This window comes from Hevea brasiliensis, chromosome 2 (assembly GCF_030052815.1).
Source record: "Hevea brasiliensis isolate MT/VB/25A 57/8 chromosome 2, ASM3005281v1, whole genome shotgun sequence".
NCBI lineage: Eukaryota > Viridiplantae > Streptophyta > Magnoliopsida > Malpighiales > Euphorbiaceae > Hevea > Hevea brasiliensis.
In genome coordinates, this window is record NC_079494.1 from 105,948,713 (window position 1) to 106,020,801 (window position 72,089).

The 72,089-nt window shown below is 32.6% G+C and overlaps 3 protein-coding genes and 1 long non-coding RNA gene across 4 annotated transcripts; 3 read left to right on the forward strand and 1 right to left on the reverse strand.

Annotated features, from left to right (window-relative positions):
* The first annotated feature begins 3,480 nt into the window (after positions 1 to 3,480).
* Positions 3,481 to 8,249, forward strand: LOC110638764 (probable apyrase 6). Its single transcript, XM_021789444.2, has 8 exons — positions 3,481 to 4,318; positions 4,510 to 4,622; positions 5,082 to 5,189; positions 5,826 to 5,880; positions 6,673 to 6,861; positions 6,971 to 7,068; positions 7,262 to 7,458; positions 7,598 to 8,249. Exons 1-8 carry the CDS (start codon positions 3,730 to 3,732, stop codon positions 7,869 to 7,871), a joined length of 1,623 nt encoding a protein of 540 aa, XP_021645136.2. The 5' UTR covers positions 3,481 to 3,729; the 3' UTR covers positions 7,872 to 8,249.
* Positions 8,250 to 29,740: 21,491 nt separating this feature from the next.
* LOC110638781 (uncharacterized) lies at positions 29,741 to 33,254 on the forward strand. The gene is made up of 7 exons (XM_021789464.2): positions 29,741 to 30,310; positions 31,003 to 31,074; positions 31,639 to 31,706; positions 31,961 to 32,117; positions 32,543 to 32,626; positions 32,746 to 32,835; positions 32,916 to 33,254. Exons 1-7 carry the CDS (start codon positions 30,056 to 30,058, stop codon positions 33,033 to 33,035), a joined length of 846 nt encoding a protein of 281 aa, XP_021645156.2. The 5' UTR covers positions 29,741 to 30,055; the 3' UTR covers positions 33,036 to 33,254.
* Positions 33,255 to 35,518: 2,264 nt separating this feature from the next.
* On the reverse strand, positions 35,519 to 39,441 carry LOC131174416 (uncharacterized). The gene is made up of 3 exons (XR_009144697.1): positions 39,274 to 39,441; positions 36,139 to 36,197; positions 35,519 to 35,787 (listed from the first exon to the last, which is right to left on the reverse strand). It is a non-coding gene; the product is annotated as an uncharacterized LOC131174416 (long non-coding RNA).
* An 8,931-nt stretch (positions 39,442 to 48,372) lies between these two features.
* LOC110638746 (zinc-finger homeodomain protein 11) lies at positions 48,373 to 49,976 on the forward strand. Its single transcript, XM_021789418.2, has one exon. The coding sequence runs from the start codon at positions 48,699 to 48,701 to the stop codon at positions 49,656 to 49,658; it is 960 nt and encodes a 319-aa protein (XP_021645110.2). The 5' UTR covers positions 48,373 to 48,698; the 3' UTR covers positions 49,659 to 49,976.
* Positions 49,977 to 72,089: the final 22,113 nt, after the last annotated feature.

Sequence of the window (72,089 nt, forward strand, 5' to 3'; positions counted from 1 at the left end):
CTAGCTAGCCACCTCCCTCATTGATTTTCATTAATGGGGTTGAGATTACTTTGTCGTGCTGTACAATGCGGCATTGATTGGAAATTTTGTGTCATTGCTTAAGTTGTGTATGACTTTGGCAACACTGTGTTTATGAAATTATTTGATTAAACTGTGTTTAATAGATTATTTGACAAAATGGTGTTATTAGGAACTTTGATAATTGTTGAAATGTGTTTGAGAAACATTTGAATTGTGTTTGGCAATGAATGATTTAATTATTGCATTTTAAATTTTTATTGTGCACCATTGAATATTTTTATACTCAGCGATAGCTTATTTTCTTTATCATGAGATAAGAGCAAGAGAAAGCAGTGAGTGAGTCTTTGTTGAATCGAGGACTACTCTGACCATTTTGTACAGGTATTATTTTATACCCTTGTAGATAATCTTGATGTAAATATAAAAATGTTGTATGTATCAATGTAGTTGAGCAGTTGTAAATAAATTGTAATAATATTATTTTAGATTTTTTTCTGTAAATTTAATATTTGTACATATAAATTTCCTGCTTTATGCTTTGTGAATGGAAATATTAAATATTTTGATATGAGAAATCTTGAATTGTATTGTGAAATTATTTTGAAGTGTGTTAAACTGAGTTGATTGAGTTATTGAAGGTTGGGAGTTGTGAAATATTTTTGGAAGTGTTTTTTTTAGGTAATTGAAGAACTGTTTTCTCCAGTTTTCAAACGGAACTCTGTCAAAATTTTTATAAAATTTGCGGCAAAATTTAAATGGACAAAAATTTTTACTAGTATTTAAACTTTGAATAAATAGTTTTTAATTCCTACCAAAATGCTCACCACTACCAAAATGTAAGAAAATTGTTTTAAAATCCCTTGTAGGGTACTTAATGAGTTATCGGTAGGTGAAGTTCGGTAGTTCATTAAGTATTCTACGGGATTATGTTATGCCTTATGGAGGGGTAAGGTGTGACACAATATCTTATTCACTTAGTCAAATACTCACTCCTATTCAACTGTTTTTTTTTTTCAGGTGATAGGTGGCTTTTATTTGTGATTAACCTCCTTTCTTTCTCTTCAGGTTTAAGCAGAAAATATTTTGATTTGCTTTTATTGTCTTTTATTTAAATCTAGAACTCTACATGGACCAATATTTTTTTTATTGTAATAACTTAGTTCTGGAGTTGTAAAATTAATTATGTGATATTGTATTAATGTATGAGTTGTTTATTATTGATGATGGAGGAAACTGAGCTCCCAAATATTAATATATGTGATTTGAGGATTGTGATGGTGAGCTGAGCGCCCCATATTATTAATATTATTTGTTTACAGTTCATGTGAGTTAATGATCTCCGTTATATAGTCTAATTTATGGTCAAACTCTGTCTATTTGTTTTCTTGAAATTGGGCTACGTACCTTAATAGGTTTTATGAGCGGATTAAAAATGGTTAGACTTTCTACAGGCTTTGAGGGTCTTATGCTGATCCAAGTCCTAGTGCCGGTCTGGCCCAGAAATCTGGTCGTGACAGTTTTAGATTTTCTTATGTTATGGGAAAAAACTTTAAAAATAAGATTGATAAATATATTAATACTAATAAATTATTTTTAAATAATAAATTAATAACTAAATTTTTTTATATAAAAATAAAAATCAATGTTAATAGAATAAAAAACACCGACATTAGTATATTATTATCTTTAATTGAAATGATTATATTAAAAAATGTATAGGCAATTGTTCTATTTATAATAAAATACTTTGTTAAACTACCTTATAACATATTTTTAAATTAAATTTTTTATAATTATTTTTCTAAAAGTAAATGTCAAATTCCAATAAAGAAAATTATTAAATCAAAATAAATAAAAAATATAATAAATGATGTAATGCTTATATTCATATGAAAATTAGACTATTGTTAAATAAAAATATCAATTTAAGTTTATATTTGAATATAAATTTATTTAATTGAAATAGCAATCTGTATTTAAAGTATAATTTTTTATTATTTTTTTATGTATTCACTATTTGTCATGCTAAAATAAGATTGTACTATTAAAAATTAAAAGATCATTATATATATGTACATACATTAATATTTTTTAAACTTTTAATAATGTATCATTTTAAAATAAAAAAATTAGTATTATAAATTTCAATCATTCTATTAATTATATTAATTTTATAATTAAATTCAAGTATAATGTATTATGTTAATTATTAATTTTTTAAATAATATATTTATCTATTTGATTTTTTCTCAACTAGTTGAGTTATATAATTTATTTTATATGCTTTGTATGTAATTATATATTATTTAAAAATTTTATATTCATATAATTTTATTATATATTGCATATTAATTAAATATATTTTTATAAATCAACAAATATGATTTTTTATAATATTTTTCCATTGTTATATATATAGCTTATCAATAAATATAGTAATATTTACATAGGATTTATAAATTATGATTTTTTATAATATTTTTTCGTTGTTATATATATAGCTTATTAATAAATGTAGTAATATTTACATAAGATTTATAAATTCAATTTTAACTAGAACTAACTTACATATTAATGCAATAATTAAAAATTTTAGAAACATATTTATAATTAAAAAATATAAATTTTTTTCATATGAAATATTTTTAAAATAAACTTATTAGAAATTAAATTAAAAGAAAACTTTAAAAATATTAATAAAAGAATTCATATATTTGGCTGTTTAAAACTAATTTTTTGTTTTTATTTATTTAGGCAAATTCAAATGTAATTGTATTAAAATATTTTTACATAAAAATTATAAGATAGAGATAGAAATATATTAAAATTTATTACAAAGATTATATTTATATAAATAAAATGCCTTCCTATTTTGTAAATAATATAAATCATGAAAGTATTTTTATAAAATTTTATTTCAAATTATATTATAATAAAAATTCAGTTAAGTAAAATTTAAATATAAGGAGGATTAATAATTTTAAATTTATATAAATTCTAAAATTATATGGATAATTAAATTTTAAATCTTAAAAATTTTAAATTTATATAAATTATAAAATTAAAATAAATAATAAAAAAATAATTATGAATATTATAAATAATGAAAAGTAATTTAGATAAAATTAATATTCTCTCTTTCTTCACATATTTATATATTATATAGATATATAGATATATAAGGTTTGATCTCTCACATAAAAATTTGGTTTAGTTAATTTCTATACAATAATTAAATATGTTATTTATAACATAATTATAATTTAAAAATAAAACCAAATAGTTATAAACATGCAAAAACTAAAAAAAGAAAAATAAGTCTAAAAAAAATATATTAATTAACAAAAGGGCAATGAAATTAAAAAAGAAATCCCGGTTCAAATGTATTTGGAAATCGAACCGGAACCGTTGATTGGATTCCAAAGCGCGTCAAAAGCAAAGCTTGTCATCGTCTTCTTCATTCTGGTATAAATCTTTTTCCTTCAATCCAGGCCAACTGAGAAAACACATACAGAAACCCACATTCTCAGAAACCCAGAGAGCGAGAGGGCAAACGATAGCCCTCTCACTCTTTTCTTTTTTTCCGAATTCCTTCAATTAGGAACAAGAAGAAGAACAACAATAACAAAAAAATATTCATAAATAATATTAAGAACCCTTCAATCATAATCATATGATTCTCCTTCCCCATTCAATCCCTCTTCTTTGATGCGACGATCGCATGCCCGCACTCGGGTCGATTCTAAACCCAACAGCAAAATGGATCCCATCAAGCTCCATATCAGACCTAACCAACGATCCTCTAATCTCTTCTCCAAATCCAAACCCTCCAAATCAAGCTTATTGTCTGTTTTCCTCTCTTCTTTTTTCACCCTGATCGCTCTTTTATCCTGCTATTTTCTCTTCAAAAATGGATATTCTTTTGATTCTCGTAAAAGGTATTGTATTATTATTGACGGAGGCAGCACGGGCACCCGGATTCACGTGTTCGCATACCGAATTGAGGGAGGCAAACCGGTTTTCGATTTCGGCGATGGGGCTATGAAGGTGAATCCGGGATTGTCGTCGTATGCTGAGGATCCGAAAGGGGCTGGCAGGTCCTTGGAGGAGCTCGTGGAGTTTGGGAAAGGGAAAGTGCCCAAAAAGCTTTGGGGAGAGACGGAGATTCGGTTAATGGCGACGGCTGGGATGAGATTGCTTGATTATGAAGTTCAAGAGAGGATTCTGGAGTCGTGTAGAAAGGTTTTGAGAAAGTCCCGGTTCAAGTTCAGGGATGATTGGGCCTCAGTTATTACTGGTATGGTTTTTTTTATACTATATTTTCGTGCATTCGTGTGTTAATTTTTTAGAAGCAAAATCACGTTGGGTACCTTTCATTTTTGGTTTACATTATGCCAAGTTGTTCATTGATTGATGAATTGTCACTCGTGGTGGTTCTGCATGTATCTCGTTTTTGAATCCTGACATTGTGTGGTATGCGTTTTTTAGGCTCCGATGAGGGGGTATATGCTTGGGTTGTTGCCAACTATGCAATGGGTACTCTTGGAGGTGATCCTCGTGAAACAACTGGGATTATTGAACTTGGTGGAGCTTCTGCTCAGGTTTTGTTTCATTCTCCGAGTTTCCATTTTCTTCCAGTTAATTTGTGGTAGAACTGCGAGTCATAAGGAGTTTGAAGTTGGTGACACGAAGTTGCTGTTGCTTGCTGCTTTTGAGAAGTCTTAGCTACTTTTATTAAATTGATAGTTTTTATTCATTTAGAATAAAAATGATATTTCTTGAAAGGCAGATTTTAAGGACTCTTCTATTATGGAAATCAATTATTTTAGCCAGCCGAATATTATAGTAACTTGGACACTCCTTCTTAGAGTGATATCGTGTGAATTCTAGACATTGGGATCCATAAGAAGATCACCAGTTCAGGTTTAGCAGTTAGTGATCTTTACCTAGAACCTGTTAGAAACTACACGGAGTTTGTAATATGCTTTGAGCAATGATAATTTATTATGGAAACCGCCATCTAGAATTGCTGGTGAAATTTCTTATTCTCCTTTTCTCAGGTAACTTTTGTTGCAAATGAATCAGTGCCTCCTGAGTTCTCACGCACTGTTAAGTTTGGGAACATTACTTACAGTATCTACAGCCATAGCTTTCTTCATTTTGGCCAGGTAATCCCAATAACCTTCATTACGTTTGGTTGTTTTCAGTTGAGGCTATTCTTGTCCTACTTGCTTCCACCATGGCATTTTTCACTTTTTCCTGTAGTGGTAAATAATTGATTGGGTTCATTATTTTTGAGACTGCTGATTTTAGGTTTTTCCCATAGCTTAGAAGTGTATTAATTCAACTCAACTGATATTTATTTGATTTTAGCAATTTGTGTTGAAGTGTGGGATTGAATTTCAGAATTAGGACAGAAATGGGAAGGAAAGGAATTGTACAGAAGATTAGATTGCAATTCTGGGTTGTGGAACTGTAAAGGATTTGACCCAAAATACCAAGTTTTAAAGTGTGGCGAAATGGTGATACTAAAAAAGTTGAGATTTAAAAGGAAAGAATAAATAAATGTCTTCAATCAAATTAATGGGCTGCAAAACTTCCTCAGTTAGACGTTTTGCCAGTTCATCAAGCATCAGCAGATCAACTGCATTGATTTTAATTTATACCTATGCTAACTTACTCTTCCCAGTTAGTGGCTTTTAATTGTATTAAATATCAATCTTTGAACTGATATCATTGATTTCTTATGGCTTGAAGAAATATAATTTAGAGGCTTTTGAGTTATAACTTGTTTTCTTTGGCAGAATGCTGCTTTTGAAGCATTGAGGGAATCACTTGTCTCAGTGGACTATCAACCAGGTAAGCATGTGTGCTTTTGCTTTTTGCAATAGATATGTAAGATTAGGATATTCTAAAATGGATATTGAATTTGTCGCTTATGCCTTGAGTAAATTTAACTAGCTTATGATGAGGATTATTTTTGTTGTATATGAGTCTTCCAACAATGAGGCTTAATTTCATATTAAGATTTATGCTTGTGGCTTCTTCAGCTTACGCTGTAGAATGTTTATCTGTTTATTGAATAATTTCCAAATATCCATCATCTGTTGCAGGATTACTTTATAAAACAAGAGTAGCTATCATTGTCATCATCGTCATTGTTATATTTTTATGTGGATTTTAGGGTATTGTTACACCTAGATATTTAGTTTTTCTTAATGTAGAAACCTAGGTGGCCTTTTTTTTCTTGTTGAATGTTATTTCTGCTTCGAGATTGAGAAAAATAGGATACTAAAATGCCATATGATTTAGTGCCTTAACCGAGAGCATTATATCAAACGTACAAAATGCATACAAATCAATTAACTCATAAAAATCTTGTCTGCACTCTCGAGTCTCTAGCAGTGTTACTAGACTTTGTGAGTTATTTAGTTTCCATTTGGGGTTGAAGATGCTAAACCTGCACCCCCCTCATCCTTTTGTCTTCCTCTAATTTTTTAAACTATGTGTTGGGATAAATATTTTGAAATGTTTGTTAAAGTTACAATTGTTATGTGTTTATTGATTTTCATTGTCGGGTTTTACCTTTGGTTGGTTTGGTATTGTTGGTATGGATCATTACCTACTCGTTTATTTTTTCCAATACTGCAGCTTCTGAATCACATGAGAAAGGAATATTTGTAGATCCCTGTACTCCTAAGGGTTACTCACATGCTATGGAATCTTGGGAGCTCTCTCCATGGTCAAAGGAAAAAAATAAATTTCTATCCAGTCTTCATTCACAGGGTAACTTCTCTGAGTGCAGAACTGCTGCATTAACGCTGATACAAAAGGGAAAAGGTTGCAACTGCTTTCAGAAGGATCATGTTATGAGATTTTCATTCATAGTTTTTCTGTTCGTTTCTTTTTTGACATGTTGATGATCATTGTTTTATCATCTGAAATGCAGAGAAATGCTCCTATCAGCAGTGCTACATAGGATCAACTTTCATACCTAAGCTTCAGGGGAAGTTCCTGGCAACTGAGAATTTCTTCTATACATCAAAGGTTTTATGATCTATGTTGTTTACAGATTACAGTTTTATGTTTCTTGATGTTGTGTAGGTTTCATATTGGAATAAAAAAAATGTTGCTAATAGTCTCATTTTTTTTAATATCATAGTAACTGTGCTTAATGCATTGATTCAATGTTTCTGAGCCCTCTTGTTTTCTCTTTTGGCTGTCCCCTTTGATCAATTAGTTCTTTGGATTGGGTCCAAGTGCATTTCTTTCGGACCTTATTATGGCTGGGGAACACTTTTGTGGAGAAGATTGGTCAACATTGAAAAAGAAACACCATTCATTTGATGGTGATGATCTGATGCGCTATTGCTTCTCTTCAGCGTATATTGTGGCCCTACTTCATGACAGTCTGGGAATTGCATTGGATGATGAAAGGTACATTTCTCATGTTAATACTTGTTTGAAGTGTTCTCCTTGACTGCTTTTGAATTTTCTTATATTAAATTAATCCTAATGTGGGTCAGACTATGTTACTATATAAGCTTGCTTATGCAAGATGGGCATGTTTGAACAGGATTGGATACGCCAATCAGGTTGGAAACATCCCTCTTGATTGGGCATTGGGAGCTTTCATCTTGCAGAGCACTGCTGCATTTGACATGCGGCACCCAGATTGGATAACCACTATTATTAGTGATGACTCCTCCACACTTGTATCCCTAATTGCCATTGCCATATTGTTGATGTATATAGCATGGTCTATATCAAAGTGTAGAAAGCCCCAGCTAAAGACAGTTTATGATCTAGAGAAAGGGCGGTACATAGTTACTCGTGTTGGAAGAAGTTGATAAGTATATTTCAAGGAGATGAGTGCTTTTTTCTGGGCTTTGTAGATTAAGAGGAAGCTCCTGTGTAATTTCAATTAGCATTTAAATATTTTTTATGCTCCCTTCGGGGGCATGTCCAACTGCCAAAGTGTTCTCTCTTAAAGCTACCCTTTTCCTTGGAAAGGTGAGGTTGTACCATGCTGAGTTGTAGTGTAACATAGGATAGAAGATTAGATTCGTTTCCCGTATTGTATCTAGCGAGACTTCATCACAGCAGATGCTTTTTCTAGTGCATTTTTTATTTGGAGTCTCCCCTCCCACTTTTATGTCTCTCCCTCAGTTACTGAGGAACACAATATATTTTTAGTGATTTAACATATTGTTTATTTCTGATCTGGATATGAATATTGTCTTTAAAAATGATAAATAGACATTTTACCACATTACTAAGACAACCAAGAATTCAGCAATTACTCAGTTGTGGTTGGGGTTACAGATACTTCAATTTAAAGGGAGGAGGGAGGAGAATAATTTTGGCCATTATATGTTATTTTATTAAACAGGGTAGGAATTCACTGCATGAAATCATGACAGCAGAAAATAAATGGTGCCATGAAACTAACTCAACTGGGGCACCATTTTAATCCGAGCCCTGTTATCTTCAGCAGCTTATTACTCAACTAGTATTGGTAATAAAACGACACTGTTTTTAGAGAAAACTGCTTATTAAGGGGACTATTTTCTTCTCTTCTCAAATTCTTGTTGCTTTTCTCTCTTTCTCTATCCTCATCTCGACCCTGCAAAACCCTCCATCAAGCTCTTTTTCCCTAACCCAGGTCGAGTCTGTCCTTCACCAGCCCCCCCACACCTCCTTTGGTGCTTTCCCTCACTTTCAACCTTAGAATCATTTAGCTTAATGCCAGTTGTTAAGGCCTTCTTGATCGCTAAGATTAAGGTCTGTTTTTGCTTAGCTCAAGTCATCCCTGAGAGAGCTCTTACCCAGGTGAACAGAGGAGGATGCGTCAATTGAATTATTTTCATAGAAGATCCATTAAATTCTCACAAAATTATTTTTTTTATTTTTTTTAAATAAAAAGAATTAAATTCTTTTATACAAAAATATTTTTTATAATATTAGTTAAAAATATTTTTTATAATATTAGTTAAAAATATTATATGTTTTTTATGAATAAATTATATTTGTCCGTTAAATTAGTAAATTTTTTGTAATTAACTAAATTAAAAAAAAAAATAAAAAGTATCCTTTTTATAAAAATTTATGAGATAAGTGGTAAAATTGTGTTAAATCATTATATTTTCCATATCTTAAATTTTGTATAATGTTTTATAATTTAATTAAAATTATAAATTTCATGTAATGTTTATCTTATTTGGTGTTATTTATAATTAATATTTTTTATAATATTACAAAAAAATATCATATGTAATTTTTTTTTTACATGAAGAAAATATTTTTTTTATTAATTTAGTAAATTTTTCCTAATTGCTCAATCCATTCAAAATAATAGTCACATTTCTATTTCATACAATTTAACGGTATGGTAGTTATATTAGTTTAACCGAAATTTTCTTTTATTTTTCTAAAACTTTACCATTTCCGAAATTAGTAATTCCTTCATAATTAAGTAATAAAAAAGCATTATTTTATAAAAATCTTATGAGATAATTTTGTAAAATTGTGCTAAATCATCATTTTCTTGCAACAACTTAAATTTTTCTATAAAGCTTTATAATTTTAATTGAATTATAAACTTTATACGCGTAATGTTATATGACTATACTTTATTTGGTGCTTTCTATAATTAATTTTTTTATAATATTATTAAAAAATATTATACGTGTTTTTTTACATGAAAAAATTATTAAGTTAATAAATTTTTCATAATTAACTATTTTATGAAAAAAATATTATTTTATAAAAATTTTATGAAATGAGTTGTAAAATTATGTTAAATTATCATATTTTCTACAATATTTTAATTTTTTTTGTAAGGTTTTATAATTTTAATTAAAATTATATTTTTAAATGTGGAATGCCATATTTCCATGCATAATTTAGTATTTCTATAATTATTAATGTCATAGTATTAATAAAAAATATTTTTTTTTAAAGAAAGTTTACTTTGTTCGTTAAATTAGTAAATTTTTTGCAATTAACTATTTTAAAAAAAATTATTATTTTACAAAAATCTCATGAGATCAATTGTAAAATTGTGTTTAATTTGATGATACTATAGGTAGCCTACTCCAATACGACATAAGTTTTGCAATAATAAATAACCTAACATTACCAAACCAAAGTCATTTTTACTATGTATGAAAGCTAGTAACAATAAAAACACACACATAAAACCTAGCTAGCATCACAGAGAAAAGAAGAAAATTTTCCCATATAAAGGTATTGATGTTCATGGCAATTCACCCATCTTGTCATAATTAATTAGTGTAATAATAAATGGATGAATGTCATGAACATGATCTATTAATGGCAATTTTGTAGCTATGAGGGATGCAGGAAATTGCACCTTGGAAGCTAAATTAAGGAATAATGAAGAAAATTTTTCCATATAATGAGATAGATATTTATGGTAATTCACCCATCCTATCATTACTAATTAGTGTAATAATAAAATAGATGAATTGCCATAAACACAGATCCATTTATGGTAATTTTAGAGTTATGATGTTGCAGGAAATTGTGTCTGTGAAACGAAATTAAGGAATAATAAAAAAAAAATTTCCATATAAAGAGATCGATGTTCATGGCAATTCACCATCTGATTATAACTAATTAGTGTAATAATAAAATAGATGAATTGCCATGAACATTGATCTATTTATGGCAATTTTAGAGCTATGATGTTGCAGAAAATTGTGTCTGTGAAACGAAATTAAGGAATAACAAAAAAAATTTTCCCATATAAAGAGATCGATGTTCATGGCAATTCACCATCCAATTATAACTAATTAGTGTAATAATAAAATGGATGAATTGCCATGAACATATCCATTTATGGCAACTTTAGAGTAATGAGATTGCAGGAAATTGTGCCTGTGAAACAAAGTTAAGGAATAGTGAAGAAAATTTTCCCATATAAAGAGATTGATGTTCATAGTAATTCACCCCATCCTATCATAACTAATTGGTGTAATAATAAAATGGATGAATTGTCATGAACACGATCCATTTGTGGCAATTTTGTAGCTATGAGGTTGCAGAAAATTGTGCATTTGAAATGAAATTAAGGAATAAAATTTTCCTATATAAAGAGATCAATGTTTATGGCAATTCCCCCATCCTATCATAACTAATTAGTGTAATAATAAAATAGATGAATTGCCATGAACACAATCTATTTATGACAATTTTAGAAATATGAGGTTGTAGAAAATTGTGCCCGTGAAAAGAAATTAAGGAATAATGAAGAAAATTTTTTCATATAAAAAAATCAATGTTCTTGCCAATTTACCCATCCTATCATAACTAATTAGTGTAATAATAAAATGGATGAATTCCCATGAACATGATCCATTTATGGCAATTGTGTCTGTGAAACAAAATTAAGGAATAATGAAGAAAATTTTCTCATATAAAGAAATTGATTTTCATGGCAATTTACCCATTCTATCATAACTAATTAGTATAATTATAAATGGATGAATTGCTATGAACATGATCCATTTATGGCAATTTTATAGCTATGAGATTGCAGGAAATTGTGCCTGTGAAACAAAATTAAGGAAGAAAAAAGAAAATTTTCCCATATAAAGAGATCAATGTTCATGGCAATTCACCCATACTATCATAACTAATTAGTGTAATAATAAAATGGATGAATTGCTGTGAACACGATCCATTTATGGCAATTTTAGAGCTATGAAGTTGCAGGAAATTATGCATGTGAAACGAAATTAAGGAATAATGAAGAAAATTTTCCCATATAAAGAGATCGATGTTTATTGCAATTCACCCATCCTGTCATAACTAATTAGTGTAATAATAAAATGGATGAATTGCCATGAACACGATCCATTTATGGTAATTTTAGAGCTATAAGGTTGCAGAAAATTGTGCCTGTGAAACAAAATTGAGGAATAATAAAGAAAATTTGCCCATATAAAGAGATCGATGTTCATGGCAATTCATCCATCCTATCATAACTAATTAGTGCAATATAAAATGGATGAATTGCCATGAACACGATCCATTTATTGCAATTTTAGAGCTATGAGGTTGCAGGAAATTATGCCTGTGAAACGAAATTAAGGAATAATAAGAACTAGAGCTGCACCATGCATCCACTCATTGGAAAGTGCTCTATTTTTACAGTATTGAAAGAGAGAAAAGCGTGATGGAAAATGTTAATTTTGGCCACTATTTATAGTTATAATTATAGGCATTTATAATGGGGAGTATAGTTACAACTTAATTACATCATCTAATTATGGTAATTTGCTGCTGGTTTTACTTTTTCTGTGTGAACCATCCTTATCAATTTTGATTTAGGATATTGCCTATTTAATGTTGGGATTTTATTTTCTTTGCATACTATAACTAGTCAGCTACCACACATTGTGCAATAATAATTTAAATTTTTAATTTTTTATTTGACCGAAATTAAGTGAACTTCAATTGTTTAAGTTATTTATTTTCTCTATACATTGATAAAAAATTTTAGTTATTATATTAGTTTACATACCAATATTTATTAATTTAGTAGTATTTAATTTTAATCGAAATAATCGATTAAATGAAAATTTTGAATCAATATTTTTCTTTTTCTTTTTTTTATCAAAGATATAAAGTTCATTCCCATAAAAAGGCTCAGGCCAGTACAAATAAAAGATTCATATGGGATCCAACATACTTAAGAGAACCTAGCCCAATTATCAGCTAGCTAAACCCACGAAAGTAAAACACATACAAGACCAAGCTAGCATAACCAAGACGTGTAAAAGAAAAAAGACCCTAATAGGTTGCAAACCATGCCAGAACCAATCAAGGCTAGAGGCCTAGAAAAACCCTAAGCATGCTGAAATTGACTCCAAAAAAGTAGGGATCTGAAGAGGCAACCTAAGCTGCTGTCGTTACCCACCAAGCTTAACCGGGCTACTCTAGGGAAACTAAGAAGTCATAAAGCACCTAGTTCCTAATCAGCAACCAATGCTTACCACAGTAGAACCTGAAAAATACTCATGAAGGGAAGCAAGCCTATCAAAGCCTTTAGACAAATGATGAAAGAGCTATGAAACCAGCACCTTGGCAGAAAGTAGAAAATACAGAGGAGGGGAACCAGATAGGCGTGAGGCAAAGCTCTATAGCTCTATTGGCTGTTGAGGGACTGGGTACCAAAAGGATGGCACCAGTACCGTCCCCAAGATGTACCCTGCAGCTAAAAGTGAACCCATCCATCCCCATGCTTCAAGGCATCTGAGAGATCAAAGCAGTCAGATCAAAGTCACCGTTAAGAATGTAATGCCCTAAAAAAAAAAAAAAAAAGAGTTAAAGTTAAAAAGTGACATCCAGCAAACCCACAAACCACCCCCGCCCCCCCAATTTTCTCTCTTTCTCTCTCTCTCTCTCTCTCTTTCTTTCTTTCTTTCTTCCTTCTTCATCTTTTTCTTTTTTTGTCCATAACTTTCTTCTCCGGTCACCATTCTACCCTCCCCCCCCCCCAATTTTCTTTCTTTCTCTCTCTCTCTCTCTCTTTCTTTCTTTCTTTCTTCCTTCTTCATCTTTTTCTTTTTTTGTCCATAACTTTCTTCTCCGGTCACCATTTTCGACATTCTTGGTAACAAAATACTTCTCTCTTTATGGGCATCGTGTAGATATCAAGTTTGCACGGTATCGTTTCTCAATTTGTGTGAATCAAGTTTCAGAAGTTTTAATTTATTTTGACTTCTGGGGTAGATCTCTCCCAAATCATAAATTCTATCGAAAATCTGAAACCACCAGCACGTCTTACACATCAAGAGTTTTGCAATGACACCAATTTGGAATTTTTTTGGCACTGAAAATCTAGTAGGTCCTACTAGCTTTGCAGTGCTTGTTTGGGTCTTTAATGAGTCTTTTTAATTAAATAAAAATTATATTCTAACTTCTGGTATTATGGGCTTCACATAGTTATTTTCATTTTAAGAAAATTTCACCGATGATTGAGACTGTATTTTCAAGCTAGACAGGCGAGCAAATATTATAGTGCTTTTCACCATTTTCAAACTCCCTGGACGCGTTCCAGGTGTCAGAATTGGCATAGGTAAACTCGAACTCAAATTTACTCTTTTTGTCTAATGCTAGGCTTAGAATAAAATTCATAAAATATTTGTGGATAGCTAAAAAATTATAATTCCTTTTGCAATAGTAAAATAGCATTGTTAAGGACTGCGGGGCATGATTACAGAATTTTTTTGGTTAGTTTGGATAGTTTTTACAAAATATAAATTTTAAGCTTAATAGTTGAATTGTGTAGTTATATGAGTTATAACTGGTTTGGCAGGCCCAGGCAAAGCAGATTGTTGTTGTTGTGTTGTGGACCTGAGGCCATTAGATTAGGAAGTGTTGTTTGAGTTTCCTTGCAACTAGCATAAATTTAGGATGTCTTTGACTCTTTAAATTCTTATTTTGTTTTAATATTGATAAATTCATAAATATAATTATTTAGGTGATTCGAGTCAACCCTCCTCCTCTTCTCAGCCGTCTCAATGATCTTTAGTTAATCTGTGAGTAGATATTGATTTTATTTATAATTTCAATATTATTAAATTATATTCAAGGCATGCTCATATATTTACTTATAAATAAATAAATAAATAAATAAAATATATATATATATAGTTAAATGCTAGGTACACTCTTTTGTTGCATATTTTATTGATCTTGTTTGTGGATATCGCCTTAAGGTAATTTGGAGCTGTATGTGTGTGTTGGCGTGAGTATTGTGTGGGTATATAGATATGGTAGGACGGGTAGTTGATGTTGAAACTTGACTCGCTAGGACTTGATCCTTATATGTATAAATAAGTCGGGGTCAGTACAGCTTTTAGTTGATCTCGCTGAGCCCCGCACTTAGATTTGTCAACACCATATTTTGGCCGATCCCCAAAATCAATAAAGTTCGAAATTGATCCCCAGCACTAAGTCTCCCTTTGCCAGCCAATCACATTTCCGATCTCTTTTTACCAAACAATCACATTTCCGACCTCTCCTCAAAAGGAATCAAACCAATACTAAGTCCCCATGTCACTTAAAGCCTTGCCGATCTCTCAAACCAATTGTCAAAAATCCTGGATGGTCAATTACATTCCCGATCTCTCTCGTCAGACGAAACTGAATCAGCACTAGATCTTCATTTTAAAAGTTTAAGAATAATCAAGTTAAGGTTCCAATTCGGTTTAATGGTGATCCCGATCTTAAGTACTCAAGCCAAATTTCCAATTTTAAATTAAGTCCTGTTTAGCGTTGGTTCCCTGCCGATCTCATGCTTATGGTGTTTTCTGACCTCATACACTTAGATTAATAATCAACTTTAGTTGTTTTAATATGCTCAGACAATCAAGTGCTTAAGTAATTTAGAGATTTTCCGATCACATCCATTCACTGAACAAAAGTGAGTTTCATTTCATATTAAAGTTTGTACAAGTCATTCGGCTAGAGGATCACCCCCAGCCTGATCTACATTTTGTTCATCTCCTCTCTCACCCTCAGCCTCCTCCTCGCTATCCTCACCCTCGTCCTGGGGAGCCAGATCTATCATCCAAGTGAAGTCCTCCTCGGGATATCGCTTCCTGAGCTCGGCCAAGAGATCCCTGTGGGCATTCACATAGGCGCCGGCCTCTCTTGTCACTATCTCTTCTTCCTTCGCTTTAAGTTCCTCAGTGAGGTGAGCAATTTCATCAGCCCGGAGCGCTTGAACTTCTTCAAGGACACGAGTTTGCTCGGCCAGAACATGAGCTTGCTCGGCCAGCTTATCCTCGTAAAACTTCATCCGCCCCTCAATTTCAGATATGTAGTTCTGAGCGGATGAGAGTTGGGATCGGAGGGAAGCCACTTCATGACCCATCTTCTCGACCTCTATACTCAAGTGGTGAGCCTTCTCCCGGACAATATGCTGGTTCACCAAGCACTCCACGTTCAAGCTCATAGATCGGGTCAGGATGTCATCAAGGTTGTCTAAGGACAGCCAGTCCCGATCCTCCCGAAGGCAGATAGAAGCCCCCAGGACCTTAGCCAAACCCGGATTCTCCCGAACAGTCCGGTTCTTCTCCAAGGAATGGATCAGCACTTAGGCACCGCGGGAGAGAGTCCTTGGGGTAGGCTGGGAAGGACCCCCTTCCACACTCGAAGCAACTGGAGGAGGCGGAGGTGGCTCTTCTTGGCGAGGAAGAGACTGGATCACTTCTACCTCGGGGATCGACTATCCCGAAAGTTGAGATGAGCCCCCATGAATTTCTCCGGGTTCATGACTGGGAGTCTGGAGCAGCTCGAACCGCTTCATTTCCCGCACTTTCCGGGAGATCTCTCTCTTTCATTTCCGGCTCTCCTTGGAAGCTTCGCCGCTTGCCATACCTGCACAAGGAAGAGGTCAATGAGATCGCTAAGGTCCAAAGATGTGAGATATAGAAAATACCGATGCCGAGGTCAGAGAGCTGAAGCCCGCGATCTTGACAGTGACGGTGCATAGTCAATGGTGCGGCTCGGTAATCATCGCATCCAAGCAAGAGAACTTCTCTCTGGACGCATGTTCCTTCAACTCCATCACCATTGAACCCTCTTCCCTATTTAGGGCGATGTCCTTCGTAAGCAAAGGACCCTGATGCAGCCAGCTCCGAGGGAAGCCCTCAAAACCATTCGGAATTTTGCTCCTCAAGATAAAGAAGCAGTTCTTCCAATTCTTCAGGGAGGAAGGCCGGTCGGTAAAAAGCCCACAATGGGGTTTCGCCTGGAAGAACCAATACTCGTCGTCCTTTCGACGAGTTAGCCTGTCTTGATTCGTGAACACCTTAGCTGTAGGTCGGAGCCCCTTAGCTCGGCATAGGCCTCGGAAGGCTACAAAGATCCGCCACGAGTTCGGTTGAACTTGGGCGATGCACACTTGGTGATATTTTAAAACTTCCTTGAAGAAGTCATCCAAAGGGAACCATAGACCAGCTTTTAATTGCTCTTCGTAGACCATGATCATATCGTCCCCCTTAAAGAAGTGATCGGCATGAAGATCGCCGTGACACCTAATCAGTTCGAATGAATTAGGCCGAATGTTATACTCCTGGCTAAACGACTGCAGATCAGTTTCTTGAAGGACCGATGGCAATTCATCCATGAGAAGATTTTCCCTCCCTGAAGAAGGTACATGCCTTGATGGTCTTTGCTTGCCCCGGTGAGCGAGAGACCCTAGGAAGTTCAGATCGCACGCTTGGCCCGACCACCTCTACTTCATCAGAAGACCACGAGAACTGAAGGGAAGGAGGGCTCGTCGCTCTCTGACCCTCGACGCCGCTCATTTTCAAAGGAAATAAAGAATTTAAACTAAAAGAAGGATCAAAATCCTTACCGGAGCTTGATCGGTGTCGGAGGAACTTGAGAAAACGAGAGAATTTTGAAGTTGTTCGCGAGAGACTGAAAATGACATAAGGGAGCAACTGGCTAACCCCACCCCTATTTATACTCGTCCGAGCATTTAATGCTCACGATGTTCCAGGTAGTGCATCGGATAGCGGGACCCGGCAGCTGTTCTGACACGTCTCACGAATATTCCAAAATTCCATAAGGAGAGACCGGCTAGTTAGGGATCGGCTAATTAAGGAAAATGTTTGGAAGTGCGGATCGGATGAGGGCTGTTCAATTGGAAACCAGATCAGATAAACACACCAGAGATCGGAGAATAATCAATAATAATAAAGTGATAATTGGCAAAATAAATTTTATTTCCAAAAGGTCAAATTACATCATTTGGGCGATCTCTGGAGATCGGATTACATTAAAGGTCTAATTACATCATTTTGGCGATCTCTAAAGATCGGATTACATTAAAGGTCTGATTACATCATAAGGGCGATCTTTAAAGATCGGTGGAACATCCTAACTAAAAGGCCTATGTCAAAGCCTAGTCTCGTGCCTGAGTCAAAAGATGTGTTTGACCAGGAGACCGGCTGGGGGGACTATGACTCTCATGAGAATGAGAGAGGTCGTTATCAAAGTTACCGCTCAAAGCCGAGCATTGTGGAACACCCGGTGTGGAGAGGAGCGGATGAACGCCAAAGCGATCCACGGTGTTGAGGAATATTAGCGATCTTCTCACGAAATCGATTCGATTATATCGGGCGAACGATTCGAGATCAGCACAATCGAGGTCCTCGATCCAGATCGGTTAATTAGTCCAGTTCTCTCACTGTCATCAGATAAAGTCATCATGATTTTTCGATCACCGGGATCATAAATGTTCAGGCAAGGAACAAAGAGGACAATCGAAAAAAGATTAAAAGCGGTTATCTTGTCCGGGATTGTTACCGGAGCAGCTAGAACAGGAAAAATGAGGAGAATAGGGGAGAAAGTCAAATGAGGTAGGGCTTCCCGGTTGAAGGTATGTATAGGAAAATTTAAGCATTTATTGCAAGCAGAAAACGAAGCGGACGCCTCGAGAATTGAGGGAAATAAATGCTTTGACTGGACCGAACCCGATAAAAGGAAGATCGGTGTGGTAAAGATCGGTAGAAGGGAGACCGGCACGAAAGATCGGAAAAGAGCGTGTTAGGAAGATCGGAAAAGAAAGGAGGTCGGATAGCAAAAAGAATAAGACAGCTCCTGCTGATTATCGTCATAATCAGGGCCGAGGTAGTTAAAGCGTCGCAAACGAAATCTCCACCGCACGCCCCAGAATCACCCGCATTACTGACATGTGCCAGAGTACGTCAGGATAACGCCATACATCCTAATCTCCACCGTTGATCTTACTTGTAAGGACGAGCTCGGAGCCCTCAGATCGAAGAAGAAAATGACAAGATCAGCGCCTTTCACTCCTAGCCCTCAGATCGCTCTTGACAAGAAATTTTGGGCCGTCAGATTAGAAGAGAGAAAAGGACAAATACTCCGGAAGGGATCACAGTCGTCCGTTCTAATTCTCTTTAATTCCCGAGCCCTTAGATCATGTCCTTCAAAATCTTAACCCTCCATCTCCCTCAAAACAGATCCTAACTCTCCATGGGGAGCACCCGGTTCCTATAAATACCTGCATGAAAAACTGTTCAAAGGAGGACAAATAGTGAATATAGCGGAAGGACTCTGAAACTTAATTCAGCTCGTTACTCTGCTATTTTTGAAGCTTTCATAAGAAAAACTTTTGAAACCAGTTTTCTGAAGTATTTTCTTGCAAAGGATTTCTGAATACTGAAACTCTCCATTTTCAGTTCGTTCATTATCCTGTGACACTCTCAATTTCTGTCTTTGTTATCTTTATTCCCACTTCCGTTGTTCAAGCTCAACTTCATTCATACTTGGTTATAATATTGATTGGACTGCATTTTAACAAGGTATTCCTCATTTCAAGGCGAACCTTAGTCTTCAGGTTACCAGCCCGCGGCCCCCATTACGTTCTGTGATCCCATAGTTAGTTCAATAAATCCGACTCCCCACAGGTGAGTGCTCATATTGCTTTTTTTATTAAGTGCTCGTTCTTATTTTACGTATTTCCTTTATTCTTTACATATATATATATAATTTTCTCCAAGTTTATATTGCGCTAAAGAACACAAAGAAGGTCATTCTCGAGTTTACTTCCGTGTTGACCAGTCCATTCTTTTTGTTAATCTTTGTTATTCCTGAATGTAAATCTTCTAGTCCCGAGTAGCATATAAGTGGTCAGATAAAATGTAGGTAACTGTATCTTAAGGGTCTCTTTAAAATAATGAAAGGTCTAAACAATAAGTCGGGAAAAATAGTAAGGCCGAATCACTAGAATAATGCAAAAGACAATTGAGTAAGATGACACAAGGCAGAGTAAAACCGAACCTTAAGATAGATAAATGGGATGGATCGGGTATCAAAAGGTACTGGTAAGGCAACCACATAGGAAGGTCGAAAAATTCGGTTTGGTATCTCCTGACTAGTTACAAGGTACCAATGAGTTAAAAGAAACCTTATTCCGAGCCCCCTGCATCTTTAAATGCCAAAACCCTTAGTTCTAGGATTTCGCGACGGGTAGCTGTAATCGAGTTTCGAGAGATCGGAAAAGCCCTTATCCGATCCCTATTAAAATAAAAGAGATCGGAGGAGAGTTCTTATCCGATTCTCCATCTAAAGTTTTAATAAATATTTAAAAGGAGATCGGAGGAGAGTTCTTATCCGGTTCTCACTTAAAAATTTTAACAAATATTTAAAAGGAGATCGGAGGAGAGTTCTTATCCGGTTCTCACTTAAAAATTTTAACAAATATTTAAAAGGAGATCGGAGGAGAGTTCTTATCCGGTTCTCACTTAAAAATTTTAACAAATATTTAAAAGGAGATCGGAGGAGAGTTCTTATCCGGTTCTCACTTAAAAATTTTAATAAACATTTAAAAGGAGATCGGATGAGAGTTCTTATCCGGTTCTCACTTAAAAATTTTAACAAATATTTAAAAAGAGATCGGAGGAGAGTTCTTATCCGGTTCTCACTTAAAAATTTTAACAAATATTTTAAAGAGATCGGAGGAGAGTTCTTATCCGATTTCCAAATTAAATTTTAACAAATACGTAAGATGATCCCCCTAAAATAAAACAAATACGCAATAGCAACTCACTAAGGTTGTCTCATTTACTTATGTATCTGGGTAATCCGGATTAGTGAAAAATCAAATATTCCTTTTATCAAAAGGATTAACATTTCCAGTCAAACCCTCCTAACTATAAAGAACGTGAAGTTAAATCTGCTTACCCTCGTTGAGGGATGAGGTGAGGTGCCTAACACCTTCCCCACCCGTTTACGGACCCTGAACCTAGAATCTCTGTTTTTGAAGTGGTTTCATTTTAATTTACTTTCACAAATGGTTTTCTTTAATTTCCCTCAAAATTAAAGTGGCGACTCCTCACTTTTCCCATTTCGGTGAGTGTTCGTCCAGGCGACCGCAAAACACCTTGCAACAAGATTATTAAGAGAAAGTTCGACGTGAATTGACCTCACTGACAGGTATTAAAATTAAAAGAGCTGTATAAGACATCAACTTCCATATATATATATATTGATGTGACATACAAGTGTGCGAGTGCTCCAAATTATCTTTTGTGTTAATATTATTTGAATTATTTGAAATTATGTGAATATGTTACACTTCATACATAGGGATGCATTAGATTTAATTAGTTATAGAAATTACATTTAAAATCAATATCTTACTTTATGAGTCAAATGCTCACCCCTGTTCATCTATTTTTCCTCAAGTGATAAGTGGTCTTATTGAGAATAACCTGCTTTGTTTTCTCACAGATTTAACCATAAAAGTTTAGTTGTGATTTTATTATCTTTGCTTCAATTCTAGAACTCCGCATGTACCAGTAGCGTATTATTTTTAATTGGATTTGTAATAACTTAATTTTTTGGAGTTGTAAACTTAATTATGGGAGATTTTTTGGATGTATGTAATAATTATTTCTGTAAATAGAGGGAGCTGAGCTCCCAATTGTTTATTTATCTATTTCGAAGATTGTGAGGGTAAGCTGAGCTCCCCATATTATTGTTTTATATGTCTACAGGTCAGGTGAGCTAAAGCTTCCCGTTGGATAGTCCAATTCATGATCAGACTCTGTCCATTTGTTTTTTTGAATTTGGACTACACTTATGGGCTTTATGATTATGCTATAAATAGTTAGACTTACTACGAGTTTCGGAGGCCTTATGCTGACCCAAGTCCTAGTGCCGGTCTGGCTCAGAAATTAGGACATGATAAAGAGCATCCCCTGCATGCAGCTAGAAGACCCAAAGAAGCCAAAAGAGGCCCTTTGGTAGCCCATGCGCTGCAAAAACCCAGGCACAAAACAAATCAAAGACAAAGCTCTATAAGGAGATCGAGAAAGCCTTCTTCCCATAATTGCAAATCTATTGCCAAAGTAACTCAAAGCAAATTTATTAATGCATAACCACCCTACCCGAAGGTAGGGAAAGTTACCCACATCCAGGATAAGGGGATGGAGACCCCCCGTGCACCGAGGGCAAAGGCAGCCACTAGATGGTCGAAGACGGAGACCGAGACTTAGAGACTAAGGGCTACTTGGAGAGAAAATTTCAAGAGAAAAACCAATATTTTTCTTATTCAGTAACTGCGTTTTGAATTTTGGTTCTAGCTAAGATGTATTAACGGGTGTAGTTTAACATAAGGTTGTTAGCCCTTGTTGGCTTGAGTAAATGAGATGAATCGGAACAAAATTGAAGTAATTTTTGTTTCTTAAAGAAAAGGGGAAAAAGTAAAAAAGATGAAAACCTAATCTCATAATATTTTCTATCTGAAGGTTGTGGTTGTTGTAGGCTTGTAGCTCATCTGTATATAATAAATAAGAATGATAAGGAAAATCTCCAAAATCACGAGCAATAATGAAACAATTTTTAACAGCAAGGGCAGATCTACCATACATTGAGTTGGGTCAGTTGATCCACTAATTTTTTTAAAAATCTCATATATATATATATATATATATATATATAATTTTTTATATGACGTTTAAAATATTATTATATTTAATAAATTTAAACTTATTATTTTGATAATTATTATTTTTATAATATAATAATTGATGTTTATATTTGTAATTATTGTACTTATTATTATTTTGATAATTAACTTGTAATATATGAAAAATCTAATATATTCATTAGTTTGTTTATTTGTATAATTAATGTTGATATTACTTATTACAACTGTACAAATATTAAAAGGGTATTTTTTCTGCAATGAAAATTGTGAAAACTTGAATGCACAATCGAATTGGAGATAAGTTATTGAATGATTCTTTAATTATATATATTGAATGATATTTTTAATAGTTTAATAATGAAATGAACAAACAACGCTATCAGAAAATGAACATTCGTTGAGGACAATTGTAAATTTAAGAGTACAGTGATAATTTATTATTTTATAAAATTATTTTTTTATTCAAATGTTTTACATATTGAAAGTTTATATCCATTATAATATTTTTTTTACTCAATAAACAGTTATCATGTATCATTTGTTTAACTTTGAGATGCAACTTTACATGATTCACTTGCAATTTGTGCCGCACATACAATGCAAAAATAATTTTTTCCTTTTATTTTGATAAAAAAAAATCTTTATCTTCGTTTGAATTGAGCAAAATAAAATTCTTTTTTCCCAATTGATTTAATTTTCTGACTCATTCCCAGTTTAACAATGTCCCAAATTCCATCCAATAAATAAAGAAACAAAGAAATTGTTATATGCAGTGAGGGAAGCAAAAATTTAACTTAAAGGGATCTAATTAAAATATATAATGAAAAATAAATAAAATTGATAAGAGAATTTAAAAAAAAGAATGACTTGCTAAAAATTAAATGAAATTATTGTTAATTCAAAAATACAATAAATGTTTAATATTATGAATTTATGAAATTAAAATATATTGATAGCCTAAAATTAAAAGAATTATTTAATTTATCTTAAATCCAAATTTTCTTAAAATAATCATGAAAATAAATTCAATTAAATTTATAGATTAAATAAGATAAATGATATAGCTCTAACATATGAAATAAACTTTTTTTTTTAATAATTTAGGTATGATGAAATTAATTTCAATATTAAAAATAAGATTATGAGAATAAAAAGTTATTAAAATTTCACATTGATAAAAAAAAATAGAGAAAATTGTGTTAGACTTCTCTTTGATAATTTTTTCTAACAATTTAAATTTCAAATAATAAAATGTAGTCCCATTGTTCATTAAATTTTTGTAAGTAATGGTAAAAAATATTAATTTTTTTTAAGAAATTATCCACTATAAATAGATAAAATAAAATTATCACAAATAGATAAAATTATTCTTACTATAAATTATCACAATTATATTATAATAATTTTTTTTATTCATCATTTTCTGAATACATTTGACGATAATTTTATTATCAGTACTTATATATAAATCTCATTAATATTAAAATAATTTCAAATTTAACAGCACATTTTAATTGAGAATTGAGATTATATTATAAAAATTAACATAATTTCCTAAATTTTTATATTAATAAATTTGTTTATAGTTCAAAATTTTCAATATCAAATATCATTTACTTCTTTAACTTTCCAAACTTTCTGTTAGATTAAAAAAAAAATTTAGATACAATTTTCCCTAAATTATATATATATATTCATAACCTTTAAATTTTGTAAAAAATCTTATATTATTAAAGAAAAATCATTATTTATAGAAAATCACACTATATAAATTAAAAAGAAATTGATTACTTATTGATGATTTACCAAAAAAATTTAATATAATATAAGAATTTTTCCTCAAGGAGTCACAGCAAAATAGTTGTTGGATTTATAAGCCACTATTTTAATTTATTTTTCAAAATTATCATTTTTCATGATTTTTAAAATTAATTAAAAGTTAGATTTAATATATTTAAATTATAAGAAATAAAAGAAATAAGAAATTTGAATTATAAGAAACAGAGGCGTGTGGCAGGAAGGCCATTATAAGTCCACTCACAAGTCGCCACGTCAGTATTTGGACCAAACTTTTTGATCCACCGCCAATCATATTCTATTCCTTTTCCCAAAAATTCTTTCTTTCACCTCCTATTATTCAAGATTCAATTTCTCTCTCTCTTAAAAATTCTAACTTACCGATATATATATATTTTTAAAATTCCAAGGGAGCCCAATCCTCGCCGCCCCCCTAGCCCTAGTGTGGGCTTGCTCCTGACGTCTGACAAATTTTAAAATCCTAGGGGAGCTCAGTGCCCACCTTAGCTCATTAATATATCCATTCTTAATTATCTGTGAGGAGAGCAAAAGAATAAAAAAAAAAATATATATATATATATATAATAAAATCATCAATAAATGGTATTTATACACACAGCAAAACCGTGATAAGGCTCTTTAGTCTTCCCATCTTCAATTGCATCAAAAGTGGCCTATACTGGTGGAAGAAAGCCACATAGTGCACCAGCTACCCTACTTCCGACAATGCTGAGTACCAGCCACAGTATCAGGGCAACCGGCATAAGTACGCATAGAACAATCTTTAGAAGTGCCCTAATTGTTTAGCTTTGCAGATTAGAGAAACTAATTAAGAGAATCAGGGAATGCTACAAACAGATATTGGTGGCAAAGCATATAGTTTCATATTAGGTTTAGAAAGCACCTTATAATTGAATAATACATCCAAAAAGTATGGAATGGCCCAAGACCTAATATGATGAGGCACATACGCCAATGGGTAGAAAATTATACATGTGCATAAAATTTGACACTCCATGAGTTAAAATGAAATTTTAAATTCAGCTAGGTCTTATTTCATAAAATTAATTTTATTTTTAAAATAAAATTTCAAATATTTAATATACACTAATAATTAAAAAAGATAGATTGAAGTGAAATTTTAAATATTTTTTATCTTTTAAGTAAAATTATTATTTTTTAATTGTACTAAATATTACTTAAAGGTGAATACAATTGTTAAATTCTGGTCAATAATTTTTTTATTAGTCTTTAGCTTTTGTGTGTGTGTGTATATATATATATATATTAATTTTCAAATATTTTACATATTTTTTATATAATAAATTTTTATTAAAATTTAAATTTAATGTAACGCTCCTAATTTTTAAATTTATTATTTTTGGGCAAATATTGATGTTTTAATTTTATTTAAATTTTAGGAAATTTTTTGAGATTTTTCAAATTTTCGAAATCGGGTTTCATTTTTCGAAAATATAAACTTTGATGATTTTTCAAAATTAATTTAAAGACCACGTGGCAAAACTAAAAATATATTTAGAGTCTACGAATTTTGATGTTTTAATTTTATTTAAATTTTAGGAAATTTTTTGAGATTTTTCAAATTTTCGAAATCAGATTTCATTTTTCGAAAATATAAACTTTGATGATTTTTCAAAATTAATTTAAAGACCACGTGGCAAAACTAAAAATATATTTAGAGTCTACGAATTTTTTTGAGTTTTCTGAAATTTTTGGATCTCGTTTTTGGTTCCAAGGCAAAATAAAAATTTAAAATTTTGTATTCTGAATCGAACCGGTCAAATCGAATCGGACCGATCGAATCGGACCAGCTTCTTCCTTTTTCTTCCTCCCCGCGCGCGTCCCGACCTCCCTCTCATTCTCTCTCTTTTTCTCTCTCCTACCTCCTCCCCTTGCCGCCCCGCCGCCTCCCCTGCCACCCCAGCCCGCGGGCACCCGTCCCCAGCCGCCGCCTGGAATGCCGAAAAAAGGCGCCTGAAGCGACGTGACATGCAAGCGCCGCTTCGTCTTCCCGACCGAAATCCGGCCGATTCGGCCATCAATCGGATCGGGTCTTGTGTCTAAATTCATCTACTCGTTGAAAGCTTTCCATAGACACTAAGAACACCGAAATCCATCGAGCGATTTATTCAATTTTTGTCCGGGAAGTTTTAGCCCATTTTGACTTTTGGGCTAGATTTCTCGCAAATCGTGAACTCCACGAGAAAACCAAGAGTACCAAAGCACTCCACTCGTCGAGAGCTTCGCAGCTATATAAATTTCAAATTTTTCCGATACCATTTTTCGGTGGGTCCTACAGAACTTCGCAATGTTTTTTCGAGCATTTAATGAGCTTAGAAAATTTCATAAAATTTATGTACTAACCCCCGTGTTGTGGGCTTCATGTAGGTATCTTCAATTCGCGAAAATTCGACAGTTGTCTGAGTTTGTGAATTTTCAGCTAGACAGACCGGCTACCAGAAAAAGTCTCCAAATTGAATCAAGGTTTTGGCTATCCCACCATTGTCAGACGTCCCGAGCGCGTCCCCTGAGTCAGAATCGGCAAAGGTAAACCCGAATCTTGTTTTTTCGTAATTTTCTAGTGCTTAAATAGGATTAAAAATTCATAAAATATTCGTGGTAGTTCAGAAAATTATAATTCTTTTTGCAATAGCCTAGTAATATTGCTAAGGACCGCGGGGCAAAGTTTTAAAATTTTTAGAGCTTATTTGGACAGTTTTTGTAAAAATAAATTTTGCCTTTTATTTTGATAATAAATTGTTAATTTTTTTATATAAAAAAATCTTTATCATCATTTGAATTGAGCAAAATAAAATCCTTTTGCTCCAATTGATTTAATTTTCTGACTCTTCCCGGATTAACAATGTCCCAAATTCCATCCAATAAATAAAGAAATAAAGAAATTATTATATGCAGTGACGAACGTAAAAATTTAACTTAAGGGATCTAATTAAAATATATAATGAAAAAATAAATAAAATTGATAAGAGAATTTAAAAAAAAGAATGACTTGCTAAAAATTAAATGGAATTATTGTTAATTCAAAAATACAATGAATGTTTAATATTATGAATTTATGAAATTAAAATATATTGGTAGCCTAAAATTAAAAGAATTATTTAATTTATCTTAAATCTAAATTTTCTTAAAATAATCATGAAAATAAATTCAATTAAATTTATAGATTAAATAAGATAAATGATATGGCTCTAACATATGAAATAAACTTTTTTTTTTAATAATTTGAGTATGATGAAATTAATTTCAATATTAAAAATAAGATTATGAGAATAAAAAAGTTATTAAAATTTCACATTGATAAAAATATTAATTTTTTTAAGAAATTATCCACTATAAATAGATAAAATAAAATTATCACAAATAGATAAAATTATTCTTATTATAAATTATCACAATTATATTATAATAATTTTTTTTATTCATCATTTTCTGAATACATTTGACGATAACTTTATTATCAGTACTTATATATAAATCTCATCAATATAAAAATAATTTCAAATTTAACAGCACATTTTATTTGAGAATTGAGATTATATTATAAAAATTAACATAATTTCCTAAATTTTTATATTAATAAATTTGTTTATAGTTCAAAATTTTCAATATCAAATATCAATTACTTCTTTAACTTTCCAAACTTTGTGTTAGATTAAAAAAATAAAATAAAAATTAGATACAATTTTCCCTAAATTATATATATATATATATATATATATTCATAACCTTTAAATTTTGTAAAAAATCTTATATTATTAAAGAGAAATCATTATTTATAGAAATATCACACTATATAAATTAAAAAGAATTTGATTACTTATTGATGATTTACCAAAAAAATTAAATATAATATAAGAATTTTTCCTCAAGGAGTCAAAGCAAAATAGTTGTTGGATTTATAAGCCACTATTTTAATTTGTTTTTCAAAATTATCATTTTTCTTGATTTTTAAAATTAATTAAAAGTTAAATTTAATATATTTAAATTATAAGAAATAAAAGAAATAAGAAATTTGAATTATGAGAAACAGACGGCTGTGGCAGGAAGGTCATTATAAGTCCACTCACAAGTCGCCACGTCAGTTTTTGGACCAAACTTTTTGATCCACCGCCAATCATATTCTATTCCTTTTCCCAAAAATTCTTTCTTTCACCTCCTATTATTCAAGATTCAATTTTATATAATAAATTTTTATTAAAATTTAAATTTAAAATTTTATAATATTAAAAATTATTAATATTATTGAGTTAAAATTTATTAATAATTAATCTCTATTTTATTACATAATTTTTTTTAGAGGGGAAACACATGTTTACATTTCACTCCACAATATACAAACTGAAGTTATTGCCTCAGATCACGAGTGCCATTTCCTCCATTATTATTTTTTAATATATAAATTTATCATTAATATATGCCTAATTTTTTTTATTTTAACAAATTATATATTTAATAAAAATATTAAACATGCATGTACCACCATAATTATATAGTGAGTTTTTGTTTCTTATTTGTTGTTTTTCTCAATTACATTTGCATGCAAGAAGGTAACTCCGAGAGAAAAAGACAGGAATCCAGGCCTTTGAAAAACACAAAGGTTGTGTATGGTTGTGGAGAGTTTCTAACTATATCGAATTGTTATTGGAACGAAATTATTTTGATATTTTAATTTAATTATAATATTTTATTAAAAATTAAACTGAAATATTACTAAAATCGTACAGAAATTATATTAAATATATATATACTAAATATAAATTAATATTATATTTAATTTTTTTTATATTTTTTAATAATTTTAATTATAAATATATTAAATTATTTTATAATTTTTAATGTATTATTATATTATTTATATATTAATTTATAATTATATTGATATCTTATAATTAAATATACATAATTAATAAATAGTTATAATTTAATTGTAATTTATATATATATATATATTTTATAATTAAATATTATATATTTAAAAATAATTAAAAAATATATTATGTATTAATAATTTAATTAAAAATTTAAATATTAATTTAAATATGACTTTTTTAAAAAAATAATTACATAAAATTATTTTAAAAATTAAGAATTGAAAATTGAATCGAAATTGTATCAAATTAAAATTAAAATAATGAAAAATCAAATTAAAATTATGTCAAAATTTCAGTGTAATTTTAATTTATAAACAAATTCTAAATCGAATAAGAATCACACACCCCCACTTAACACAAATCTATATGGGCAAGAGGAAAATCAGGCAGTTAATAAAAAAAAAAAACTATAATTTAAAAAAAATAATAAATCGCAATTTAATCCATAAAATTACATAATTTTTTTCAAAAAATTTAATTTTTTTTGGTTGGTTGATATGGTAATGATATCATTAGAAATAGAAAAAGAAAACTCGGATTTTCCTCTCTGGAATCAAATCCCATAAATACAGAATTTTCTTGCCCAGGAGAATTCTTTATTCTACTTTCTCTTTCTCTTATTTTTCTGTTCTTTCCTCTCTCTCTTTGAAATTTCTGCGAAACCTGAGATCCGCTGTTTGCAATAGCGTGATCTAAGGTTTCTATCACTCCTTTTTCTCTTGAATGTTAAGCCTATTTTTCCCATCCCTTATTCAATCTCTTTTTTTCTTTCATTTCATTTTATTTGGAGGAGAATCCCTAGAGGAGGATTTCATTTTTCATGATGAGTGATCACGTCGTGTTGTACGTCGACCACCTTATGAGGCCCCCGGCTGTTCAGATGGCTCTGGAGGCCTCTTCTTCCACGCCCAATGAGGGAAGCGACGCTGTTGGTCCGGGCCACCAGAGGAACCAATACCAGGAAAAGGGGGAGGAAGAGGAGCCGTTGATTCAGGTCTCCGAGTGCCGCATTTGCCAGGAAGAAGATTCGGTTAACAACCTGGAGATTCCCTGTGCCTGCAGCGGAAGCCTCAGGGTATAAATTGATTTATCTTTAGAAATTTATTTATTTGGTCAATCCATGGCTTACACACAAGCTAATTTTGAATGATGGATCTTCCGCACATACGTTGATTATTGGCTAGCGCCCATTTACAATGGTCTATCTATTTGTTGAGCTAAGGCATAAATTTTGTTGTTCTGTTGAGGGATTGCATTATTTTTGCGATTGCTTTTGCACATCATTTCAAAATTTTCTGTTTTTGCTTTGTAAAATAGATTGATAGATTTTCTCTAATTTCGTATTATTTGCACGACATTTGGAGCCAGATAATTATAACCAGTATTTCTAATGTCGTTAATACCTACGGTCTACTTTGTTATTCACGGTTCTGATTCTGGATGGAAGGAATTTCTTGAACTACCGGCATAATTCTGTGAATTTTATCTTTTGCTATCTCTTATGTGCAATTTTTGTTTTATTTGGAGAATGCCAAGAGAGCTTAATTTCATATGAGCTCCAATTCTTTAACCATTGTGTTAAATTATCAACAGGATCAATCCTAAAGTGATTGGTCAGTAGTTCAAATTTTGCTAATCCAGCCGTTGGCAGTTGGTATATAAGCTTCAGTTTTCCATAGACTTACTCATGTTATTATTCTTTTTGTTCGACATTTTTACCTTTTGTTAATGGCTGCAAATTTTTTTGTATTATTTTTTTTTATCCAGTACGCTCATAGGAAGTGTGTTCAGCACTGGTGTAATGAGAAAGGAGATATCACTTGTGAGATATGTCATCAGGTATGTTCATTGAGTATTCTTGCTGATTGGTTGTCATGTGTCCTGAGCCACATGCTTGCTTTATGTTCTCATTTAACTAAGTATGACCACATGAGCTTTCATATTTTCGCCTTCAAACATACATAATCAAATCCAAATGGCCCTCTCCTATGAACAAAACACAAATAGCAACAAATAAGCTGTTAAAGCCCAAAAAAAAGTGAGCAAATAGTAAGTTTGATTTTTAATCCATTGGACTGTAAACTATTATGATGCGTCATACAACAAACTACCATCTTGTTCTTCTATACAACAAATGATAATGAATTGTGACCACTTGCATAAAAATGTTCCTGAATTTCTCATGCTCATGGTGCTTATATTGTTACAAACTTAATCATACTGTTGATTGCTCGTGAATATCTTTTTCCTTTTGTACTAGCTTCTAATGTGTACTGAATTGTTTATCATCTCCGTCAGTAGTCAATACTCAGTATTTCTTGTCTAATTCCTTGAATATATTTTATAAATATATTGCGACATTTTAGACTTGATTATTCATGTTCCCTTGGGTTTGATGTATAGCCTTACCAACCTGGTTATACTGCTCCACCTCGTCCACCTCGCTCTGAAGACGCTGCTTTTGATATTGGGTAGGGCAAAACTCTCTTATATCTTTGAAAATTTTATGCAATTTTTTCCAATTTCGCTTTTCTTCTGGAAATTGTATATGATCATATTTTCCCCCCTTTTTAGATAAATTTGATGCACGTCCGAAATGCCCATTGATCCATTGGGATCTGTATTAGAGTTGTCATTTACGTCAGGCACTTATAAATGATGGTTTTTTGCTTCATCACACTTTTTTTTTTTTTTTTAACATTTTGATTAATTATATTTTTTGCAGTGGAGGCTGGACCATCTCTGGCACTCCTCTGGATCTGCGTGATCCTCGCCTTTTGGCAATTGCAGAAGCAGAACGTCATTTTCTGGAAGCTGAGTATGATGATTATGCTGCTTCAAATGCTAGTGGAGCCGCATTTTGCCGTTCAGCTGCTCTAATCGTATGCCTTTTGATTCACAAATTCACCCTCATAATTATGTAGAACTTTGACATGTAACTGTAAATTTTGTGTTTCTGCTGCATGCTGATCAGACCAATATGTCATTTCTTTTATGGAATGAGGAAGGCTAAGGATAATATTGAATGGCAGGCTTGATTAAATGAAGAAAGTTATTTGTTTTATCATTATGGTTGTCCTTTGCTTGGAAGTTTTATTTTCTTCTACAAAATGATTATGTTTTCACAATAACTAATGACGTTTGATATTTTAGCATTTGAGGGAAAACCTACTTAATCTATACTTTGGAGATGTTGGACACCTGGACATGCCACCTACGATACCTCGTTACAAGTTCTCTTACTAGTGTCTTTTCTTATATAATTTAGATTTGCTTTCGATGCTTACTGTTTTTTTTTTCTTATTAGTTAATGGCCCTTCTACTCGTGCGGCATGCATTGATTGTTACAGATGCTGATGGAAATGATGATGATGTGCCTACCTTTTTCTCTGTAAGTTGAATCATAACATTCTACTCTTACAATCTATGGTGTCCATGCCCATCTGCTTTATTTGGCATTCAGTTGATTGTACGGTTCTTCATTCTTATGGATTGGTTGGTCCTTGGCAGCTTTTCTTGCTACGAGCAGCTGGTTTTCTTTTACCCTGTTACATCATGGCTTGGGCCATCAGTATCTTGCAACAGCGGAGACAAAGACAGGTACTCTGTTCTGTTTGCTATCTTTTCACATCATTTTGTAACATGAATCATACTAAAATTGGTATAATTTGGTGATACAGGAAGCTGCAGAACTGGCAGCAACACAAGTTGCTTTTGTGCTCCAATCGGGCCATCGAAGGGGTCTGCATTTCACAATAGCATCAGGACCTCATGTAGCTCCACACCAGGAACCTGTTTAATTAGGAAAAACTGAGGGAGAGGATAATTGGAAAGAGAATTTCCAATCAATAAGGTTTGTATTAAAATCCAAAAAAAAAAAAAAGTGTGAATGATGTTGTCACTTGGCACTCATATCTTGTTTCTCCTTTCCATAATATGTACATATGACGCCTTTACATGAGGAGCCGAAGTATTTTTTATATCTAAATTCGCTGTTAAATATGGGCATTTGTCTTCAATTGCATCTTTGTTTTTTTGCCTGCAATGCCAATTTTGCAATTGTTACCATTGAATTTAATTTTCAGAACCTCTGCCTCACCAGTCAGTCAGCACTGCTTTTTGTTTGTGTGACATGTAGAATAGCAGGGCATTCCACCTCAGACGGGTTCGTTTTGATGGTTGGGGAATTCCCCTCAAGGTAACGTCCGGGCAGCGCTACCTAATTCCTAAGAATGGCATTAAAGGGTCATTTCTTGAGTTGAGGTACAAATTAAAAAAATTCTATTAAACTGATTTGTTTTTGTCAGTTTGATTTAATTCAATTCGATGTTAATAATATAATAGAATTGAATTAAATAATTTATTTTTTAAAATTATTTATTAATAAGTCTTAAATTAGGATTAAAAATATATAATATAATTTAAATTTAGGTTTACAATGAGTTGAAAATAAGTCTTAAAAAAAGCTAAAGATGAAATCCAAATTGATAAACTGAATGAAATTGAATAGAATCAAGTTTAGTTAATTTAGTTTGATTTTATTTTATTTTTAATTTAATTCAATTTGATTTAATTCACTGTAAATTTCAATTTATTCAATTTTTCAGTTTTTTAATTCAAAATAAATCCAACGCACTGATGCTCAGCCCTAGTTGTTTCCCATTCTCATTCATTTTCCAAGGTCCATCCTTTACGATTTTTTAATCTTTTCTTTCATTTATTAGAAATTTTTAATTTTATTATACCATACGTTATATGCATGCTACACATAAAACTATGAATGTAGAGAAACATTTAAATGAAGGTGTGTAAAAAATAAATCGTTTTTTTCAATATTTAAAATAAAATTTTGAAAATTGAATAAATTCTAATTTGAGCTGAAATTAAAATTTTTCTCAATATTATTGTAGTCCCTAGAAATTCCTCACAGGTATGAACCTACAAAATAAATATAGGAGAATAAGTGTACAAGACTAATTAGAAAAAAAATGGCATTCCTGATTATGGAGATTTAAACTTTTTACATAGGCATTGAATAGAATTCTGTTGAGATTTAGGGACATCCGATTAAAGTGATTTGATTGAGGGAAATCCAATCAAAGGGAAATTTGGAATCTGAAAAAGATATTATACTTATAGCAGATAAAGTTAATTAAGATACTTATAATATAATGGTGAATATAATATGATAAAATTAATAAATTATTTACTTAAATTATTTACTTAAAATGCATTAAAAACAAAAAGAATAAATAAGTGATACTGGAATTCAAACATGAGTACATATGAATATTTAAATTCAATCAAATAGCTTAAAAATATGTTCACTCATTCTCATAGTTGAATTCAGTGGATTCTCCCTCCCACTAGTTGGCATAACTTTATAATTCTCTCTCTCTCTCTCTCTCTCTCTCTCTCTCTCTCTTTTATTTTTATAATCGTTTGTACATTTGTAATCGTTTATTTTTGGGGAATAGTGTTTTGCAATTGTTGATGAAGCTGCAAGCACATATAATTCTGGCATACTCATGGCATAATCATGGTTTACAGCAAGGAATAAGGAAGCATCTTCCTTTACTTGTGTTTAGGTAACATTCTGTTTGCAGCTTCTGCTTTCTTTGCATTACAACAAACACCCAGCCATTGCTCAATATTTTGATGCTGAATCTCCATGAATACTCCTTTTCAACCCAACTTAATAGGTTCAAACCAATTTACCAATGTAAATTTATTTATTAATTTGTCATTAATTGTGGAATACTTTGTTATTATAAAATGGATGATGCTTTATGATGCAGTTACAAATGATTGATGGATGATAGCCACCGCTTATGTACTGTACCATAATTGAAATGTGCTGATTTTTGAAGTGTCCCACATGTTCTGTGGATTTCATCATCAACAATTTTGAAACAAAGTTCCAAAACAAAGGATAATCAATAAGAAATTGCAAACCCAGTTATGCTTTTATCTTTAACTTGCTTTGGCACTCTTCTTTTGCATCTTTGCTATGGTGGCTTAGTCAAGATATAGAATGGATGAAGTGATTACCTTAGGGCACTTAGTTCTCATTATAAATCTAAATACTAAAGAAAAGTCACCGCTTTAAGACCAACCTCGAGAATCTACAAAGCCATAGACCTATAATGTGCAGAGTTTCCCTTCAAATTTTAGTTTAAACATTTAGCTTAAATATTCAAAATTTTCTCTTTTGGTGAACATATGGCCCATTATGAACTATTAAGATTCTTATGATAAGCAATTTAACATAAGATATATAAGATTTAACAAAGTACGCACCCGTACTACTGACTAAATATAATTGCATAAGACCCCATTATCAATATATATTTTTTAACCCCAACTTGGGAACTAGCATTGCTTTCAGCATCCTCTGAGGAGACTATGATGGACAAGAACACCATCTTCAGAGGCTGCTGTGCTCAACTGCTTTCAGAGATGTAATAATACGAGTATACATAAATTACTTATTTTCATGCTCATCTGAGAGGCCCATAGCTGGGATTTACCTTTACTTGGTACATGTCCGTCCTAAATAGTAAAGATGATAAAATGTGTAAATTATGTAACCTCGAGAATATAGTTATTCTATTTAGAAGCTTTGATATTAAAGTATATATTATTTTAACTAAAGAATTAAGGTGTGCGTGATTTTAAAAGTTAAAACAATATAGTAAGCAAAAATCTAAGAGCATATTATCTAACCCTAAAATTTTTATATACATTGGAAACCTGTTGTCCACTAATGCACTCATACATGATGCAAAACTTCAATGTAGATCAATATATTGATCATGCACATTATCTGCTTCAACAAATATTGCATGTATATAAATAAGTTAAGAAGGATGTATTGCCATCCACATGGAGGAAAATACATACATGTGATCTTTCTTCATTCTCTGTGAGCGTGGCACCCACCACGAGGGGAGGATTTAAACCTTATGGAGAATAAGATAGAATAGAAAGCAACAACTCATTTAGCTCCTTTACTTTAATTGGAGGATAAAAAAGCAGAGAATCAGCACATTAACAACACATTCAAGTTGTGGTTGTTGCTTAGACCAGGACTAGTAATCACCCTTCGTTTCAAGGCACAATAAATAAATAAATTATCAGCCGATTTTGATAAAGTGCAAGGAACATATGCTTTAGAATGTTCCTAGTTGCATGTGATTTATAATATAGGAACAACAGCAACAGTAAAGGAAAAGAGAAATAAAGGAAAAGATGGTCTTCATAAATAAACGAGAAAAATTTCCAAATATGAGAGAGAGAGAGAGAGAGAGAGAGAGACTTGAAGTGGGTCTCATCTGAATCATTGAATGGGTGATTGAGAATATGGCAGCCCAAAGAAGAGCGAAGAAAAGCATAAAAGAAGCACATTTAGCACAAGAAACCAAGTACTGTTATTTTTGTTGTATAGAGAAGAGAGCTTGGAATTCTAAAGTGAGTAGATCTTAGAATGGAAAAAAGCAAGAGTTTATTTCTTTGGGGGCTGTTCTATTCCAGTCTTTCCTCTCATATATGATTCTTTATATGGCTTGCTTGCCATTGTAGCAATCTACTAGTCCTACTCTTAGGTGGCCCCATCGTTTGTGTCTGCCCAGTCACTCCCCTAAAAGAACAAAACCCCTCTTTTCTTAGTTCCAAAGGAATGATAATTTCCAAAAATACCCCCACAAAGATCTTCAAATAATGTGAATTTATTACTGCTAACACAATTCTGTTATTCCAATAAAGCACAAAGTAGGTCCCAAAGGTGAAAATGCATGACATCCACATGCGCTGAGTTGAGCAAGGAGGGCGGACCACTGGCTAAGAAAGAACATTAATCCCCAGGGCATATCCACATAAGCATGGTGAGGTGATGTGGCATGGCAGTCCAAGAGACTGGTAGGCCTGTTTCCAGAGATAAGCAGAACAAATGATAGAGATGTAGGGGAACAATACAAATGAAAAAAGACACTTGGCTACTTAAGGAACCTACCCCTTTATTCATCCTTGTCAGATTCTTCCATAACAGCCTTAATAAGCTTAGAATTTGAGTGAATCTAAAATTTCTTTGGGGCTGGGTGTTTTGGGGCCCTCTCTGCTTTTTGCTTTAAAGCCTCCTACAAATCCAATGATAAATGACAGACTTATATCTACAGGAATGGAACATAGGATTAGAAGGTTCACAATCTCATCTGTGCTTATTCTCTTATTACTCTAAACAAAAAGAAGATACTTCTGTTCTTCTTGCTTGTTTCAGATCAGAAACAATGGTATTTAGTGCTCATAGAGTGTTTGTTCTTCTTATCTGTGTGGGGCTCTTAGCAGTTCAACAAAATAAAGTTTATGGGTTGAAAAGTGTAGACTTGGCCATCAGACACAGCAAAAATGCTCCAGGGACTGTGTCATCCCATCAACGTATTCTTAGGGAAGTCAACATGCAAGGTATGAACACACAGAAAAAGTCAGCACGTTTAAACAAGACCTTTGATCCATATCGATCAAGCAAAAGACAGGTGAGAAAAGGATCAAATCCTATCCACAACAGATCCTGATACATTCAAGTTGTTTCTTCAACCAAAGACAAGAAAAGCAAGTAAGTTGACATTTCAAGAAAGAAACAGCTTCTAGCAGTGCCAGAGAAAGTAGGTGGTTCCGAATTGTATTTGCATTTTGAAGGAACTTTGATGAGGGTGGGCTGATTGGCATTGCTTTTCTATTTTCTGTTAACGGTTTTTGCTATTGAGAGATGTGTTACATGTGTATAGTAAAATCACTAGGGGACAGTCCTTAAATGCATTCAGTGAGCCAGTATCATCTCTGTGCTACAAGCTGAGATCATAATCAACCACCAAAGAAGAGTTTGGCACAGAGATGGTGTGGGCTCCCATAAAAGGAATACAGATTTTTTTTTCCTTGTTATTTTTCTTCTCCCTTTAATCCTTCCTACAAGAAGAAATTTCCATCTGTTTGCCTTGGTAATATGCTTCCTCTTGCAGATTATAGTGAAATTCTTCTGTATTTCTCCTTCATTAACAAAGGTTATTCCAATATAAAGAGCCATTATTGTACTTCAATTGTTTCAAACTTCAAAGAACCATCTTTTTGTTGCCCCTCAACAAGTATAATTAGCACTCACAAAGGCAAAACTTCAAAATTTACACTCGCAATATTCACTTGATACATACAAAGACCAAAAATCCTCATAATTGCATTCTACACATATCCAGTTAGGAAGTAGAGATTAGATTTCCCTGGCTTTCAACTGGAGAACTAATCTTAACTTCGTGCATTATTTTCGGCTCACTGGACAGAAACAGGGGAAGCTCTTTTATCAACCTAGATAACCTATAATTCACATGGATATTAATGATGATTTCTGTTATGGCTAAAGGAATCCCTTTACAATGCATTAATCATCAAGCTGTTCCTCATGACCTTGTACGACCTGAGGAAACAAGAAGTTGAAACATACTTAACAAGCCATTTCTTTATTAGATCAATTCCCAACTACAGCCCCTTGGTAGGATTGGTAATAACAAAAACGGGTGGGTGTACAATCTAAAGCTAGCCTCCCCGCTTTCAGGGCCAAAATCAAATATAATCTCCACAAGTTTGAATTCCTCCTAACTATCATGAATAAATTCAAAAATACAAAACTCAAAGCAGCAAAACAAATCCTCAAAACAGAATCGTGTTCCTCTCATTATCATCAAAATCGCCACTTTCAGGGCCAATTTCACATAAAACGAGCTAGCTTAGGATCATAAAAAGAACTATTGGCTTCAAAATCATAACACTGTGTAAGCTAGAAAAGTTACATGCTCAGTTAATATCCAATTCCGATAGCTTCAACAAATGCATATTCATTCAATTACAAAGAGAATGCCAGTGAAAAATAAAATAGAAAAGGAATTCCTCATTGATATATACAGAAAATTCAAATACCTAAATTTTGATCGTCTATTTTGGAAGTTTAATCAAATTAGATAAGAACAAAAGCGAAGCTGAAACAAACCATACCCATTTTATCAGAAGGGCAAAAACCCATCCCCAACAAATGACTCCACAGTGTCCCTTCATTTCAAAGCTTAAAATCCAAACCAGAAAAGCGGAACGTGGACGTTCCGATCATTTAAATCCTCGCCCTTCGATATGTTGACCGCGACGCTAGGCTAGTTACATTGTATGAGCTAAAACGTCGTCGTCTAGTGTCATCTGCAAATAAAACGCTACTGGATCACGGGTAGGTACAACAACGGCTGGAATACCTGAATCTAATTAATATTATTAAAATTTAAATTCATCTTAAATTTAATTAAAATTTATTTTAATTATTTTAATTTATTTTAAATTTAATTATTACTATTTAAAAAAAATTTAAATTCATTTAATTTTATATATTTTAATTAATATTTTATATAAAAAATTATTTTAATTAATAACTTATATTTTAAAAATTTAATAATTTTATAAAATATTTTAATTCTATTTTATATAAAATAAAATATATAAAAATTTATAAATATTATTATTAAAAATATATATTTTATATTTAATTAAATATTTATATAAATAAATTCAGGTAACAGATACTTAATATATAAAATTCAGGTTTATTATGAGTATTTTATTTAAATTCAAATCCATCTCAAATTCAATTATATAATATTAAAACTCATCCTATTAGAATTCGATTAAATCGAATGCTCGTAAAAACCCAACCAATTTGCCATCCTAGCCACGGGAAACGTAAATTCATTTACATTCTGCAAGGATTATCATTATTCCAATAAACACAATTTGCACCGTCAAAATACAATATGTAAATTTGAAAGAGAATAATTTTCAAAATATTTTTGTTATTATCAATCACTAAGATATCAAGTGAATGGTAAAAATTTTTAATTTATCTTTCAAATCATTTCATTTAACCGTTTGAAAATTAAAATTTTGTAATGATTTAATTTAATTGATTTTTTTTTAATTTTTATATTTAAAAATTTTATAGATGAATTTTTAAATTTTAAAAATTATTTAAAAAATATGAATCAAATATTAAATAATATAATATTGTGAGAATTAAGTTAAATTATTTATTATAAATAGCTTTTTATAAATGAAACGATGATGTAAAATACATCTTTTAGAGCTTTGCAAACCATATAAATTTATAATTCAAGCAATATGAATATATTTTCTATATATATATAGCGGGCCAAGTTTTATCTTAGAGTCATCACGTGGCAACTTTTAAAGAGAAATTTATTCCTTAAAACTGTCATAAGGAGCCTCTAAAAAAATTTGGCTTACTAAGTAATAAAAATATATTTTTAAAATTATTATTATATTAATATTTTATTTTTTCTTTAATTATAATTCATTTATTGTCTAATTAAAATAATAATATTAATCAATTATCATTATTGTAGTTATGTAGAATATTAATAACTGTTTGTTAATTTATTTAATACGTAAAAATTATGTATTTATACATTATATTCATTAGTAAATTATATTATATTATGGCATCTTTCCTACAAAAATTATTTCAATCTTTTTTAAGGAAAAAATTTATTTGGTTAAAGAAAATTTGTTTAAATTATTTTTCAACTATTTTAATTTTTAAAGAATATTTTCCAAAAAATTTCAAGAAAATACTTTTCTAAAAAATATTTTAAAGAAACAGTATTTCTAAAAGACTTATGAAAAACAATATTTTAAATAATCTCTAAAAAATCACTTTTTTTTAATAATTTTTTAAAAAAATAAACAAAATTTTTTGAAGAAAAAATTATTTAAGTAATAATTCTAAAACATTATATTAAGATAGATTGGTGTGGTATGGTGTGACTCAAATAATCTGATCAGTTAAATCAGTAAAATTTATCTTATTTTTATGAATAAAATAATTTTATTATATTTAAAGAAGTACCAATAGAATCTATTGTGTGTGTATATATATATATATATAAGTTATTTTTAATTAAATGCATCAAAAATTAATTGAAAATGTACTATTTAAATTAAATTACTTAAGAGAAAATTTAAAAAAAATTAATTTAATAGTAGTTATAATAAAAATTTATTATTGTTTAAAAGATCAAATTAAATAAAAAATAAAATTTAAATTATAATTAATATATTAAGTTAAAAAATATGAATTATATGTTATCACTGTACATAATACAAATATTTCATTAATAATAAATAAATTATATGTGCACTTAATATAAATGCATCATCTCTCATAATTATGTAAGATTCGCTCTTTATATTATAGAGAAAGCCTATTTTTCTATAGGATAAAAAATACTATTTTTTAAATACTTTCAATGTATATAATAATTAACGTTAATAATATTACAGTAAATGAAGAAGTGATGATTCATATAAACTAGATGAAATTCAATATAATATAAAAATACAATATTTATATATGAATGCCCAAAAGAAGCAATAAATTAAGCATTGGGCCAATGGGCTATGTGGGCTAGGGCTAAATAGGTTTTGTGTCCTTGAATACATGGAATATAAATGTCACATGTTACCAATAATTAATTGAGACAATTTAATTGGCAATTAAGAAAATTATGAAAGAGATAAGTTAATTGGCAAGAAATTTGGAAAGGAATTAGTATTTTTAAAAAAAAATACAGATATTCTCTATATTTATTTTATGATTTAAAAAATATTAAATTTTTTAGAATTTATAGTTATTATTTTGTTTAAGAAATTAGAATTTAGAATAACAATGATTAACAGAAAGATTATGGAATGGCATGTATTCCACAATTGTCTTCAACTCTTATCCTAGTTCTTGTGTCAGGCTCACAATCAATATATATATATATATATATGTTTCTCCTTGATTCTTGAGATCTTATCATCTTCCCATGAAAATTATATTGCAGAAAAGAACATAAATGCTTTTGGGTTGGGTGGATGCTTATCTATCCACCCTCTATTATTAATTTCAAAAGAAAAGGATAAAAAGATTAATGTGATTTTTGTGAAAAATATTTATTATCTCATTCAATTAAGGTGGTTGTTCCATGTCTTGTGGGTCCTCATAATTAAGACCATTAGAATTTGGTTCCTTCTTGTTCTCTTGGTATGAGGCTACATCTCAAGCTTTCAACCATTGCATTTGGCCATTTGAGCGCCTAACCCACACCTACATGTAGGACATTTCTTCTCTAACCAAACTCTATCATTGCACAAAAATCCATGTTTTTTTTTTTCTATTGACCATGACTAATTGTAATTGACTAACCAAATTAAAATTCTTAAGTCTATCTTCAACTCTTTTGGAATATTATTATAACACTAATAATTCAAACGATGCATGTGGTTGATAGCTAAATCTCATTCAATGATCTTCCCATTTAATGGCGTGGAAGGATTTTGAAGGCAAATACATAGTTGAATAAATCTAATTCATCAAAGTAAATTTTATATATTTATCGTGAGGCTAATCATTATGTTGATATGCTGATAAATTTGACAGGGAATTTACCTTTAAAAATTTATGTGATTTAACAATTCTCTCAGATATTTAATGGGGTGAACAATTGTAAGAGAAACAATAAGAAATAAGAAAGAAAGAGATAAATAGTGAAATATTTCATTATCTAAGTAATAATAAGAGCATTGAACAAGTGAGAGGTTTTATTAAGAATGCAAACTAAGTGCAAATTTTTATCTTCATTTTCATGAGAAGTGAAAGCCTTTTCAAGTGATGTTTGGACATTGCGCGTGCGTTATTGATCATGACATAATTGTCAGAGTACTGATCTAAATTCTAATTCATTTAGAGATTTTATTTTTTGAAAAAAAAAAAGAAAGAAAATTGGGGTGTCAATTTCTTTGGCTTTTTAGGGTTTTGGTGTTAATTTTTGTGATGTTGGCCTCCAATTAAAAGGAGATTGGCATCTCTTTAGCCTTTAATTATAACCCATAAGCATGCTCTAAGCTCTTGTCTAATCAATGTTGAGATGAGAATTAATACCCTGTAGGAATTGATTTCTTATTTCTCTCTTGGATTCTGATAAACCATGATTGAAGAAGATTATCCTCAATTTTTAAAGCATAAAAGGACAAAATATATCACATCTTTCCCACTATTCTCTTATTGTCCACTCACATGCTTCTTTTGATTTTTTTCACTTTCTTATTAATCACTGATTATCTGTTTTCCTAACCATTTAGGCCTGTCTGCCCCCCTTCACCAAGATACTTTTGTTTCAAGGAAAATTTATTATTATTATTATTAGAAATTTTATTTATTAATTATTATCAAAATATATTTCATTAATTAATCACGTATTTAATTTTTTTAAATTTTATATAAAAAAATAAATTAAATTTAAAAAAAAATTTACTCAATCTTATATATAATTCAAATATTTTATTTCAAATTAACATAGGATAACAAACTTTCATCGCGTTCTTATATTAAAATTTAAACTAAAAATTTTATAACTTTATAAATAAAACTTATCTAATTGGTACACAATATAATCAATATTTTTGAAAAATATTTAAAAAAAAATAATTAATTTAAATAATTAAAAAAGTTCAATTAAAATATTTTTATAATATTTTATATGTTGATTTTTATTACCATTTACCACATATTTAAGAGTTCTTTCTTATTTATTTTTAAAAAACAACAATTTAGAAATTTTTTTAGTACTTATTATTAAGGGTATTTATTTTATGCAAGTCAAGATTAATGTTTTTTTTTTTCAGTCAATCCAAAATTAATAAAATCTATATTTTTTCTGAATAAAATTCTATTGTGAAATAATTTAAAAGTCCTTAATAAAGAGAATTTGGGATAGGTTAGAATAATTAGACCATGTTATTGATTTCTTAACTTAGCACCCACGGCAACGGCATGCCAAACTTTTTAGGGTCTCCAACTTTGTGTCCCAACAATAAATTATTGACAACGTAGCTAGTAGTCTTTTCAATCTTAATAAAGCAGTGCACTAATCCTTTTATTCAATAAATTTAATTTTAAAAAAAATATATATTTTTTTATTTATATATATATTTTTTATTAATATTTTTTTATTTTCTTAAAAAATAATAAATAAAAATAGATGAACAGAATAATTTAATAATTGATGTAAAAATTACTTTAACAATGATTTCGAATTTATTGTTAGGAAAATCGAAGTAGCCAGTGATTTAAATATTGGAGTCCATGATTAGCTTAGAAAGCAAGTAGAAGGGCATAGCGGCGATTTTCTCCTTGATTGCGGTCTCGGCGATAATTAAAATATTGCCGACAATAGATTGTTTGAAAGCTTGGAGGAGAGCAATAAATTGACGTAAAGCATAGGAGACTTGAATTGAATGAAGAGCATATCCTCTTGCTCTATATAGGGAGAATGTTCTCTCCATAAAGTTTTCTTTCTTTTTAAGGTTCCTTTGGATGAGAGTTGAGAGGAATAAATAAAAGTAAGAAATGATAAATAAGTTATATTTTCATACTTAAAAAAGAGTGAATTAATAGAGAATAAGGATAAATAAGATCAAGTCTTACTATCTCTCACTCTTTAAATCTTAATTTTTCTTATACTCTAAAGAGAGATGAGAGTTATGAAAACTTCTTAAGTTTACCATTCCTTCACCTATTTTCAAATATTAAAAATATATATTATCTTTCTTTACTTTTTCATTAATTCACATTTTTACCTTTCTTTACTTTTTTTTTAATATATTAATTATAGAATATTAAAAATAATTCAAAATTAAATTTAATAATAAAAAATTAAAATAAAAAACAATTATTTTCAAATTAGTTTTTTCAACAATGGCTTTAATTCTTCAACCACAGCATCAAATAAACACTTAATAGTATCGCGTTTGTGATTGAAACACGAAAATTGAAACATATCGCGCGGTATATTGATCTCGATATCCCCATCTTCTCCATTTCTTTTTTACCTTTTTACTTTTATTTTTTTGATTTTTTGGAAGAATAGCTGAATAAAATAATATAGACTATTGCCTTCTTAGAAAGCAAATTTGGTAAATGCAGTGAGTGATACACTTATATTATATTGCTATTTTAAAGTACATTTTATTACATTTTATGAGCATTTTGTTAGTTAATCACATCGTTTATTGTTAGTTTTATTGCTATTGAGGATTTTTAGTTACTCTGTCTTAATTTATTGATTTCTATATTTTATTAGGTGATTTTATACGGTCCCAAGCCCTAGAACGCATTTAGACAAGTTGGGAAGTCAAAAGAAACAAATTCTGCAGTGAAGATGATTGCACAGGCCGTGCACCGGGTATCCTTGACTTGTGTAATTGATTGTTAAGAGAATTCTGAGAAAGAGCAATTACGCGGGCATGCAAAGACCCTTGTACAGGTCCCTGGCTTGTATAACCTTTTGCCACCTCAAATTTTGAAAGTTTTAAGAGCTTTAGAGAATTGTATGACCTACCCTGTGTAATGAAGCATGGGTCGTGTTAAATACCCCTGCTCAAACTCTAATTTGACTCCAACTCTATTTCACTCGACTCAGACAGGTTTTTTAGACCTCTAAAACTCTGAATTAAGGGTTTTTATGTCAGATATAAATACAATAAGTCAAGAACAGGTCAAGGATCGCTTCTTTTACATTCCACCTTAGTTTTTCTATAATTTGAAGAGATTTGCACAAAGATTCTTAGGATAAATTTATGGTCGAAGTTTCAAAAGTTCAAAGCAGTAGAATTTTCTATTTGGGTTTATTTGTTCTATTTTTTCAGATATTTTATCATTATTATTTTATTTTTGTATAACAATCACCATTAATGAGTTGTTTTCTTAATTCTAAAATTAGGGATGCAGCGCTTTCAATTCTATTATGGATTTACATTGATTTTATTTAACAAAATTGGAAATTTATTCTTTAATTCAAATTTTTATGATATTAATGCATGCTATGTGTAGAGTTCCACTTAGCTATGATTATAGATATTAATTGAATGACTGAAAGGTGAAGATTAATATTGAAAAATTAAAATATTGAACTTAGGGTTTTTTTATTTAGAGATAGGTTGAGATTCTATGTAGAGTGTATAATTAATTAAAGAGCTTAAACAGTCTTAATTAAGATTGATCGTCACGAAAGTAGGATTCAGGTTAATTAAGATACACCTTGAGTGCCTTGATAAAGAACTTAATATAGTTTAGGATTAATTTCATTCAAAGTCACAACTTTTTAGTTTATTGAATAAATGAGATTAGATACGTAATAGGTTGAAGTGTAAACTCCTAATTCTAAAATTTCTTTTATTAATTAACTCTTTTAATTAAATTATTTAGCTTTCTTTTATTTCACTAGTTTAGAATAACTTAGTTCAGATCTTCTTAGCTATAATTGGTAGTTTAGATAGCCATAATTGCTCTTTACTTTAATACTCACCAAGTTTCTCATGTAAACGATACTTACTCACTAATGTATTGCTTGATAATGATATGTGCACCTGTAATATTTTGTACAATATTGAGGTTTTATTATTTTTAGATTAGAGAAATAATTTTTTTGTCTTAAATTTTTACTCATTTCTTTCCCACTATGACTAAGTTTATCTGACTTAAATTATTAATTTTTAAATTTAATTATTCTCAATAAAAAAATTATTATTTAATATATTTATTTTAATAAAACTAATTACTTAATCTCTTTATTTTAAAAAATATACTATTTAATTCTCTATTTTAAATCCATTAAACTGTTTACTCATTTCATTAATTTTTTTTATTAGTCAATAAATTTTAGTCTAATCAAACTACTATTTAACCTCTCTATTTTAATAAAACTAATTAGTTTATTTTTGTATTTAAAAAAATATATATTATTTAATTTTTTATTTTAATAAAATTAATTAGTGAGTATTTATATTTTAAAACATATATTCTTAAATGAAAAATAAAAATTATGTTGCATAGTAATTAAATTTAAATTTATTTTTTTCAAATTATTCAAATATTTTTATTTAATTTTATGTGCATCATTTTTTGTGTTCATATTAGAATATTATAGATTTTTTCAGTCAAAATAATAAGGAAAAAATGGGAGGAATTAAAATTGATATTTTTCTCCTTCATTATAGATTTGCATGGTGCTAATATTTAAGCAAAAATAATCACGTTGATTATTTCAGTTGATTGTGTGTAAACTAGATAACGTGCAGCCGCAATAGAACGCTTTAATTTGAAAACACGACCCTTAAACAACATTGCCAAGCTTGCTTTAGATGGCCGGTGTAAATTTACAAATCATTGCCACTGTTCACTGATTTCTCCCATTGCAAAAATAAATTTAATATATATATTATATATAAAATATTTTGACTATATTCAATAATATTATCTTTTTATTTGTCTATATTTTTTAAATAATTTTATTTATAAATATATTAAATTATTTTATAATTTTAATTAGAAACATATTAATATATCATGTTGTATTGGTAATTAATTTTAAAATTTAAGAACTTTTTACAATAATAATTGCATAAAATTAGTTTTTAAATTAAATTTCAAATCAAATCAAGTTAAAATTGAAGTAATAAAAATTTAATTGAACTAAAATCAAAATGTTAAAAATTAAATTGAAATTATATTAAAAATTTAATTTATTTTAATTTTGATTCTTAAATAGAATCAAATTAAAATTAAAATCAAAACCGTACATCCTATAAGCAGCTACCATAAATTTTGAAGGTCTTTAGAAATAATAACACAAGTATTGAAAAAAATTTAAGCATGGATACGTAACACTAAAAAATAATATTTTTATAAATAAATAATTATAATTACTTCTTAAATTAAGAATAATAATTCATATCTCGTAAAAAAGAGTTTTTACTTTAAGAGCACACAATAATCTCTCCAGATGCAGAATTGTAATTTCATAGAGAAGGGAGGGACGGGATAGTGGAGACAAATTTGAAGGTGGACATCCCCCCAATAATGACATGGACTGTCCCGGAGACCATATTCAAGGGACGAGCTTTGTGAAGTGTCCTTTGCCTTTGATACCATTTGCATCTTACAAATTAGCCACGCCTTCCTTTTTGAACTGTATTGGAGGACACTGCCCCAAATTCTACAGTGATTTCTATGGAATATATTCTTACCCAAAACGCCGCAACCAAATTTTATTGGGCACATCAGCCAACCCAGGTTAACTTGGGGTCCATTGACTTTCTATGGAGTTTTCATTACACAGTTTTGTTATTTGTATTTATATCCCTTAATCTCATTCTCTTAACCTCTAATTTTGTCTATCATCACCATCATCAATTCATCGTATACCTATCAGAGTCTTTGTTTCAGTTTTCTGTTTTTTTTTTTTTAATTTTTTCTTTTCCCATTCACCCATTGGAGTGGAAGTTTTTGCTCCCAAACTTAATTAAACCCAACATCCTGTATGATTAAAGCCATGGACTTAACTCACTCCAAATCTCCGGAGTCAGATACTGATACTAGAACCCCACTGCAGACCCACCTCTCCAGGGCCTTATCTCTCTGCAATGGCTCTTTCCATCCATCCCACCATTACCATACCCTAAATCCCCAGCCATCACCCCTCCAAATGGTGGTGTCCTACAAAGAATGCCTCAAAAACCATGCTGCTAACCTTGGTGGCCTTGCCCTTGATGGCTGTGGAGAGTTCATGCCTAGTCCCACTGCTAACCCTTCTGACCCTACTTCCCTTAAATGTGCTGCTTGTGGCTGCCACCGCAACTTCCACCGCCGTGACCCGTATTCTCACCAGCCACCACCTCCATCGGCTGTTCACTGGAATTCAAGCCCAAGTCCTGGACAAACTAGCTCTGGACCGAGCCCTAGCCCAAACTCACCGGCATCACCAACCCCTCAGCAGTCCGTCTATCCATCTGCACCCCGTATGCTTCTGGCCTTGAGCACAGGACATTCTGAGCCGTTTGATGAGAATCAGCACCAGAATCCAAGTTTTAATCCAACAGTGATGAACCCACATGGGAGAAAGAGAGCAAGAACCAAGTTTACAGAAGAACAGAAAGAGAAGATGCATGTTTTTGCTGAGAAGTTGGGGTGGAAGATGCTGAGAGGAAATGAAGAGAAAAAGGTGGAGGAGTTTTGCCGTGAAGTTGGGGTGAAAAGGAATGTTTTTAAGGTCTGGATGCACAATAACAAGCAAAGAAAGGAAAAAGGTAACAATCACAACAGTTGTGATATCAATAAGAATATTGTTAATGATAATGAGGATAGAGTTGGTTTTGACACCTACAACTGCAACTCCAACGATATCAATGGCAGCAAGTATGATGGCTTCAGTAGGTACCAGATTGAGAGTAAAGTTAGAGCTCATGGTGGTTCTCCTGATGGGTCTTCTCCTTCATCTTAATCTAGAGTTAGAGAGTTATTGCTTCAGAAAAAGAAAGAAAAGAACAGAAGCTAGCAAGTAAGCATGCGGAATCTTTCCTCCTTTTCTTTGCCCTTTTTGGTTCTCTTATTTTACTTTGTTATTTGTTTCTTGATTAATTAGTGATCAGTAATCACTAATTATTGACGATGAAGGATCATAATAGAGGGTAGGATGACATTTAAGGAGAATTACTTCTCTTACATAGCAATTAATAGAAATTTCTTGATCCTTGTTAACAGACTTCTGTTCAAATATTTATTTTCTTTGTGCTTATAATTCTAGTTCCTTCATTTTCTATCTCTGTGTATCAAATTGTGCTTTAGATTAATTTCAGCTGTAGTATCACCAAGAAGTAGGGAAGGATGATCATCAGTAGGTCTGGATGTAACTTTCTTGTATTTTCTTGTGATTGTAACTTCATTAGGTGAGAGTGGCTTGATATTAAAGTAGCAGCTTCCCAATAGGGGGTGAAAAAACTGAAATGCAAATAAAACAAAACAGCCTATCCCATCCTCATTTGTCCAGATCCGAGGCTTATCACTTTTTGGGTGCAATTTATGGCATATTATATGCAATAATGCCATTTTCCATTTTTTGGAGGGCAACTGTACTCTTCACAGAATATGCATCCTTGTCCTCTAGGATGGTGCCTCCGCTGGAGTTTGGCACAACTTGCTCTGAACAAATCCCAAATTTGTTCATTCTCTCTCTTCTCTTAAATTTGGACATTTTGTTTTGCTTTTGGTTCTTCCAATTGGAAGGACATTACCCTCTTGCCTTCATATCTTCCTGATACATTTTCTAAGCAATGGAGGTTGGTTTTGAGGTTTGAAGTTGTATTAATTTAGAGGAGTTTTATTAATAGTGATGTTCCTTTATAGGTTTATGACATGTCTCTGTATGTTTCATCTTGTTTTCTTAGCCTTCCTTTTTATCTGTGCTTGACATGTTAGGTTACTTAGGCAGTTCGCCTGAATGAGGATTGCCACCTTTCCTTATTTGGGCAGTTGATGAAAGCGGCAAGCTTTGTCTCCTTCGATTCATTAATTATATAAACAGGAAAAACCCCACTTTAATTTTATTGTTATTAGAGGTTACTCAGTACATTGTGTTAATGATTACAACCCTTGCAGAACTGCCACATGCATTGTATCCAAAAATATAATAAAATAAAATCCAAGACATTTATGATTGATCTTATTGCTCCTTTCCATATTGCACTACGTGGCCTGTTTAAACTTTGTTTTTTATCAATCAACCAATCCAAAATCTGGTTCCGAGCCAGCCGTAGCCAGGCCTCTATCTTAAGCCAATGTTGGTGCATTAAAAAAATATTAAAAAAATTCATAACCTTGCCAATGTTGTAATGGCAAACAGTTGTCAGAGCTGCAACATGGATCTTTTACAGTGTTTTGGCTCAATCCTGGCAGACTAAATGATTCTTGGCCACGTGACATATGATCCTGTTGGATTTGGTTGAGAAAATTTTGATATTTAGGTTAGCACCGTCCATACAAAATTTAAGCTCACAGTAGCCAATCTGTAAGAACTATACTATTGTTTTCAAAGGGACATCACGTCCCACTGAGAATTGATTACTCTTGTTCACCGAAAAGAAAGTGTCCGGTCCATTTCAGCCACACACTTGTACGTCCTAGTTTCTTTAAGTTTCTGAGACTACTTTTTGTAGGTGTGACACAATGGCTTCCTGGATTTTCTTTTGATCATAAATACGCATGATGTTCATGCCAGTGACAATCAAAAAGCATCCAACAATAACATGATCCTAAAAAAAAAAAAAAAAAACCAAGTTGAGAAGAGCGAGTGATACCATCAAGAGTTGCATATTCACTACTTATAATAGAACCTTATATAGCAAACCCTGGGAATGAACTTTGGAATGAAATTAACATTCTAATATTCAAAAGGAAAAAAGATAATAATATAATAATAATGCATGCCTGATTAATTTCTTCCCTTTCATATCGAAGGGAATCAAATCACTTGAGGGTTGACTCTGGGTGGAATGTGGCAGAACCTATTCTCCTCCTCCATGTCTAATTTCAAACATATCAGTCTTTGGGTGTCTTCACTCTTGTGCTCTAAATTTTGATCTCCCTGTGAATTATTGGAGAAATGATCGTTATCCTGACTCTGTTTTGGAATATCATCAGCATTATCAGCGCTGATATCACCAGATGGACAATCATACCACCCTTCTCTCATTTTCATCTTTCGCGACGGACTTTTTGACACATCCATCATCATTCCTTGATCTCTTCTGGTTAAAAACACTTACATTTCAGTCTCTTCTGCCAGCTCAAAAAATCCTGATATCAACAAAATCTGTACAGGTTATATACTTAGCATAAAACGTCAATCTTATATACTTGGCATAAAACGTCAATCTTTGCTACGTGCTATCTCGATTCTTGACAACAACTAAGCACGAGTACTTGCAGCATTTCCATCAATTTTCCAGAAGAAGATCCCACAACAGAAACCATTTAGCTAGATTTGAGAATGTATCATAGTAAATAGTAATTTAGGTTCTACTTCAAAACCTTGGTTTCTAGAAAATTATAGAAACATTTGAAAGTATTAAATTTTACAGCATGGAGAAGGCTGATTGCAGGGAGCGCATGCATGAGACAATGCAGATGCAGTAGCACAAATTTAAGGGACTGCAAACCAATATTAGAGTTCTTGCAATTTCCCTTTGAACATCTAATCTTTTAACAGTATCCAAGACTTCAGTTTAGCACAATAACAAGCAATATCACTCAATTTATTCTTGTTCTTGATTTGCTCCCTTTTTTGTGCATCTCACAAAACTTTTCATGTGATGAAAATCATAGAACATAGATGCAGGTGAATGTTTAGGAGAACAGGAAACTCTTAAGGACATAAAAATGCCTCTCTAACACATAATACAGTTAGATATCCATGCAATCAAGATTCAGAATACCCAACAAAAAAACAAGGAAAAATGAGCAAAGCCAAGTATTAAACATATACAATACAAGCATCATAGTCCCTCTAATACAATATTAAATAATCACCCAAAAAAATATATTTCTAGTTAAAGAATATCCTCGCACCTATAGAATATGCTATGGAATATGCTATTCTCTAAGGAATATACTATAAAATATTCTCCCATCTCTTTCTCCTGTGAATAAGAAATAAGAAATGTAAGAGGTTTCTCTCTCTCTCTTTCTCTAAATAAGGAGAAATAAGAAATGTAAGAGCTTTCAATATCTCTAAACCCTCATCCAACTTAAGCCTAAAGGGTCCTCACCGGAGGCATCTCTGGTGTGTCACGACCCAATCTATGGGCCGGACCGGCACTAGGATTTGGGCCAGCCTAAAGCCCCCGAGGCCCGTAGTAAGCCTAACTATTCTTTAACCCAACTCTAAGGCTCATTTGGGCCCAATTTCAAGAATTCAACCGGACAGAGTCCGACTATAAAATAGACCTTTCAACGGGGAGTTTTTGACTCACCCGACCTGTAAACACAATATATAATCAATTGGAGAGCTCAGCTCACCCTCCACATACTCAAATGTCATAAAATAAATGGGTGCTCAGCTCCTTCATCCAGTCCATCAACATGCATAAAATAGTAAGTTTACAGGTCCAAAATAACAATTTATATTACAGACCCAAATCAAATAATTATTTCTAACACATGCGAAAATTCTAGAGTTAATAGGTTTATACAAACATTAATAAACGACCTGCGAGAGAGAAAAACAGGTTAACCTCAAAAATATCCTCCTGTGGCCTGGAAAAATATTGAACAGGAGTGAGCGTTCGACTCAGAAAGTTAAATATCAATTTTAACCAAAATCTCTATAACTATCTAAAACTAATGCACCCTGTACAATGAAATGCAACATCAGCAATACTTTCACATCATAACAGCAAAAAGGTAATTTGGAGCACTCACACACCCAGTAATATCAATCATAATATATGGGAGCTGATCCCCTATACAGCTCTCTTAAATCCAACCTGTGCCAGCAAAGAACTCAAGCCGGACTTTCGCTTAATAAACCAAATCGGGGTCCCAACGAAGAAGTCAAGCTGTGACTACTCCCGAAGGATCGGGTCTCAGTGAAGATCTCAAGCCATGTCTACCCGTCCTGTCTATAGCCAACACTACATCAAACGCACGCCAACGCACGCACACTGCTCTAAATTACCACAACAATATACATGGCACTTTAACAGTTGTGAATGCAACATAAAACGTGCCTAGAGTTTAATTACATAGATATATACATATAAGTGATGCATGGACATGCTTGAACATATAATAATAGTAAAATTACAATTAAAATTAATATTTTACTTACAGACTTGACAGCGGTCACTGTGGCGGCTGGGCGGAGGAAGAAGGCTGTCCCGACTCACTTGACAATTTTATTACAATCATTTAATAAATTTGACTCAATACAAACTAAGAAAGACCAAAGACGTCCTATGTCGTGTCGAAAATCCAGCAGAGTCTCCCTTATACCTAGGACCTACCTAACCTGCAAAAGGGCTCAAAACGCACTTCTATATTCACCAATCATACACCCACAACTCAATCATATCACACAGCCCCTCCTGGGTCCATCCAAACAGTCATCAATCACAATATGTAAATTTACAGTTTAATCCTTATAATTGATCATTTTTACAAAAATTGCCCAAATAAGCTCTAAAAATTCTAAAATTTTGCCCCATGGTCCTTAGCAATATTATTAGGCTATTGCAAAAAGAATCACAATTTTCTGAGCTATTAAGAATATTTTATAGATTTTTAATCCCATTTAAGTATTAGAAAATTATGAAAAAGTAAGGTTTGGGTTTACCTATGCCGATTCCGACTTCGGGGACGCGTTCTGGACGTCTGAAAATAGTGGGGTAGCTAAAATCTCGATCCAATTCGGAGACTTTTTTAGTAGTCGGTCTGTCTGGCCGAAAATTCACAGACCTGGACAACTGTCGAATTTCCGCGAATTGAAGATACCTACATGAAGCCCACAACACAGGGGTTAGTACATAAATTTTTACGGAATTTTCTAAGCTCATTTAATGCTCGAAAAAATATTACGAAGTTTCGTGGGACCCACCAAAAAACGATGTCGAAAAATTTTGAAATTTATATTCCCGCGAAGCTCTCGACGAGTGGAGTGCTCTGGTACTCTCGGTTTTCTCATGGGGTTTACGGTTTGTGAGAAATCTAGCCCAAAAGTCAAAATGGGTTAAAATTTTCCGGACAAAAATTGGACAAACCGCTAGATGGATTTTGGTGTTCTTGGTGTCTATGGAAAGCTCTCGAGGTGTAGATGGTGTTTGACACAAGATCCAGCCCAAATGGTGACCGGATCGGCTGGATTCCGGTCGGAAAGTCGAAGTGGCACGTTGCGCGTCGTGTCGCTTCGCGCGACTTTTCTCGACATTCCAAGCGGTGGCCGGCGAGCTGAGGTGGCTGGGGAGGCGCGCTGGCGAGGTGGGGAGGCTGGGGAGGCGGCTGGCCGGCGAGGGGAGGTGAGAGGAGAGAGAAAACGAGAGAGAAAGAGAAAGGGGTCGGGACCCGTGCAGGGAGGAAGAAAAAGGAAGAAGGAGCAGGCCCGATTCGATCGGTCTGATCCGGTCTGGTTCGATTCGATCGGTTCGATTCAGGATATAAAATTTTGAATTTTTTACTCTGTCTTGGGACCGAAAATGAGGCCCAAAAATTCTGAAAAAAAATTTAGAAAACTCAGAAAAATTCATAGACTCCAAATATATTTTTAGTTTTGCCACGTGGTCTTTAAATTACTTCTTAAAAATCATCAAAGTTTAATTTTTTTTGAAAAATCGAACTCGATTTTTAGAACCCGAAAAATTTCAAATAATTTCCTAAAATTCAAATACAATAAAATATCAATAATTATCCAAAAATAATAAATTTAAAAATTAGGGGTGTTACATTCTTCCCCCCCTTACAGAAAATTCGTCCTCGAATTTTACATAAGGTAGAATAAAGTACATGATTACACATTGAACAGATAAGGGTACTTGCTACGCATGTCCCGTTCTGACTCCCAGGTGCACTCTTCCACTGATTGGCTCCTCCACAAAATCTTAACCATAGGGATCTGTTTTGATCTTAGCTGCCTCACTTGGTAGTCCACCATGGCTACAGGTTGCTCCTCAAACGTCAGGTTTTCTTTTAGCTCTATTACATCCGGCTGTAGTACATGAGAAGGATCAGGAATGTATTTCCTGAGCATGGAGATGTGAAACATAGGATGAACATGAGAAAGGTTGGGTGGTAGCTGCAACCGGTAGGCAACTGCTCCAACTCTATCAGTAACCTCAAAAGGTCTAATATACCGAGGTGCCAATCTGCCCTTCTTTCCAAATCTCATGACTCCATTCATTGGAGAAACCTTCAGGAATATATAGTCGCCTACTGCAAACTCCACATCTTTCCGTCAGGGGTCTGCATAACTCTTCTGCCTACTGAAAGCTGTTTTCAATCGTTCCCTGATTAAAGGAACTATCTCTGAAGTGTACTGCACTAGGTCTACATCATTCACCTTCGCTTCTCCCATTTCCGTCCAACACAGAGGATACCTACACTTTCTTCCATATAGTGCCTCATAGGGTGCCATCCCTATGCTGGAATGGTAACTGTTGTTGTAGGCAAACTCTACCAAAGCTAGCTGATCATCCCATTAACCTCCAAAATCCAAAACACTCATGCGAAGCATGTCTTCCAGTGTTTGGATTGTTCTTCAATTTGTCTGCATGCGAGGTGGAAAGTAGTACTAAAGTTCAACTGCGTGCCAAGTGCCTCCTGCAACTTCCTCCAAAATCGAGAAGTGAACTGGGGTCCTCTGTCAGATATTATGAAAGCAGAAACTCCATGCAATCTGACTATTTCTCGAATGTAAAGCCGGGCGTACTGTGCAATAGAATATGTAGTCTTTACAGGCAAGAAATGAGCTGATTTAGTTAGGCGATCTACAATTACCCATATCGAATCATATCCTCGCGTGGTACGAGGCAACCCAGCCACAAAATCCATAGTAGTCATTTCCCACTTCCATTCTAGAATAGAGAGCTCTTGCAGCTTCCCTGACAGTCTCTGGTGTTCAAACTTTACCTTTTGACAAGTCAAGCACTTGGACACAAAGTCTGCTATGTCTCTCTTCATGCCATTTCACCAATAGTTATCTTTCACATCATGGTACATCTTGGTGGAACCTGGGTGGACACTGTACAGTGTGTAGTGTGCCTCTCGCATGATTTCATTTCTGAGATTGTCCACATCGGGCACACATATACTGGAACCTTGCATAAGGGCGCCGTCATTGGCAAATCCAAACTCACCACCCTCACCCTGCTGTACTCTTTCTATGATCTTCATAAATTGTTGGTTTCTGTGCTGGGAAACTCTAACTCTATCTCGCAAGTCTGGCCTCACTGAAAAATGAGCCAACAATACCCCCTCATTTGAAAGATCTAGGATTAAACCTTGATCTATCAACTCATGTGCTTCCTGAATCAACGGTCTCTTCTTTGCTGAAATGTGTACTAAACTGCCAGAAGATTTTCTGCTCAAAGCATCTGCTACTACATTGGGCTTCCCAGGGTGGTACTGGATGCTGCAATCATAGTCCTTCAGAAGCTCCATCCATCTCCTCTGTCTCAAGTTTAAATCCCTCTATTGGAAGATGTACTTCAAACTCTTATGGTCGGCGGATATCTCGCACACTTCACCATACAGGTAGTGTCTTCAGATTTTTAGTGCAAAGACTACAGTCGCTATTTTCAAATCATGGGTGGGGTAGTTCTGCTCATGCCTCTTCAGCTGCCTTGAAGCATAAGCCACAACTTTTCTATTCTGCCTCAAAAACACACCCAAAGCCAACTCTGGAGGCGTCGCAATACACAGTATATCCTTCACCACTCATCGGTAGTGTCAACACCGGGGCGGTGGTTAGACACTCCTTAAGCTTCTGGAAACTCTCCTCACAGTCATCTGTCCAAATAAATGGAACATTCTTCCGAGTCAACTTAGTTAGAGGAGCCGCTATCCTGGAAAAATCTTGCACAAAACGCCTATAGTAGCCAGCTAGGCCCAGAAAACTTTGCACCTCAGTGACTGTTGTAGGCCTAAGCCAATCAGTTACAGCTTCAATCTTCTTGGGATCTGCTTGAATGCCTTCACTAGAAACCACGTGTCCCAAGAATGAGATACTTTATAGTTAAAATTCACATTTTGAAAATTTGGCATATAGCTGGTGCTCCCTCAAAGTCTGCAATACCATCCTCAAATGCCACACGTGTTCTTCCTCTGTCCGAGAGTATACCAAAATATCATCTTTGAATACGATGATAAAACGGTCCGAGAATGACCTGAACACCCTGTTCATCAAGTCCATGAAGGCTACTGGTGCATTAATGAGTCCAAAAGACATCACTAAGAACTCATAATGACCATATCTTGTCCTAAATGCTGTTTTGGACACATCCTCATTCCTGATTCTCAACTGATGGTAGCCTGATTGCAGGTCTATCTTGGAAAAGAATCTAGCCCCTTGGAGCTGATCAAATAGATCATCGATCCGAGGAAGTGGATACTTATTCTTCACAGTCACCTTGTTCAGCTACACAACCTCAATGACCCATCCTTCTTTCTCACAAATAGAATAGGAGCACCCCAGGGTGAATTGCTCAGACGTATGAAACCCTTGTCCAAAAGCTTCTGTAGTTGCTCCTTTAACTCTTTCAATTCTGCTAGTGCCATCCTGTAAGGTGGCATTGATATGGGGTTTGTACCTGGAACAATATCAATGCAGAACTCTATTTCCCTTTCTGTTGGCAACCTTGGAAGCTTCTCAGGGAAGACATCCATGAATTCTCTGACAACAGGAACATTTTCCATGTTGACACCTTCTACAGATGTATTTCTCACCAATGCCAAATACCCTTGACATCCATGCCTCAACATTTTTCTAGCGCTAATTGCTGATACCAAATTATATGGAGCCACGCTCCTATCACCATTAAAGCTAAACTCTTCCACACCAAGTATGTGGAAATACACCTTTTTGTTCCTGCAGTCTAAAGTGGCATAATGAGTTGCCAATCAATCCATTCCCAGAATTACATCGAAATCCATTACTAGTAGAGGAACTAAGTCTGCTGGGAGGATCTTTCCATCCACTACTGGGCTACCCGAAAAAACCATGTCTACATCTATGTTGTCACTAAGCAGGGTAGCTACAGACCAAGGGCATTTTAAAGTTGTAGGGTTTCTACCCAATCTCATGGCAAATACAGGGGAGACAAATGAGTGCGTAGCACCTGGATCTATCAAAACACGAGCCTTATAGGAACAGACTAGAAGAATATCTGCCACAACTGCATTGGAAGCTTGAGCATCCTGGTGCGTCAGGGTGAAAACCCGAGCTTGACCCCTACCCTGAGTGGCAGAACCCTGATACTGACTTCTACCTCCTGATCTGCCTCCAAATCCACGTCCCCCTTGTCCTCGGCTCTGTTGGCCATTGAACTGACTGCCTGCCATGCTGGAAGCACTAGGATACAACTGACGAGGAATATTTGCAATAGAACCCTGTGACTCCATCTATGGCTCACTGAACACGGGGCATTCCCTAGCAAAGTGACCTTGTTGGCCACATTTGAAGCATACTCCTGAATTCATCATACAAGGTCCTGAATGTCCTCTTTCACACTGTGCACAAGGTGCCAAGGAGGATCCTGAACCAGACCCAGAACTGTTGTACCCCGAACTGTGACCACTGCTGGATCCATATCCTGGTCTAAACCCTCGAGGTTTGTGTCTAAAACCACTCTTCTTATTCCTACTTCTTCCTCTGTAATTACTCTGGCCACCACTATCCGGAGCGCCCATGTGGGGAATACCTGAAGAACCCTTTGTTCTATTTTTCTTTGCTCTTCCGCTGTCATCCACAGCATAGCTAATCTCAATCTGTCTGGCTCGATCAACCACCACATCAAAAGACTGATCAGACATCATGGCCAGGTTTGCATACCTCCTGTTAAGCCCCTTTAGGAACCTCTTCACATTCATAGTTTCTGTAACTACTGCTGTAGGGGCATACCTGCTCAATTCCAGAAATTCTGTAGCATATTCATCTACAGACCTGCCATTCTGTCTTAAGGCCTTGAAGGCCCACTGTTTTTGATCTCTGAAACTTTCTGGTACAAACCGGTTGATAAACAGTTCCACAAACTGAGTCCACGATAAACCCTCCATCCGAGGTAATATGTAGTCATTCATCCATTGTCTAGGCATAGGCCCCATGACATGCTGTATACACTCTATAAGTCTTCTATCAGTCAACTGTAATTCTGTTCCTGCCTGTCTGCAGGAATCCAAAAACCAATATGCATCGTCTGACATATCATAAGTATCAGGCACCAACTTCTTGAAATTGATTATCTATTTGTAAGTTTCCCCTCTTGGTGCGGTAGACTACTGCTGTTGTGGAGGGTGGACCATATACTGTGCCATCATGTCGATGGTTCTCTGCAACCCAGCTAGAGTAGCTGCCATTGGGTCCATGGGACCCTGTGCCATAAAAGACTGATCCTGAACTGGTGGCAGCTGCTCTTTTACTTGAGCAGCTCTAGGCCTCCTACCCCGCCTCCTTGGGGCAGGTGCCTCATCCTGTGCTGACACCTCGTCAGGCACATCTGGTTCTGGTGCAGTGGCAGCTCTCCTGCTTCTACGCATTTTCCTGAAATTTAGCAGCATTAGCCCACAACATTCAAAACAGCATGTTACACAGCTCTATAGACTCATATTACACACAATTTTATGAAGCAGAAACTAGAAGCAAAGATGACAATGCAAGACGAATGTGGACCCTATTTTTCGCATGTGACTCCTAGTAGACTCTTCCCAACACTTTGGATAATTATTCCCTATTAATCTGAAGCCTAAGTTCTGATACCACATTTGTCACGACCCAACCTATGGGCTGGACCGGCACTAAGACCTGGGCCAGCCTAAAGCCCCCGAGGCCCGTAGTAAACCTAACTATTCCTTAATCCAACTCTAAGGCCCATTTGGGCCCAATTTCAAGAATTCAACTGAATAGAGTCTGGCCATAAAATGGACCTTTCAACGGGGAGTTTTTGACTCAATTGGGGAGCTCAGCTCACCCTCCACATACTCAAATGTCATAAAATAAATGGGAGCTCAGCTCCCTCATCCAGTCCATCAACATGCATAAAATAATAAGTTTACAGGTCCAAAATAACAATTTATATTATAGACCCAAATCAAATAATTATTTCTAATACATGCGAACATTCTAGAGTTAACAGGTTTATACAAATATTAATAAATAACCTGCGAGGAAGAAAAGCAGGTTAACCTCAAAAATATCCTCCTATGGCCTGGAAAAATATTAAACAGGAGTGAGCGTTCGACTCAGAGAGTAAAATATCAATTTTAACCATAATCTCTATAACTATCTAAAACTAATGCACCATGTAGAGTGAAATGCAACATCAGCAATACTTTCACATCATAACAGCAAAAAGGTAATTTGGAGCACTCACACACCCAGTAATATCAATCATAATATATGGGAGCTGATCCTCTAAACAGCTCTCTTAAATCCAACATGTGCCAGCGAAGAACTCAAGCCGGACTTTCGCTTAATAAACCAAATTGGGGTCTCAGCGAAGAACTCAAGCCGTGACTACCCCCGAAGGACCGGGTCTCAGCGAAGATCTCAAGCCGTGTCTACCCGTCTTGTCCATAGCCAATACCACATCACACTCACGCTAACGCACACACACTGCTCCAAATTACCACAACAACATACATGGCACTTTAACAGTTATGAATGCAACATAAAACGTGCCTAGAGTTTAACTAAATAGATATATACATATAAGTGATGCATGGGCATGCTTGAACATATAATAATAGTGAAATTACAATTAAAATTAATATTTTACTCACTGACTTGACAGCGGTCACTGTGGTGGCTGGACGGAGAAAGAAGGCTGTCCGGGCTCACCTGACAATTTTATTACAATCATTTAATAAATTTGACTCAATACAAACTAAGAAAAGACCAAATACGTCCTAAGTCGTGTCGAAAATCCGACAGAGTCTTCCTTATATCTAGGACCTACTCAACCTGCAAAATGGCTCAAAAAGCACTTCTATATTCACTAATCATACACCCACAACTCAATCATATCACACAGCCCCTCCTAGGCCCATCCAAACAGTCATCAATCACAATATGTAAATTTACAGTTTAGTCCTTATAATTGATCATTTTTGCAAAAACTGCCCAAATAAGTTCTAAAAATTCTAAAACTTTGCCCCGCGGTCCTTAGTAATATTATTAGGCTATTGCAAAAAGAATCATAATTTTCTGAGCTACCACAAATATTTTATGGATTTTTAATCCCATTTAAGTACTAAAAAATTATGAAAAAGCAAGGTTCGGGTTTACCTATGCCGATTCTGACTTTGGGGACGCGCTCGGGACGTCTGAAAATGGTGGGGTAGCCAAAATCTCGATCCAATTCGGAGACTTTTTCGATAGCCGGTCTGTCTGGCCGGAAATTCACAGACCCAGACAACTGTCGAATTTCCACGAATTGAAGATACCTACACGAAGCCCACAACACGGGGGTTAGTACATAAATTTTTACGAACTTTTCTAAGCTCATTTAATGCTCGGAAAAATATTACGAAGTTTCGTAGGAACCATCGAAAAACGGTGTCAGAAAATTTTGAAATTTATATTCTCGCGAAGCTATCGACGAGTGGAGCGCTCTGGTACTCTCGGTTTTCTTGTGGGGTTTACGGTTTGCGAGAAATATAGCCCAAAAGTCAAAATGGGTTAAAACTTTCCGAACAAAAATTGAACAAACCGCTCGATGGATTTTGGTGTTTTTAGTGTCTATGGAAAGCTCTCAAGGTGTAGATGGTGTTTAACACAAGACCCGGCCCAAATGGTGGCCAGATTCCGGCCAGGAAGTCGAAGCGGTGCGCTGCTCGTTGCATGGCTTCGCGCGACTTTTCCTGACGTTTCAGGCGGCGGCCGACGAGCTGAGGTGGCTGGGGAGGCGTGCCGGCAAGGTGGGGAGGCTGGGGAGGCGGCTAGCCGGCGAGGGGAGGTGAGAGGAGAGAGAAAACGGGAGAGAAAAAGAAAGGGGTCGGGACGCGCGCGGGGAGGAAGAAAAATGAAGAAGGAGCCAGTTCGATTCGATTCGGTCGGTTTGATTTAGGATACAAAATTTTGAATTTTTTACTCTGCCTTGGAACCGAAAACGAGACCCAAAAATTTCAAAAAAATTCTAGAAAACTCAGAAAAATTCGTAGACTCCAAATATATTTTTAGTTTTATCACGTGATCTTTAAATTAATTCTTAAAATTATCAAAGTTTAATTTTTTTCGAAAAATCGAATCCGATTTCTAGAACTGAAAAATTTCAAATAATTTTTTAAAATTCAAATAAAATAAAATATCAATAATTATCTAAAAATAATAAATTTAAAAATTATGAATGTTACATGGTGGACCTTTCCTTTGTTTTTGTTTTGCAGGTCCCCTGGCTAAAACAATATAGTGGGACCATGAAGCTGCAGGCTTCATCAAAATGGAAGCACGTACGTAGAAATACAACTCACAATCATGTCTCTGTTTGAAATTATAAAAAATTTCAAATAGTTCATTAGCAATTTAACTACATAAGGTAATCATATAATGGGGTAACAATAAACCATTTCCTCTACTATTACAAGCATATATATGATTTCTAAAGCCAAAACTTAGACTATCCCAATACTAAATAAATAACTTGGAAGCAATAAGCAGGAACAATTACAATCTTTGGGTGGTTTCCTCGCTTGGTCCTTTAGTCTAGGATTCCAGTAACACTTCATCAGCTGAGCCATCCTAAAAAACCCCACTTCCAGCCAAGTACCTTAACCAGACAGTCTCAGCCACCCCCAATATCAAGGGACTCGCATTAAACTTCGCGACCAGAACCTCACACTGCAACTGAATCAAGGCACTCCTGGAAGTAATATAAGCCGTCGGATTCATCTAGGCCGACGTGGCCGCATATTCTGCATGCTCCTTTTTCAGTCACTTCTCCATAGTGTTCCATTGATGGGATTGAGAAATTTCCGCAGCTCCTTAGGTGGGGAGAGCAAGCGTTTCTGGAATATAGATTGGGCTTCTTTAGGCCCATCATTGGTTTTTTTGAAACGAATTCTAGCATTTGTTTGATATCTCGTTTTGTTTAGTTAATTCTCATTGAATCTTAATTTTAAAAATAGTTTTAATATTATAAAATTAAAAATCATTTATATGTATACCCATTATATAATAAAATGGTCATTTTACTCGTGCGTTGCACAAATTATTTATTATTTTAATAATATAAATTTATATATATTTTTATATTTTTATTTTTATAATTGTATGATAAAATTTTATTAATGATATATTTTTTAATTAATTTTAATTTTATTTTAAGCATAGATAAATAAATAAGTTTAATAATATATTATTTTTACATTGTGAATAGAAGTTAGATATAATTTTTATGCTTTTTAGATACTAAATAATTTCAAACTTTAAATCTTTTATGGGAATATCTATTTTTTGAAGCACAATGCATACTTATGCATACAAATAGATAGATTTGACAAATCATTTATTAAACATAAACATCTAGATTTTGAAAAAAAAAATTAAGAATATAATTAAATAAAAAATCATTAAATTATAGAAATCAACTGAGGGAAAAGAGAAATTTTAATGAGCACTATATTTAACATGCAACAGAGATGGGAAATGAATTTATTTTCTAATATTTATAATTTGAAATTTAATAAATAATAAATTTTTTATTTTTTCATTAGTTCATATATACATATTATCGGATAAAAAAAATAAGATTAATATTAAATATCTTTTTTTTAATTTGAATTTTAAAAATTAAAAGGATAAACTAATTAAAGTGAATTTTAAATATTCTTATTTTCATATGGATTAATTAATATTTTTTGTCACGTGACATATTAATTAATCAATATCTTTTAACAAGTGGTATTATTTGTTAGTTGACTTCTAGAAACAATAAAAAATAATGACAATTTGTTGATAAATAACATAATTTTAAGTTAATTATTAAGCAGATGACATTTATTTGTAAACTTAAGTATACGCTCGGCTTTAATATTAAATATCTTTTTTTAATCTAAATTTTAAAAATTAAAAAGGTAAATACACTCAAGTAAATTTTAAATAATTATTATTTCTATATCCTTATTTCATATTAATTAATTAATATCTTTTATCAAGTGGCATATTAATTAATTAATTAATATCTTTTACCAAGTGATATTATTTTGACTTATACACATTAATCGAAACTAATAATAACTGACTGATAAATGATATATTTTTAAATTAATTACTTAAATAGGTGATATTCATTTATAAGTTTATATGCATGCTTCATATATATATATATATATATACATGTTTTCCTTTAAGAATCCATAGATAATGTTTATCTTCATTATGTTTATATAATTTTCTTTGCCACAATCTTATGCAAACCAATATCAAACACTTGTAATCTCATTAAAACACTATTACATGAAAATTCTATTAAACTCCAAATACTATACATAAAGTTTTTTTTAATTATTTTCTTTATTTTTTAATTTTATTATATTTTTATTTTATTTAAGATATATTAAATTTCAATAATCAATTAAATTTAATTTTCATTAATTTTTAATAATATTATTATTACATAATGATAGTTTATTTTTAATATTAAAAAATAGTAGTATATAATCGATTAGTGGACAATCTTTTACTAAGAAAGACAATTTTTTTAGTAATTATTTTTAAATATTAAGATAAGATAAGAGACTTTAAGAAAAATCTTTTTCTCCCCTTTTTATATTAACTATGATAATAAATAAATAAATCAAAATCCATTTAATAACGAAACTTAAATTATTTTTATTGAATAATATAGCAAACCGCTTTTCAAAATAAAATTTTGAATTCAAAAAGGATCTATTTAAGCAATTTTTTTCTAAATGAATATAAGTTCAAAAAAATTCCTAGGCAAGAAAGGCAAAAAAAAAAAAAATCTATTTTCTATCTATTTTTATTTTATTTTAAATTTAGACTTCTATTCAAATAGAAACTTGTAAATATTTAATTATTTATAAAGAATAATAAAATATGTCTATTTCAAAAAAAAATATTTATCCGTTTATCAAAACTTTTGGCCTTTTCTTTAATTTAATATTTTAGAATATATTTATATTACTTTCAAATTATAATAGAATTATATTATAAAATAAACTTCAATATATTATTTTCTTTTTTTTTATTTTATTTTAAATATATTAATTTTTAGTAGCCAATTAAATTTAGTCATTCATTATTATAATGTAAAATAAGTGTCACGACCCAACTTATGGTCCAGCCCGGCACTAGGACCTGGGCCAGCCTAAAGCCCCTGAAACTCATATTAAGCCTAACTATTCCTTAACCCAATCCTAAGGCCTATTTTAAGCCCAATCTCAAGAATTCAACCGGATAGAGTCCGGCCATAACATGAATCATACAACGGAGAGTTTTTGACTCGCCCAACCTGTAAACACAATATATAACAATTTGGAGAGCTCAGCTCACCCTCCATACACTCATAATATCATAAAATCAAATGGAGCTCAGCTCCCTCATCCAATCCAATCATACATGCATCAAAGAAATTACAAAATCCAACACAACATTATGTTACAGAGCCAATTCAAATAAAATTGTAACATCCCTCACCCGTCTACAGTGTAGCCGAGCAAGGTGTGCTACATTCGATGCCGGAGCACCCTATCTTATCTTACTTTATTCCTTTAATCATTTTCAAGTTATTATCTTTTAATATCAATTATTTTTCGACGGATAAACTAACAGAGTTTTCCCTGTTTCTATTATCATTTGGCGTATTTTACTATTCACCTGTTGAAATTTAACAATACTTTCAAAATAAAATCTCATAATCATCTCATATTTCAATATCGTTCATGTATTTTAATTCTCATATTCATTTCTATCCACTTTCCTTCATACTCCATTCACATATCAAAATTCTCATATTTTCATTAATTTACATAATTTACAAACTAATTGAATAAATTTACAATTTATATGATATACAAATTAATTACATATGAACTAATCAATTTATTAATTTACATCACATAAATATTACTTACAAATTCTTAGTTTATATTACAACATACAAAATATTTATAATATACAAAATACATAAAATGACTTATATGGGCCCTATCTACATGTATTGCTGAGAATGTGATAAACTTATACACTTCTGACACTTCTGCAGATCAGAACTATAAATTCTCTGTTTAATATTCGCTGAGCTTTACCTTCAGTACTTGCGCGAGGAAACAAATCCATCGCGCTAAGCATTGCTGCTTAGTGGTACAATAATATAACAAGAAAATAATATATACAAAATACAGATGGAAATAAAACCTAATTTGCGTAATCAAGAATTATTTTCATTTCATATGAAATTTCTAATATTAATTATCTTTTGTCATATTATATTATTCTTTGGAATCGCTTGTTTCCTAAATTTACTGTAGTAATATACAAAATACGAAATATATTAGTATATTACATTTCTTTTCATGTTATTTCAGAAGATGCAGTTGTAATTATTTATTTAAATGATATCTATTTTGCTAATCTTTTTATCCTTTCACTCAACATTTTCTAGGTGTTTGGATCATTCATAGTAAATAAAATTTTAAAACTAATTCTAGTTTCTTTCTTATTCATTCATTTAATTCACATTATTCTTAACAAATTTCACTATCTAAGTAACCTATGACAGGCTGACTAAACTGGATAACGAGTCGTTGGCACTGGACACCGTAGTGCCTCGGGCCATCATACCATGGGACACGGAACGTCAACCACGTATGTAGTCAGAATAGCTAAAAAGATATGATAACACATAATCGGGCATAAAAGCCATGAATGTGGGCATAAAGCCATAAATGTGGGCATAAAGCCATGAATACAGCCATAAAGCCTTTCACAGTACTGCTAAAACAATACCCTATTAGCATACCAATCTATCCAATCTGACACACGTGTCTAGACAATACATGAGCACATAAGTACCATTAAATATTAATATGTCTTCTTATTTTATTATTTCAGTATAAGTTCTAATTATAATTTATAACGTTTTAATTTTGTTCTTAGCAGAAGTACAAATTTCTAAATCACAATTCTGTATATTTTATGCATTCATCATAATTCATACTTTCCTTACATCATTTATTTTGGATCTCAGTTCACAACAATGGTGTTCATGTACCATTGTACTCAAAACATTCTTTTTGTTTCTCATATGCCATTAATTATGCAAAGTATAAATTTTTAGCTACAAAAAGAGGCATAAGCCCTAACAATCTATATTTTTTTTCATGATTTAGGTGCATTATCATTCATATTTCAAGTAGCCATGAATATTTCATGGATTTCAAATTTAGCTAAGTTTCCTTAAATCCTAGTGTCACTCAATTCCAAAAATTTAATTCAACTATTTATATTATCTATATATTAACTATTACAATAGCTTTCTAATTTATTATACCCCTTCCTATATTATTGACTACAATAGTTCTTATAGTTTGTCCTTCTACTTCACATATTTTAGTAGTTACTATTCATTTTACCATCTCCATTCAAAAGTTTACTTTTTGATTTATAATAAAATTGTGGAGCCTAAGTTCACTAAGATACCACATTTTGTATTTTATTTTTGTTGGCATTGATTTCCAATATCAATTTAAAGCTTATTTTATGTTATTCAAAATTTTCAGATTTCATACCTTAAGTTTACTGTTCCATTGGTCATTATTACAGTAGAAAATTGGCAAAATTTTCTTCACCAAAGTTATTCCTTTATGTGTCTTCTTTAATTTTCTTTTTGAATCACTCCAATTGGAGTTTTGTAGCTCAAGTTATGATCTAAATACCATAATTGGCTGGTAGGGCAATACCCAGAATTTTTAGGTAGAATCCATTTTGGCAGTTTTGGTGTCCTAAGTTTGGTGGGCAATTTCATTAAGTTCTGGTCAAAATTTGGAGTTGTGTCCCTCATGAAAGTTGTCCTAAATTGTCTAAGCTTTTCATTGATATAAATTTTAGGTCAATTGGACATTTCTACAGTGAGTTATGACCAAATGAATAAATATTGTTCATTTGGTCATTTTGCCCAGGCAGAATGTGTGTTACCTGGATTTGGTCAATTTTTAGGGCATCCTAAGTTTGGTTTCTGAACAGGGTTCCTTCATCAAAGTTGTGACATTATGTGTCTAGTTTCATATCCAATTGGCCTTGCACCAATTGAACCTACACAACTCAAGTTGCAGCTGCCCAAACTTGCTGGACTCACATCCAGACCTGCAGTGCACACTGGACAACATACCTAACCTCAATTCCCATGGCACAAATCACTTCATTTCCTAATCAAACACAACTAAATGGTCACTAATTAACCATTAGAATTTCCTTTCACCAATTCATGAGCAAAATCATAAATTTGTTGCCCAAACTCTAACTCCAACAACTTTAATTCTCCATATACATGCAACCAATGAATCAAAGCATCAAATTTATGTTCAATGGCAACCATGTACAACTATAACTCAATCTAATCAATGAAACCCTAATGTATCCTAAGGCTGCCAAAATTGGTGAAATTTATTCATGCAAAACTTGTTTCAATTCTCTTAATTTCACCCTCATTTCATACTCCACATAATATATATACAAAGTTTTAAGGATGAATTAGCACTAACCTTGACTTAGTCACTTTCCAAGACTTCAAAACTTCACTTTCTTCCTTTCTTTTTGCTGTCCAAAGCTTGCTCTAAGTGTGAAGATGAGTATTCGTGAAGGGAAGCTAGGGTTTTGAGGTGGTTTGGTGGGTTAACCAAAGCTTGGTGAAGCTTTAATGGTGGAAGGGAGAAGGAGAAAGTTTCAACTAGAAGAAGAAAGGAGAAAGCAATTTGATTTTTTTCTTTCACTTATGCCCATTTAACTCATTTTAAGTGAGTTGTAGCCATGTATCACAATGTAATTGGGTGGAGGTACACTAATGACATCACGTGATATCATAATTTCTGATTTTCTTTCTTTTTCTTTTCTTTTCTTTTCTTTTCCACTCATTTTCAATTAAATTTGTAGTAATATTTATTTATATTTTATGTCATAATAATTATTTATTTAACTGGACAAGTTGGCCAAAAATCGTCTCTGAAGGCGAAATGACCAAAATGCCCTCTGTTTGCTTATTGAGCTAAAATCGTCTGTACCGATCGAAAATTTTTCTAAGTATTTTCTTGGCATTATAATGCCATCGAAACCTCAATGACTCTTCTTTGGAGTCCCCAAAATTATTTCATGAATTTTTCCCCGAGTTCAGGGCTTCTAGTTACGAAGATCGCAACTTTCCACTGGGTTACCCATCGCTAGGGCACCGGCTCATTTAACTTGATTGTATTTTATTTCTAAAATTTTTCATAAATTTTTCTTATTATTATTTGAGTTATTTATGACTCCTCACTCTACTCTAAATATTTTTTTCAGACATTCTAGCTATTCGAACCGACACCGGTTAACGGAACAGTAGAATGTACGGAATTGCTACAGTGAGGGTGTTATAAAAATACTTTTAACACATGTGGAATTCTAGAAGTTAGTAAAATTTTAAAAAACATCACAGACATTAATAGATGACTTGCGAGGGAGAGAGGCAGGTTAGAACTCAATAAGAAATCTCTTATATACTGGAAAAATAAGGTGAACAGGAGTGAGCATTCGACTCAGAGAGTAAAATACCGATTTTAACTACAATTTCTATAGATATCTAAAGCTAATGCATCCTAAAGAGTGGAATGCAACACCATCATAATTTTTATATAAATCACATCATAACAGCAAAAAGGTAATTTGAAGCACTCACACACCCAATAATATTCAAACAGTACATATATGGGAGCTGATCCCCTATACAGTTCTCTCAATCCAACCTCTGTCAGCGAGTACATCTCAAGCCGAATTGTCATGACCCAACTTATGGGCCGGACCGGTACTAGGACCTGGGCCGACATAAAGCCCCCAAGGCCTGTAGTAAGCCTTACTGTTCCCAAACCCATGACTAGGCCCATAATTTAGGCCCAACAAGAATATAAAAATAACTTAAATTAAAATATTATAATTTTATTTTGGGTCAACTTAATCCAATAATTATCAGAAACTCAAATTAGGGGAGCCCAGCTCAACCCGGTTACATCATTTATAAATTGTTTAAGTATCATATAAATCTTTATTTATTAACCTCAAGAATTTAAATTAACACAATTCCTAACAGGGTCTATACTACTGCTAACATATGCAGAGTTCTAAATTACAAATTTAGAAAATAATAATAAAATTAAGTAATTATTGATAACCTACGAGAAAAGAAGCAGGTTATTCTGAAAAAGGTCTCTTCCTATAGCCTGGAAAAATGAGATAAACAGGAGTGAGCGTTCAACTCAGAAAGTAAAATACTAATTTTAACTACAATTTCTATAGCTATTTAAAGCTAATGCATCCTAAGGAGTGGAATGCAACATTATCAAATTTTTTATACAAATCACATCATAACAGTAAAAAGGCAATTTGGAGCACTCACCCACCCAACACTGTTCAAACAGTATATATATGGGAGCTGATCCTCTATACAGCTCTCTTAATCCAATCTCTGCCAGCGAGTGTCTCTCAAGCCGGACTTTCACTTAATAAACCAAATGTGGGGTCCCAGTGAGTTTCTCTCAAGCCGTTTCTACCCCGACTTATCTATAAAGGACTGGATCCCAGCGAGTGTCTCTCAAGCCGTGTCTACCTGTCCTGTCCATATCCAATACCATACCACACGCACGCCAACGCACGTACATTGCTCTAAATTACCACAAATAACATCCATGGCACTACATCAATTATGAATGCAATATAAAACGTGCCTAGTGTTTAACTACATAGATACATATTTATAAGTGATGCATGAGCATGCTTGAACATATAATAATATCGAAATTATAATTAAAATTAATATTTTACTCACAGACTTAAACCAAGGTCACTGCGGTGGCTGGGAGGAGGAGGAAGGTTATCCCGGCTCACCTGACAAATTTCATTGCAATTATTTAGTATATTTGACTCAATACAAGCCTAAAAGGAATCAAAGACACCTTAAGTCGTGCCGAA

Excerpts from the sequence above, each read along its gene's own strand:
- LOC110638764 (XM_021789444.2), top strand. The coding sequence starts at position 3,730 with ATGCGACGATCGCATGCCCGCACTCGGGTCGATTCTAAACCCAACAGC. Across the intron at positions 6,862-6,970 it reads GCTGATACAAAAGGGAAAAG|AGAAATGCTCCTATCAGCAG; the intron begins GTTGCAACTGCT and ends TCTGAAATGCAG. Across the intron at positions 7,069-7,261 it reads ATTTCTTCTATACATCAAAG|TTCTTTGGATTGGGTCCAAG; the intron begins GTTTTATGATCT and ends TTGATCAATTAG.
- LOC110638781 (XM_021789464.2), top strand. The coding sequence starts at position 30,056 with ATGATGAGTGATCACGTCGTGTTGTACGTCGACCACCTTATGAGGCCC. Across the intron at positions 31,707-31,960 it reads GACGCTGCTTTTGATATTGG|TGGAGGCTGGACCATCTCTG; the intron begins GTAGGGCAAAAC and ends TATTTTTTGCAG. Across the intron at positions 32,836-32,915 it reads AACAGCGGAGACAAAGACAG|GAAGCTGCAGAACTGGCAGC; the intron begins GTACTCTGTTCT and ends TTGGTGATACAG.
- LOC110638746 (XM_021789418.2), top strand. The coding sequence starts at position 48,699 with ATGATTAAAGCCATGGACTTAACTCACTCCAAATCTCCGGAGTCAGAT.